The sequence below is a fragment of the Pezoporus occidentalis genome, unplaced genomic scaffold, assembly GCF_034315485.1.
Source record: "Pezoporus occidentalis ecotype Australia unplaced genomic scaffold, CSIRO_AGI_Poc_V1 ctg158, whole genome shotgun sequence".
Taxonomy (NCBI): domain Eukaryota; kingdom Metazoa; phylum Chordata; class Aves; order Psittaciformes; family Psittacidae; genus Pezoporus; species Pezoporus occidentalis.
In genome coordinates this window covers 3,042,984-3,113,041 of record NW_026913404.1, presented here as the reverse complement: position 1 = coordinate 3,113,041, position 70,058 = coordinate 3,042,984, and the positions used below count along the sequence as shown (strand labels likewise).

Here is a 70,058-nt window from a genome sequence, read left to right as displayed (position 1 = left end):
GGGACCTCCAGGACCCCCCAGGACTGCTCCAAAGCTGTCTGCAGCCAGGATGGGAGCTGTGTAGTATGGTTGGCAGGGTGACAGCTGCCCAACTACCCCTTAGGGATGGGACCTAAGATGAGCCTTGAGCATCCGCAGGCTGATCTGAGGGACTGTTGGGCATCTTGATGTTTTTGAGGCCAAGGCGATTCCTGTCTGCCTGCAAGATGAGTGCACCAACCGAGGCCCCCAACAGCAGCAACCCCAGCCCCACTCTCCCTCCATCCCACCTGCAGCAGCCGAACACAAGATTCAAGCACCCTGGAAACCCACCATCAACCACGCGAGCCCCAGCCGGTTTTGTTTTGATTAGACATTTGTTTCCTCCCTCCTGGGAGTGTCTGACACAGCTTTTACCTCTCAGCACGTCAGTGCTTGACTCCCCCCTGCCACCCCCTTCCCCTCCCATCAGCTCTGCCTGGGTTAGCCCTGACCCCTGCTGAACCTCACTGCCAGCAGAAGTGTTAACCTCTTTCACTTTCCAAGAGTTTACCAGCCCTAAATCCTGCACAGGGAAGGAGTGTCCTCCAATGGAAAACCTCACACGTCACTTTTTCCGACTCCCTGTTCTTGCTGGAGGGCAGGCGCTGGTCCTTATGTTTGGCCATGCCCCAGCTGGGGACCTGCAGCAGCTCATCTGTGCCTTTCCACAGGTGTAAACAGGCAAAAAGGGATTTTAAAGAGAATTTGCTTAGTGAAGGAAATGCAGTGAGGGAGAAGAGAGGAATGGGTTAGCTATGGGCACAACATAGCATGGCATGGCACGGTGTGTGGAGCAAAAGAGAGGTGCCTTTGTGCAAGTGCTTCGCTATGGGGAGACCTCCACTGCAGTTCTGCATCCTGCTCTAGGCAACACAAGAGGGACGTGGAGCTGTTGGAGTGAGTCCAGAGGAGGCCATGGAGACGCTGCGAGGGCTGGAGCAGCTCTGCTCTGGAGCCAGGCTGAGAGAGCTGGGCTGGTTCAGCCTGGTAAAGAGAAGGCTCCTTAAGGGGAGGCCTTAGAGAAGCTCCAGTGCCTAAAGGGGCTGCAAGAAACCTGGAGAGGGGCTTTGAACAAGGGCCTGTAGGGACAGGACAAGGGGGAATGGCTTTAACCTGACAGAGGGGAGACTGAGATGAGCTCTTAGGCAGAAGTTCTTCCCTGTGAGGGTGCTGAGGCGCTGGCACAGGGTGCCCAGAGAAGCTGTGGCTGCCCCATCCCTGGCAGTGTTCAAGGCCAGGTTGGATGGGGCTTGGAGCAACCTGGTCTGGTGGAAGGTGTCCGGGCCCATGGCAGTATGTTGGAACTGTATGAGCTTTAAGGTCCCTTTCAGCCCAAACCAGTCTGATTCTATGCTAAGTATGGCAGGGAGATGTCTAGCCTGTATGGGATGGGTGGAAGCAATCCTCCCAGAAAGATGGTTGGAAGCAATACTACCAGCAAGATGAGAGGAAGAATAGACTGCTGCAAGCAGAAGTACAGAAAACAGGCAGAAGGTCCTCTGACTGTTTCCACAAGGTTTTGACGGAAGTTTTGCTTCTCCATGCTGAGGAGCAGCAGCAGCTTAAGCATTCTGCAAGAGCTCCTATATCCATGGAAAACCAGCTCACCATACAAAAGTGACAGCACTGTGTGAGGAAAAGGCAGGCACAGACTCTGGTGTGGCTGCGGGTCCTCTAACGCCTGCAGAGCTGGAAGGCAACACATCCAGGCCAGATGATGGCTGGTGGATGCGAGGCTGCAGTGGGGGAGCAGGAAGGTTAACTCCAGCAGCACCAGGGGAATTAGGAAAGGGAATGCTGCTTGCTAAGGAGCTGCAGATGTTTGGACTTTGGCAGGGATCTGGATAGAGCTGCCGATACACAATGTGGTTTGCAAAAGGATGAAGGGTGGGGAAGTGCCAGGGAAAAACCTGCCCCTTCTCTAAAGCTCATGGGTGCTGTGCAGTGGAGGTGTCCTGGATGAGTGCATGACTGGGACTGTCTCTCCTTCTGAAGCTCAAAGGGATACAGGCTTGCATTAGTCTCCCTGGGTCAGCAGAAGACTTTGTGCTTTAGAGCTGTTGTCCTAGAGCTGAAGTAGTGGTGCACACTGTGCCAAAATGAGGAGTAGCATCTCCCCGGTAGTGTTGAAAGGCACCTTCAGAGGTATTTGTGTTTGGTCTTGGGTTCAGGCACTCTCTTCAGTCTTCTGCTTTCCTCCATTAACTGCAGAGATGTTGAGCAGGAGAACTCCAGCTGAAGCACACATTTAGGGCTGTGTTGACCTCAACCTTTAATGATTTTGCCGTATCCCTGGCACAGGGGTGGGCAGGGACCTGGTTGTGCTGCTGGAGCTTCCCTCTGCTGGCGGCAATAAGGAACAAGCCCTTTGCTGCCCAAGGGGGGTGTTGGGGTGATGAGGACATGGGACCTAAGTGGTCTTGGAGGCCATGAGCTTCAGCTCTGGTGTGTGAATATGGGCAAGTCCTCCTCCTTCCTGGGGTTCCAGCTCTTCAGGACAGGCTTGAGTCTCCTTGCTGCCTGGCAAAGAGCTCCTAGAGGATCTATTTGGGACGGGTTTTGTGCAGGTCTTGGTGAAAGTCTGAGATCCCAGAGCACTTTGCACCTGCAGCCCCAGCTGCTCTCAGGAACATCCCCTCCTCCTGAAGCCCTCCTGATGCCCTCTTCAGCCATGACGGCTCCCTCCAGTTCCCTAGGTCTTTGTCGATGGCACGTTTGATAGCTCTGCAGCCACCATGCTTTCTGACATGTTTTCTTTTCCCCTGTGATTTTGAGAAATTTGTTTCTTTGTTGAGGAGGGAGAGGGAAAGGTCATCCCTCCCTAGCAAATCATTAAAGTGAAACAAAGAACAGCAGACAGGCTCTGGGACCACCTTCTTCAGGCATGTGTGACGCTGCCTTTTGTCAGTGCAGGAGCTGTGTGGCCATTGAGGTAGTGGCATTGTGGGGAGGCCCTCCCACAAACCATTTGAAGGCATCGCTGGAGGACCTCAGTGTGTGTTAGGACCTCAGTGTGTTTGTTTGTTTTGGGGGGGGATGTGTGTGTGTGCAATGAGCATTTTAGCCCTGCTGACAGCAAAAACCTCTGTTTTATGAAATTTTTCTCCCCCCATCCCGAGCTTCCCACTCTGACCAGTTCTGCTTCCTTCATGTGGGAGGCAGCTTCATTTGTCCCAACAATTGTGTTTCCCTGTTGCTATGTACTGCTGAGGACTTGGTGACACAATGAAGATGTGAAGTGTTCCTCTTTTCCAGGCCTGGCTAGGAAGGTTTGATTTTGGGGATGCTTTAGCCTCCCTTGTCTCCGGGATGCCTGTATGGAGTATGCCAGAGTCCATCTGGCATCTGAAGGGAGACACATTACTTAGAGCTGATGGAGCATCGATGATTGATAGAACACTGCTCCACCATCGCTCAGAAGTGATGTGGAGAAGGAAGCACTGCTCCATGCCTGTGGTACATCTAAGAATTCCTTGCTCAAGTCCGTTGTCTGTCCCAACAGGAAAGTAGGGATAGTCACCCATGTCCAGGGGGGCCTGTCTTCATCCACGAGGATGCCCAGCACCCATGCTGGAATGTTCTGCTGGGCTTGTTGGCTTCCTTCCCCAAACAACCACTTAAGGGCCTGTCCTAAACTCTTTCCTACAGCTGCTGGCTGGGCTGCTTTCACACAGCCGTTGTGTGCCATGTGGAGCCTACTGCAAGAGCTGCACCGCAGGTGGAGGCTGCTGCTTGCAGCTGCATGCATGGGGACCTGCCACTCACTGCTGCACCCATCAGCCCTTGGAGGTGGGATATACAGCCAGTGCATCCTGCCCAAGGCAAGGGGCTGGGGTGGTGCAGAGGTTCTCCCAGTTTGAGGCTGGACACTTCATTACACTAGGAAGAAGGGCTGGGCATAGGGGTCTAGGGCATGTTGCCAGAGCAGGGCTGGAAGTGAGAGAAAGCAAGAGGGACACGTGAGGAACAGGGGCATGTTTCACAGGGAAACCTTGCTGGAGCCCATCAGGCAACGTCACTGATTCGGGGTGGTCTGGAAGTGAGGGGCAGGAGAGACCTTTGAAAGCAGGAGGGACCTTTGAAATCAGGAGGGTTTGGGGAGCATTTTAGCTACTGATGGGCAATTTGCCTCGCTGGCAGCAAGAGTGGGGTGGGAAAAGCCGAGAGCCCTGACCGCACTCCATCCTGGGCACCCCTTTGGGGACACTTTCAACCGAAACCATTCCGTGACTCTTTGAAACAACAAAGCAGAGTGTCGGGTATTTCTTGACCTTATGCGTTTAGAAAGAGCCTACAGCAAAGGCTGCACTCTCCGGGAGGCTGTACCTGCCCTGCAGCGCCCTTCCCGGCCCCGGGCACACCCTCGGAGCTGCGGGAGCGGGGCAGGGGCCGCGCTGTGCTTCACCGCCGCGCGGGGAGGTGGCAGCAGAGGCCTGGAAGCGACCGAGAAAGTCCCAGCGCGGTGCCACCAGCGGGACCTGCGGGGTGAAGCCAACTCCAACCCTGCATCACATCAGAGCATGGTCCACACACGTAGTCGATCTTCCCTAGTCATCTTTCGCTAGACGAGGTCGCTCAAAGCCCTGTCCAAGCTTTAGAATCACAGAAGTATGGAATGGTTTGGTTTGGAAGGGGCCTTAAAGCTCGTCCAGTTCCAGGTCCCTGCCATGGGCAGGCACACCTTCCACTAGACCAGGGTGCTCCAAATCCCATTCAACCTGGCCTGAAATACTGCCAGGGATGGGGCAGCCACAGCTTCTCTGGGCAACCTCTGCCAGTGCCTCAGCACCCTAACAGGGAAGAACTGCCTAAGAGCTCATCTCAGTCTCCCCTCTGCCAGGTTAAAGTCATTCCTTCTCCCTTGTCCTGTCTGACCCTGAGCACTTCCAATGGTGAGGCATCTGCAGGAGCAGCCACAACAGGTTCAGCAGATCCAAACCTGCTTTCAGTATCAGATGAGCCTTCGCATTTTTGACCCCTGTTTAGTCCAGGGCTGCTCCTCCATACCCACTGACAGTCCAGGGTGATGTGAATCCCATGAGAACAGCTTGTGAGACTTCAGGACTTGTCAGAGCTGAAGGTGAACCTGGATTCCAGCCTGGCTGAATGCCCACAGCCCAGCCAGACCTAATCTGGGGCTATGCAGTGCCCGTGTTTAATGAGGTATTGTGTACGGATATGTCTGGCTGTGTGTATGCACATGTCGTGGGCTCTGGGTGTCTCCTTCAATGTTTGCAGCTGCCTGTTAGTGAGTTTGAGCATCTGGGGCTGTTCCCCTACCCTTATTAAATATCCCCCTGGGAGCATGTTTGGGTATCCATGGATCTTGTCACATGTGTCTGTGTCTGCACAAAGAGGTGTTCACAGTGTTGCATGTGCACAATATTTGTTCCAGTGGGTCACACTGGGCTGTTGAAGGTGCTTCTTTCACTCTCAGGATGTGCTGAGTGATGTGGGTGGCCGGCCTGAATCCAAGGCTTGGATGGAACAGTGCAGATTGATGTGGGTTTCCTCATGGGTGGCAGGCACCAGTGCTGCTCTGGGGCCATTTCCTCTCTTCCCAAGGGCAGGTAGAGCCTGCAGGATAGTGTCCTGCACTCTGCAGACATGGAGCAGGGCACAAGGCATCCTGGAGGCTTGGATGCAGGGTCAGATATGATCCCCTGCTTGCAGTGAGGTGCCCCTGTGAGGGACTGCTGGCAGCTGCTGTGGCCCTGGGCACGACAGTGTCCTAAGCCCTATGGCTCCTTTATCCCAAGTGGCTCCAGGGTTCAAGATGTCCCTCCTTGCCCAATGGTTCATCATGACAGGTAAGGCTGTTTCTGTGTCTCTGTTCCCATCTTTCTTCCCTGCTGCCCTCCCTGCTCCTCTCAGCTCGTTTCCTATTCTGAGGAGCATCGCTCCTGCCGGGGCACTGCCCTTCCTCACCACAGCACCTCCCTGCAAGAGGCATAGTGCCGGCAGGAAGGGAGGGCTGGCAACCACGGGCTGCAGGAGTATCACAGCCTCCTGCAAATGTGCTGTCCACCCTGTCATCAGACCCGTGAAGCAAAGCTGATGCTGGCTGGGGATGTGTCCCCCGGCTCTCTCCCTTTGTCATGAAGAGCCAAGCGTCCGTGCCGGAAAAATCACCCCCCGGCAGAAACTATCCTGGCTGGAGTACGGCACTCCCTGCTCCTCTCTGTGGCCGCAGGGTCTTTGGCTGCAGACATTTACCAAGCAATTTGCATTCAATTACAGAAGCCGGAAGGACTGGGAGGATTTTCCTTCTGGTTTTCTCTCAACAGAAGCCAACTTGTCCAAATTACAACCTAGGAAGCATCTCATTAGTGGGAAGTGAGGTCTCCAAAACATTTGCCAGTGGTGTACGGATGCAGGCTGGTAGCATGCAAGTGGGTGAGGAGCTTATCTGGTCACCATCTTCTCTTGCCCACGGTAATCTTCCCCATGCACGCCCTCTGCTATGGCACCTGAGCAGAGAGGAGATAGGGTTTTGGAGGCTGCCAACTTGTCACATCACCTCCCTGTTACCACTTTGGCTCAGGAGGTATTTGATTTTGCAGGGCTGAGTTTTGCAGGGCTGTTTTTTCCATCAATTTATTTCCCACCACCTCCTCCTGCCTTTTTTTCCAGGGAATGTGGTGTCACCCAAACCAGGGGAAGGTGAAGCTCTAGTGGCAGAATTCTGGGGATGGTGGTTGCAAACGTTTAATTGCCTCACTGAAACCAAAATCCTCAGCAGCACCACTGGGCTAGTCCATCTCAACTGTTGTCCCAAGACGCTGGTGGCCAGGGGACATCCCTCACCTGGCCTTCTAGAGATCTGCTCCCCAACATGGCTTTCCTACAGGGACCTGTGTGCAGTCCCAGAACGTACTGCATACCCTGATTCAGGTGGAATACAAACTTGCCCAGGGGTCTGGGCTTCGGAAGGGGCAAGGCAGGAGCCATCCAGCAGAGAGGCAGAGGTGAGAAGGGACCTGGGCACTGCCGGCTGTGACTACAGAGAGGTTTCTACCAAGGTTTGGGAACAGAAGCAATCAGGGAAGTGCAGCTGGCAGCTGCTCTTGGGTTTATATGGCTATGAGGTGACGTTTATGCCAATAATCTAATGCCCTTCCAAATACACTTTCCTGGACAGCATTTGCAAGCAAACTGCTGAGCTGCTTCTGACAGTAACCAGTGTGCATGCATGGCTCCAACAGCTTCTAGTGACCCCTGCAAATGGGGTGCGCATGTGGCAATGTGATGCTCACTGCATCAGGAGTGAGGACACCCTTGTTTTGTGGGGGGAGCTGGGGCACAGGGACCGCGCTCACCCGGCTGTCCCCTGTCTCAGAAGAGCTGGTGGGTTTTGGTGGGGAGCTGCACCATTGCTCTGGCTCCTGGCCTGTGCGGGAGGTGCCAGTGCTCCCCTGCCCACGGCACCATCTGCTCCCTGAGCTGCCGGCCAGCATGGCTCTTCCTGGCTGCTCTCCCTGCCCAGTGCTTCCAACCCTCCTCAAGTGCACAGTGCCCAGGCAGGAGCATCCCAGCATCTGTCATGTAGGTGGTTGCCTGGCAGCCCTGGTCCCCTCCCTGCATCATGTCACCTCTGCCAGTATCTGGGTGACAGTGTGTGCCTGGAGAGGTGGCTCTTGTGGCTGCACCATCAAGAGTCACCTCTTTCCTTTGCTCCTCTTCTTGGCAGCTGCAAGGCTGTAGCTTCTATATCAAGGTTAAATTTGATGAGCTTCAGCTTCCAGCAGGGTGATCTTGTAATGACTTTGAATGCAAATGCACATCGCTCTTGCATCCAGCAGGTATTCCCTGGGTGAGGGTTGGCATGGACGCTGGCTCCCTTTGGCACAAGGTGAAGGAAAGGCTGGTATGGAGAGCCAAGCTGCCTGCATCAGCTCAACCACCCTGTTCACACACCTCTGCCAGCCCCACAGCCAGGAGAGCTGCTGGGTGTCTCTGCTGCTCACAGAGCCAGGGGGGCCCATGGGACACAGCAAGTTCTGTTTCCCATGGGTTCCCCTATTCCCAGGACACCGCAGCAGTTTGCTTCTGTGCCGTGAAGTGTCTGAGCCCCTTGTCATGACCAAGGTTGGTTTTGATGTGGAGCTCCTCCTGGCTCCCCATGAGGACTGTGTCCCACCAAGGGAGGATGAAGAAGAGTTTCTACCAGAGGAAGCTGCTCCTCTCCAGCAAGAGAGGCAGGAGAGCAATGGCCTGGCCCAGCTGACATGAGAAGCAGTTCTCCTGCTTCCCATGCAGGCTTCCACTGCAGACTGTCCACCCTGTCCCCAGTGAGACTCCTGCCCTTCTGTGTGGTTCAATCAGGTCCTCTTTTCCTGAAACAGCTCTTTCTGCCCTTCCTTGATGCCCATGGAGGGGCCAGTTGCTGCTCCCAGACCTCAGTGAGCCCTGTCCCGTGCTGCTGCTCCCAAACCTCAGTGAGCCCTGTCCCATGCTGCTGCTCCTGGTGGCATGCTATGTTCTGTGTCCTGTCCTGGCTTTGCTGCCACTGGCACCCCGGGGACACCCACTCTTTGCTTTCCTGGCAGCACCCAGTCCCCTCACCAGCCAGCTTTGCCCCTCCAGACCTGTCCCTGTTTCCCTCACCCTGCCAACTCTGGGCTGCCATAGGTCTTCGGGGACCCCTGCCTGCAGTCCCTTGTGGACAGCGTGGGGGGCAGAGACACCCCCCATGTGGCATGTGGCTGAGATGAGGAGCGGGAAGGGGGTCAGGAGACAGCACAGCCCACCGCCTGGCTTGGGTCACCCGCTCCCCTCCCCGGCCCCACCATCCCATTTATTACCCCTCCACCATTCATCGGGCCAGACAGATGCCCCCAAATAAATACCCCCAGACAATAGGGTGGGAGGGGCCAGCGAGGCACCTCATGAATAAACATAAGGGTCTTTGGACACAGCTTCCTCTCTTTGCAAAATGGGACCGATTGTGCAGCAGGCGTTTAAAATTCAGCCGTGGTAGGGCTGTCTTCCAGTGCCCCCCGAACCACCAAGGTGCTTCATTTATTTCATAATTTCCCCTCCTCCCCTCTCGGCAGAGAGCTGGCTCTTTTCACGCCTTGTCCTCCCTCTTTCTCCCCTTCTTGCTCCCTTCTTCTCCCTATTCTTTTTTTTTTTTTCTCATCTTCCTTCCTTTTCCTACTCCCTATTTCTTTCTCTCCCTGGCTTTTGTGCTGGGAGCCGTGACGAATGGCTCAGAAAAGAGGGTGCTGTGAGAAACTGGAGGTGCCACTGGCAGAGTGGGTGTTGAGGACTTGGCGCTCGGGGGTCTGGGAGGGTCCTGCCCACCAGCATCCAGCTGGGGGCTCCCTCATGGTGCGGGGCCTGGGGAGGTGGTGGGTGATCAGAGCTCCCCAACGGGCTGGGTGCTTGGAAAGCCAAGGGCTGGGTCCCCCTGCCTTTCTCCTGTTTGTCCCCCTGACTGTGGGGAGCCACACCCCAGTGCTCCCATCCTTTGGCTGTATTCGGCCATGAGGAAAGGTCTAACCTGTTGTTTCACCCATTGTGACAAGTGACTCTGGCAGGGGATGTCAGAACATCTAAAGACTGGGAGATGAACAAGGAATAACAAGATGCCTGGCTATGCTAGGCAGCCCCATTTTTGGGGGGGGTGGGGGGGTGGGGGGGGGTGGGGTGGTCCTTGTCTGGGGTTTAATCACACGCTGGAATGCACACCAGCAAAGCTGGTCTTTGGATCCTGTAGAAGTGGGATGTTGGACAGCAGCATCCCCAGAGGGCTCCCAAGGCTGCCAGGGCCACATGCGCCACATGCCCTGTGGGTGCCTGAGAACCTGGGGGATAGCTCCCTCAGCAGATGCAGGGATCTCCCCCAGGGCTTGGGATGATGCTGTGGGATATGGGCGCATGTAAGAAGGGCTGCTGAGCACTGCCTACTGCCACCTCGGCTCAGGGCCCGCTGGCCGGCTGTGCCACGGCCCACGAAAGGATGGAGCTGGCAGGCTTCAGCAGCAGGAGGGCTCCTGCATTACAATCCAGTACAATCTGTCCCCCTTCCCACCGCCCAGCAGTAGGGGAGATGGTTACTGTTTAATCCCATTTGACAGCTCTTTCATCATCTGCCTGATTCCCTCCAGCTTCCCCGTGGCTCCTCCAAGGTTCCTTTGTGGCCATAATCAAAGCCTGGTGAGTGATGGCTGTTCAGGGGGAGGGAGGGAAGGGACAGCCGAGCAAGGGTGGCTTGCCTGCTGGGGGTTCTAAGGGAGCCTTGCCACAGCCCGGGAGATCTGCTCAGATGGGGATGGTGAGATCACAGCCGTGGTGCAGCTCCTGCAGGTATGGCTGTGGGTGGTAGCACCACGAGCTGAAATGCAAGGGGCATCTCCAACACTGGAAGCCATCCTGGGCTAAGCATCCCCAGTGCTCAGACCTGCACTTGAGTGTGCTGAGAGGCTCCCTATGACCCAGCTTTAGTGAGCACTTGACCCCAGCCCCCCCCCCCGTTTTGGGCTGCATCCCCAGAGCATGAGCAGCAGGTCGAGGGAGGGGATTCTCCCCCTCTGCTGTTCTCTGGTGAGACTCCCCCTGCAGTCCTGATCCAGCTCTGGGGCAACAGCACAAGAGGGACGTGGAGCTGTTGGAGTGAGTCCAGAGGAGGCCATGGAGATGCTGCGAGGGCTGGAGCAGCTCTGCTCTGGAGTCAGGCTGAGAGAACTGGGCTGGTTCAGCCTGGAGAAGAGAAGGCTCCTTCCTTAAGGGGAGACCTTAGAGCAGCTCCCGTGCCTGAAGGGGTTGCAAGAAACCTGGAGAGGGGCTTTGGACAAGGGCCTGTAGGGACAGGATGAGGGGGAATGGCTTTAACCTGACAGAGGGGAGACTGAAATGAGATTAGGAAGAAGTTCTTCCCTCGGAAACCTGGCCACAGCCTTCGTCTGGAGGCTGTGCATGGCTGACAGGCCACCTGGAGATTTTTGGATGGAGGAGAAGAGCCCATCAGTGACCCATCTGCAGGGTCACCCATGGCTTTCCCCTGCTCAGGTCTGTCAAGACTGACCCTCAGCCCCTGGTGCCTTGGCTTCCCTAGTCACAGATCAGTTGCTCCACCATTGTCACACCGGTGATGGAGCCATATGGTTCTGTAGGGACTGGAGGGAAATACCCTCCTCCTCTGTTCATGCTCTGGGCAGGGATTCAGCACCCATTGGTGCTGCTGGGGAATCCTCATCACCACCAGCCTGGCCTTACATGTCCTAAACTCACTGCAAGTTTTTTGAGGTTTCAATAGGTGTTAATCTTTCTGCTTAATTTCAAAGCCTCCAAAGTGCTGGATCTCTCTCTGGGAGGAGCTGGTGGTGCTCTGCACTACAACATTTCCTTGCTCAGCAGCAAAGGAGCAGGGAAGCAGAGGAACATCCCCTCACCAAACACACCGCTGTGGTCCCAGGCAGCTGCCCCTGAGCCCCTGCTGCTGAGGGATGCCCCAGTTCTCCAGGGAGGGAGTGTGCATGTCCCAGGGTTATCACGCATACTGCGCTGGTTGACAGTGTTTCCCAAGTTTCCCAAGAACACATGTTCCCTCCTAAACCCAGGCTCTACTCATCTCAAAGGGCACATCCGACAATTAGCTTATCTGCTGTGAAAGTGAGGAACAGCTTTGGTTATCTGGCTGGCTTCAGCAGGCTTGGGAAAAATTAAAAAAAAAGGAAAGAGCCCCTGACAGACAGAGGCATATCCTATAAATAAAGTGGCTGCGCTCTGAGCTTGCCACAGACAGGCTCCACGTGCTTGGGTGGGGAGCTGGAGGTGCTCCCTACTTCTAAGGATGCTTGGGGCTTCCTTCTGTAAAATCCTGCCTGCAGCTGCTGCTGGCTTTGCCGAACCATCTCAGGCTGGATGGCAGTTCTTTTGTTTTTTGCGGGGTGGTTTGCAGCCTCCAGTTAAATTGGGGGGGGGGGGGGGGGGGGGGGGGGGAGGGTGAGGGGGTGGGAATTTCAGCTGAAGAGCTTCCCTCTTTCCAAGAAAGAGGATAAGGAAAATAAAGCATTTGTCCTTATTTTGTTTTAAAATTCTGCCTTTGAAGCAATTTGGCAAGTAGAGAGTGAAGAGAGGCTGGGATTTGTCTTGTATCCTTGGAATATACTCAAATTTGACCAAGCTGGAACACTTTATGTAGGAAAAACATGTGGTTAGCACAAATTTGGTGCAAAACGCTTCCATGGGAGCAGTTCCTGTCCCAGGGCACAGGTGTGCCACCTCCCAGTCCCTGGGCAAATGGCTGCCAAAGCGAAGGGCCACCCATGTCCCAGCACTGGTAACTGACAGCATTTTTCTGCTGTCCCATCGCAATCCTGCATGAAGCACATGTAGAGCAAAACGTGCACGTTTGGCCAGCACTGTGCAGCATGGTTAAGTTGTCCTCTGTGCACTGCCCTTTAACTCCAAGGTTGTCTCTCCTCCCTGCCTGGCCCAGGACATGGCATCCCTCACTTGGAGCAAAAGTGAAGAATTGGTTGATTTGCTGCAGATTGTTTTTTTAGGTGCAGATAACCAAAAAAAGCTGGTGGAGAGCCCAACTTCCTCTCTCCTGGAGACTCCTGGAGACTTACTGGAGAACTTTCTGGAGCTCCCTCCTCCTGGAGACTTTCTGGAGGGTGACTGTTGCCCCATATTGTACTTAAGGAAGGCACAGGGTGCCTTTGGAGGGAGCTTTATTTGGCTCCCCCTGTTTCCTCTCCTGCCTTCTGCTCTCCCCCAAATCCTTACAAAGAAACATGTATCTTGTTTGCAAGCTAAAAACTAGAAATGATTTATATGTTTATAAGCCCCGCTCTGGCTCCATTTATTTTGGCAAAGGAATTGTTTGCATCTTTGCAGAATTCCTTCACCCATACCACTCATTAGATATAAATTTCAAAACAGCCAGAGGGAGCAAGTAACTCAGGGGAATTAGCAAATGGCTTCCCAAAGCCTTTTACGTCAAGGCCAGCAGCTCAATTCCAGATCTTGATGCCAGTGGACCAGAAGATATTGTCATCTAATGTAGGGTCAGTGAACGTGAGGCAACGAGTGCATTTGAGGTCCTAGGTCTTTGACTTCTAACTGGCAGGTGTCTTTACCATGGAAACCTCAGACAAAGGAGAAGCCTTTGTGGAAGAGATTGGTTCAATCAATGAGCTTTCAATGGACATGACAACAGTGGGTATAGGAACTGACTGAGAAGTGGATACCCACCAAAGCCTTTTTACCCCAGCATGGAGTTCTGGGGACTTCTGTAAAAGACATTTGAGGAGAGTCAGACTTGAAGACTGGAGATGGGGAGAATCTGTGACAGCTGGTGCCTCTGCTCTGGGGTTAAAGATCACTTTGATTTTCACCTGGAAGCTATTAAGAAAATCGTGCATGGAGATACCAGCTTTTGCTTTTCTCTGGCAGAGAAGAGCCCACAAAGCAGTCAATGGCTCTGACCATGCTCTATCACCTTGTCCTGGCAGAAGGTCAAGACCTGGGCTGGCACGGAATGGGGGCAACCTCTAAGGCTGCTTTGGCTGAGGAGATTTGTGCGTGGAGGACATTGTTCTTCTGATGGAACAGTGTGGCCTCTGGACACTTTCTGTGCCCCCAGAATTGTATGTTTGTGGGGCAAGGGGACAGACATGCCTTTTGTAGGAGAAGGTCTGCGAGGAGTGGGATCAGCCAGGATCCCCCCAGTAGGAGGAAAGCCCTTCACCCTGGACCAGGCAGCCTGAACTGCCATCCTCTGAATCTCCATGGGTACTCAGCAACAGTGTTCCCAACTTCCACATCACCCATTTTCCCTGGAGGAACAGCCCAGGTCCATCAGGCAGCATGTCCTACAGCAGCAGCATTAGGAGCCTGCTGGTCTATACGCATGTGTGTCTGGAAGCTCATGGTGCCACCAAGCTCCTGGTCTCTATCCCCACTCTACCCCAACCTGCCCAGAGCCCCAGCTTCAGTGTTGAGGCTTGCTCCAATCCAGCCTTGGCTCCTTGTCTCACAAGTAGAGATGAAAATAAACTCCAGTGAAGGGTCCTTTAACTTTCTCTACTTGAGTGAAAATAAATGTGATTTCCCCACCACCCAGCCTTGTAAATTCCCTGCATGTGGAATATCTTCCAGATATAGTAAGGAGACGGCTTTCGGCGATTCTTTTTAAACAACTTTAACTGCTGTATATATTTCCAGGGAAACGTAATATGCGCTACAGCTAATTTATCTGCGTGTACTGTAAATATTTTCAGGAGATAGCAGAAAGGATTTCAAACACATGGCTGGAAGGATTGGCACGCATCGTATGCTGGGTGGGAAGAACACCTTTAACTCTTCGCGTGCTGTATCTCTTCCGCTTTCTTCCCTTCTGTGTGTCCTCTCCACAACATCTCCTTGCCAGCCCATGGCTGTCCTTCCAGTCTGATGTCCAGGCAGAAGATGCTTGGTTTGAATGGGGAAGTGGGGCTTGTTCTTCCACATGACCACAAGGTTCTTCTTAAGGGGGCACTGGGAGCGCAGTTCTGCTGTGACCCCTCATTCTGGCCTGCTGCATTCAGCTATGCCTGGACCCCTCCATCCCCTTGCACAACTACCAAGACAAACTTTGGGCATCTAAGCCCATCTTCCAGCCCCAACAGCCTCTGGGTTTCAGCAGAGGTTGGAGTCCCACTGGGAGAAACCAGTTTGCCCAGTTGCTGCTGAGCACTGGGTCTGGGCTAGGAGGTTAAGCAGGGCAGGGGCACAGCTGCTTGCCACAGGCTTTGGTCACCCTGTGTCCCTCGGGAATGGAAGTCCTGTAGAAGGAGCCTTGACCTCCGTACAGCCCATCCCCAGCTCTCTCAGCTGGTATAGGAGAGACCATGTGTGATGCAGAGCTGGGGGAGCAGAGGAGCAGAGGAGGGCAGCTACCTGCAGCTGCAGACGTGCCCATCCATCCTCCACCAAGCCTGGCTGCAGGGGATGTGGGAGCAGGGGGCTGCTGGGACACAGCCGACTGTGAGCCCACAGCCCCACTCCTTGCATGGTGACCCCCCCATCATAGTGCTGTGATCCTGTGGGGACCATGACTCCATTCTGGGGAGAACTCTTGCAGGGAGAGGTAAGATGGGGTCCAGAGGCCACCTTAGCCCTGTGCCTGATACCCCCCAGGAGCTACCATGGGGGGATGGGAGCCTTTCCAGCAGAAGGTCTGGGGAGGAAGCTGTGGGGTGCTGGCCTGAAGGGAGCAGAGGTCTTTCATCATGCAGGCGATGTCTGGTGTCAGCAGGGAACTGCACAAAAAGCACATCCAATTCAATGCCTGTTATTAACCAAATCCAGCTCTGTGGCACGAACAGCCTGTCCTGAAACTGTGGGTCACTGCAGCTGGGCCGGTCACCCTGCAGAGGGGTCTGCTCGCTGGAGTGGGGATGTCCTGCACCCCCATCACTGCCCTCACCACAGCAGCAAGCTCACCCTGAGCTCCCGCCTGCCTCCCAGGGCTGATTTGGCCAAGGCAGCTTTCCCCCTGGGATTCATCCAAAATAACCCTACTCTTCCACCCTGGAAGCATCCCCCATCCCGAATCCACCAGGGTTCAGGGTTCCTGGGGGTGACTACGCCATCATTGGGTGCTTCTGGCTTGCTGCACCTCAGAGGGAGCAGGTTTGGTGTCTGTTGGCATATGGGAATAGAGAGGATGCGCTAAGAGTCTGTTAGGAAGGAAGATGGGATTTCCCCAGCTGTTTGCACAGGCCCTTGACATTTCCAGACTCCTCTCCATCATCTGAGCACTGGGATCCAGGCTTTTAGAGTGGGCATGGCTGTGAGCCAGACCAAAACCCAGAGGGGTTGTGGTCCCTTTGACTTGTTGCAAAGCATCACCTAAGTCCTAGACAGGGCAGTTTCTCCCACCAGCTAAAGCTGGACAACAGGCTGAGGTGTTGAGGGCAGAAAAGCTCCCCCACAGGCGCAGTGAGGGCAACTCTGGCAGAGGTGAGTCCTCCCCACCAGCGGGTACAGATGCATTGGTTGCATTCTGCTCATGATCTGTTCCAGGCCTCTTTTCCTTGTGATGTAATGTAATGCAGAGTAAGGACAAGAGGTACCTATTGGCTTGGATCCCAACTGAAAAGCTGTGAAAAGAAGATAGAAGCCTTAAAATGCTAAGCCTGTCCAAAGAGACAATGAAAGGCAAATGTCTTCCCAGCTTTATGTCTATGCCTTTTTGCTTGATTTATGGGGTTTTTGCTATACTCCTTCATGGTTTGTGACTCTTCAAGATGTTCGGCTGCTGTAAAAGGACCACAGAAGAAAACTGCATCAGCTGGGTGCTCATCTGGTCTCCAAATCCATTCCTCAGCCCATGCTGGTCCTGCTGCAGGGTCTTGCATGTGGTCTGCAGTGGCCTTTGCCTGATGTCCTGCAGGGGAGAGTGGTCTGGGTCAGCCCGATGCCCCTAGGCAGCACCCATGCCACCACAGTGAAGGTTTCACAGCCATGGAGAGGAAGAGGCGAGCAAAGAGAAAGGGCCCAAATGTTTCCATTCAGCCTCTGCGTGAGCGGCAAAACGTTTGGGAGCTGGATCTGCAAAGAGGAACCAGATGGGAGGAATTGCAGCTGCTCCCTGCGAGTGGTGCTGGGATGTCTTTGGGGACATGGGGTGGAAGGTCGGCAGGGGGTGGCCCCAGGGCGAGGGGGCTGCAGGAGTGGGAGGAAGCCATCCCCACACAGCCAGCATGTGCAGATCTGGAGCTAATCAGACCCGAGACAGGATGCATGCGTGTCTACTGGTGCAGGGCTGTGAGAGCAATTGCTCTCAATAAAACAATGCTTCCCTCCTCCGTTTCTTTCGGAAGTGGAGCTGTGAGCCTGAACGTCCTCAGCTGACTGTCCTGGTCTTTCTGCCTCCTCCAAGAGGGAGGACTTGATGGAGACTTGGGGATCAGTGCAGCTGAGCAGGAGCCCATGTACTTTCACATCATCCAGTGCCAGATGTGGCTGTGGCACTGGGCAGCTGAGATTGGGAAGTGACATCCCTGTCTTCCTGCATCCCTTCAGTCTTCCCAGAACAGCTCTTGTTTGCAGGAGAAGCAGCAATAGGGCTTGCATTGCAACAAGGGGGAAGGGAATGCTCTGAGTTGGTGGGAATGCAGGGATGTGGGATGGGATGGTACCTGTGCTGGATGGGTAGTACCTCCAGACTGGAGCACGGCAGTGGTAGAGCACAGCAACCTGTGAGTGCCTGCTCCACTGCCAGAGGTGGGAATTGTCCTGGCTGGATTGGGAAGATCCTGGGTGTCCAGGAAGGAGGGAGCTGTCCTGCCTCCCTGCAGACTGGCCCTGCTGTCCTCTGCCCTCAGTGCTGATGGGCAGCATGTGACTCCTGTGTGGTGTCAGCCTGACCTTGCCCTGCAGCACCAGGGGAGGGCACATGTGACCCAACAGGTGCCCCTGCCCTGTAGCATCCAGCCACTCATTAAGTCGTCCATCACCTCTCACTCTTAGTGCCAGTTTGCAACAAACCCAGTGAAGGTGAAGGATATAGGGGTGCTGGGGCGGGGGGAGCTATATGGGGGAGCAGAATTTGGCCTGTCCTTAAAGGTCTCTAAAAAAATATATATTCTTGCCTGTAAAAAAATTAGTAATTTTAAACCTCAGGCAAATGCTTTGCATTCCTGAGCAATGCTGCCCTCTGTTTACTGCCCTTATTGTTCTCAATGAGCTGGAACTGTGGAAACGAATATTTGCTCCGACCCCATCCTTCACCCAGAGAAAGAAAGGAAGAAAGAAAGAAAAGAGGAAAAAGAACCAAAACTGCTGAAGGAAAACAGAGTCATTCTCTTCATGACTGAGTAAAAGAATAACATGGGACCGTGGAGAAAGAGCTGCCAGGGTGCAGCAGTTGATTTAAAGCAGGATATGAATGCTGTCAGTGCTGTGGTGTGCCGGGCTCACCCTGCCAGGGGTTGCTGCTGGGATTCCCGAGCCATCTCTCTGGTATGGAGAAGAGATGTTGGCCATGGGATGGGGGGTCACACATGGGGGGTGCTGGCAAAGGGCAGGAAGATGTAAAGCTCAGCCCGGGGCTTTCTCTGGTTGGGTTATGTCAGGCTGAGGCATTGCTGCAGACCACACAGGCACACGCCGAAGCAGGCTTTTAGTGTTTCCGCAGTGTAATGGGCAGCACGTGGGGCCGGGAGCCCTCGGTATGCCATGGTGTGGGATGTGCATGCAGCAGGGGAATGTGCACTGGCCTTCGCAGCCCTGTCCTTCTTCTGGGCAGCTGGAGGCCAGGCAGCAGAGACCCTGCCCCGAAGAGGACACCAGGCCCCACTGCTTGGTTTTCTCTCCCCAAGTCATGAGCACATTGCCTGTGGGCTGGGAGGAGCAGAGGAACCAGCCCAGCTTTGGGCTTCATAGCCCTATGCACAACAGCACATGGTTTCTGAGATGGGTATGGGGATGTCAGGAAGGGGACATCCATGCTGAGGCCCAGGTCCCCCCAGCACCCACCCACAGTCCTGGCTTTGGGGATGGGCTGCCCAAGGGTGAGGGAGCCCAGAGGCCCCTCTCTGGTAGTAAAATGGTGGCTCCTGTAAAAGCAAAGCACCCGTCCATCCTTGTGCTCCCCAGTTAATCATCACATTGGGTAATTGCACCAGTGGCCAAGCGGGCAGCCTGTGGGAATTTGCCTGCAGGTGTGGGGCAAGCCAGAGGCCCGGTGGGCCCTGGCTGGGTGCAGAAAGCTTTTAACTGGAATAGGGTTACAGCCAGGCAGCCCAGCAATGCCAGGGATGAGAGGAATCCCCTACCTACTTCAAAGGGTGCTTTCTTTATTGGCTAATTAAAAACAGGGCAGTGGTGATGGGGACCGGAGTGCACCTGCACCAGCAAACACCCGGCCAAGAAAGGGGGAAATGAGGAAGTGAGGAGGGGGTGAAGGCACTGCAATCTTGCTGGAAGAGCAAGGCTGGGACAGACCAGCATCTATGGGGCCTCGTGGCGTTGTTACTGCCAGCCAGTTGTGCCTGGCAGACGCTGACTGATGCAGGGTGGTACAGGGGAGAGGCTGGGGTCAGGTAGTCTTCACTGCCATGCAACAGCATCCCTCAGCCTGCTAGTTCCCAAGGGACAGATCCAGGCTAGGAAGCAACTCCACATTGATTTTCTGGCAGGGTTTAATATTAATCCATAGGGATGACTCCTAGCTGGCTGAGCTGTATGTACTGTCACAGCTCCCCAGCAGTGCCCCAGCCACATTTTGCACTGCTCAGCTCTTGCCCTTCCTTTGCTCTTCCTCAGTATTTTAAAATAGGAGGTTTGGTCGAAATGGCTCCTGCAGTGAATCAGCAGCCGGTCCAGGCAAGATTTCCAGTAGGAAAGAGCAAATTATTTTTGGGGGTGGTGTGTGTGAGCCCTGCCTTGGTCATTTGTGTCTCAAAGGTTTTTTCCAGTCTGGCTTCTCCAGTTTCCAGTGAAGGCAAGGCTGGGGACACAACATCTCCCATCCTTCCCACAGGACACATGGGGATCTCTGAACTCTCTCTCTCCATTGACGCTAGTTGAAATTGTCTGCTGGCTTGAAAGTTATAGAGATGGACAGAGAGACATACCCGCACATACCAGGACTGCAGAAACCTCTTTTGCTTTGGAAACCAAGCCAAAAAAAGAAGGAAACAAAAGAAAAGGATGAAACAGTGGAAGTGAGCCATTCATTAGCTGTAGGAGCAGTTTGGACAAAAAGCTCAGCACTGATTTAATGAGATCATTTCACACGTTTAATTAAATAGGTACAATTCTGCTCAGGGAGGAGGCGGGGACACCCCGGGGGTTTTGCAGGATGAAGGAGCCCAGGGATGAGGAGCAGGGCTGGTGACTGTCTCCAGATCTGGGGAAAAGGATGGAGCCATCACAGAGTGCACTGAAGAAAACCTGCAGAAGCTGTTCATGTCTAGAGAACTGTCACATCCCACCTCCATACTGATGTCAGACACAGATGGACACCCCACAGGGAGGACAGCCCCAGGGCCTGGATGAAGCCTGGCTGGGACATGATGAGCCTCAGTTTCCCCAGCTGTGAAATTCAGGCTAGCACCACGGAGGAGGGCTGTGAGGAGGCAGAAATCCAGCTGGACCAGGAGTCTGTCTCTTATAACCTGCTCACCAGTCCCAGTGGGCTTGGGTTTCCCAGGGGTCCCTACCGGTTTTTCTGCTCCCTACCCTGCAAGAACGTCAGCAGTGGGGATGGTGCTGCCCTGATGACATTCTTGTAGGGGTGATGGCCGATGCCCATGATAGGTATCCGGGGTAGACTCACCCCCATAGGTCACATCCTGCACTGTGGCTCAGTCCCAACCTGTGCCACCCCTTGCAGGGCCATGGCTGGATGGGGACACTGGGAGGATGCGGACACAACAGCACATGCTGGAGAATGGATGGGTCTGGGGAGGCTTCTGGAGTGGCCAGAGCCCCCTCTTTCTCCCTGGAGCAGAGGGGCTTTGATGCAGCCCCTGAGGCTGAGGCTGCTGCAGCCAGCGGCATCCGCTGCTTTGCTCAGGCCCTGCCCGTGGCCAGCCTGGCCCTGCAAGGAGCCAGCCTGGCCCTGCCAGCATATGGGAAAGGCACAGGGGACAGGGGGTGGGAGGAGAAGGACAGGGATGAGCACAGCTAAATCTTGAGTCTCACATGCCTTGCTCTATAGTTTTGGCTCAGCCTCACCTCTCCTCCCCACCTGGCAGCCGGGCTTCACATGGACCTGTGCCAGTGCAAAACAAATGCCCTTCCAGCCCCCGTGGGGGGCAGAGAGGTAGGAGGGTGAAGGAACAGAGGTTAAGGGATGTGGGGCTGAGTGGGAGAGGAGAACCCCTTAAAGCCTCCTCCACCCCTTTCGCAGCAGGTCCTCAGGCAGGGTGGAAGTGCAGCCTTGGCCTCAGGGAGTTAAAGACTCCTCCGCCCCCGAAGGATGTGCACACGGGGTCCCTTGTCCCTGCATCCCCCTTTTGCAAGAGCGGGAGTGGCGGGAAGCGATGCTCAGGCTTGGCAGCAGCACCGAGATGGCATCGCAGGGACATATGGTCCTGGCCAAGCTGCAGACCCACAGGGAGCTGCGGCACGGCCGGGGCTGGAGCCGCAGGGTGAGGGGGAACCAGCGCAGAGCTCATCCTCGGCAGGCACTCTGGCTGTGCTGAGCCGGCTGCGGCCAGCCCCGGTCCCCAGTGCCAGCCAGGGGTTGAGCAGTCTCATAACCCCCTTCCCTCCTGCGGGAGGGGCCTGCCCAGGCTGTGTCATGCAGCCTGGGCCGGTGCCATCTCCACACACGCTCCCCATGCTCCTTGGATGGTCAAGAAAGAGCTTGCAAGGACTGTCCCATGGAGCAATGGAGCAGTGCCAGTGGGAGCTGCAGGCAGCTGGGCATCTGCCCACAACGCCTCTCGCCGGACGAGAGCTGGGATATGTTTCCAACCTGGAAGATGGAAGTTATTTTAACACCCGAATTTCTTACTGAGGCAGAGCCCCTCTCAGTTTTCCAGCACCTCTCCCCTGGCCGGGGGTCTCCTGTCCCCTACCTTTCATCCCCACGGTGGAGGGAGAGCCAGGTCCTTGCCCCATGCCAGCTCTCCTTTGCGGCAATATACTGCTGCTCCCCTATGCCAGGAAGGACACTGTCCACCACCTCACATGGACAAATCTGTCCCCAGACCCGAGGTGCCATCTCCATCCTAAAAGCACCTGCAAGGAAGTTGCAAACACAGCACATGGTGGCCCCTGGGACCCACTGGCAGTAGGCAGAGCTCACGGCAGGGCTGGCGCTGTCCTTCCCAGGGCTGTCCCTTTCTGTTGCCCTGCCTCAGGTGGTAACTCTTACATGACAGTTCCAGAGAGATGGTGCAGAGCCTGGCAGCTGCTTGAGCAGTTTAAAGCTGGGTGCAGAACATGGCCAGATTTTCTAGCATGTGAGGTGCTTTGCTCAAGCACCTTGTGTCTCCCCCCTTTCTGCAGCAAGTGGGATGGAGCCTGGGCTGAAAACACTAGGTTTGGTTAAAACATCCCATCCTCTGAAATCTTGGCATTGAGCGCAGGTTGTCACAGCCAGCTTGTGATGCTGTGTGATGAGTTGTGCCTCTACTCAGCATGGTGGGACATCCTCCAGGGCATCTCCCTGGGGTGCTGCAGCCATCCCTGCTCCATCACTCTCTGTGCTGGCTACCACGGGCTCCTCACCCGCCATCCTGCTCCCTTTGCTGCCCACAACTTGGTTCAACGCAACTCAGATGCCTGCCTGTCACAGCACAGGGAGGAGCTCCCAAGCCTGAGATGCAGTTTCATGATGTCTTCAGCTTTTCCAGAAGAGCTGTGAGAAGCTGAGCTGCCCCAGAGGAGTATCCAGGGGTGAGGGGAGTGGCAGAAGAGGGGAGGAAGGGGGGGTTCCCTCCTAATTTCAATAAATTAAATGAAAGGGGTGGAAAACTGGTATTTCATGCAAAACTTGGCAAAAGTTAAACCACTTCCAGATGCTGTCTCAGAAGGCTTTGCTCCGACCTGATCTGTTGCAGATAAAGTCTTAGGCACCTCTGCCAGATATTGTATTACATGCCAGCAGAATTTCCAAATGGTGCCGTGATCCAGGTGGCATTTTTTGGCATGTTGTCACATAAAGGGAAGAGAAAGGACTGAGAAATGTCTCCACAGCTGTAAACCCATCTTGGGACTGCATCAAGCATCCCTTGGTGCAGACAAGTTGTGGTGGCCATGCAGTGGCAGCACCATGGGGGCCCAGGCTGCGGGCAGCTGCCAACAGCCTGCCCGGGGCCAACACTGTGGCCATACCACATTGCCCCTTTCCATCAGGACCTCCTCTGGCTCCTTCCCCTGCTTCTGGTCTGACCCACACGATCCCTGTGAGCTGTGCTTCTCACTCCATCACCCCTGTGGCACCCCGTGTGCAGGGTTATCAGTGGTAAAGCAGGGATTGTCTTCTCTATAACCATGGACATGAGAGATCAGAAGCTCCCATGGCCATGGCTCTGGGTGAAGTCTAGCAAGCCCTGCAGCCGTCAGCTTCACTGACAGCTTGTGCCTGCACCAGGATCACTGGGACGGGGCTTGTCACTGCATGTGGGATGCAAAGGGTGTGTTTAGGTTTGGGGAAACTGAGGCAGGGCCAGGCCAAGTCTAGCTGAGGAGGAAATGGGGCTCCTGCAACTGAGCTGCGGCTCTGGCACACCTGCCCGGAGTGGGAACGCAGCCTACATTCCTGCCCAGAGCCCTCTTCCTTCCCCCCCCGCTGGCCCTCACCCCTGCTGCCTCCCTGCCTCCGCTTGTTTTCTTAGCAGGCGGGTCCCATGCTCATGAGCCCAACAATTTCCTGCCTGGGCAAATACATTCCTCTCCCCCATTGCAGATCCCTCCTGCAGCCTCCCCGCCTTGGTGCTGGATGCTGCTGCTTTCTGCTGCCTGCACCAGGTCCCCCTGCTCCCCTCCTGTCCTCTCTGCCTCAGTTTCCCCAGCTGGGACCCCCCTACACTGCTTCTGGGAAGCAGGGATGTGGGATGCTGAGGTTTGCATGTTTTGGGTTTCAAAAGGAGGTGATGTCTTTCCCCATTTGCAGTGGTGGGGGCTGGCCTGTCATGGGGAGGTGGTGATCTGGAACAGAAGCTGGGGACACCCAGTCCAGCCCCAGCCTGGGCATCAGCTTGGAAACAAGGGAAGCACTGGGAATGCCCCCAGGTTCATCAATGAGAGGCAATCTTGGGGTCTTCCTGCCCCCTGGGCCAGTGAGCCTACCAACAGGATGGGCAGAGTGAGATGCTGCCGGCCTTACCACTGAAGCAGGTTTTGTACCTCTATAGGCCGGGAAAACCAGACGGGCAGAAGAGCAGTGGTGGAACAGTGAACTGGGATGGCCAGGGACAACAAGGGTGGCACTGGGTGGACAGCAGCATCACCTTGGGGTGCACTGCCAGAGCTGCTGTGGGGGCCAGGAAGGGAAGTGATGGACAGAGCCGGCCAGGTCCAACTGTGGAGACCACCTCATGGACAGCAGTGCTGGGACCAGCTGCAGAGGACCAGTGTGGCCAGTGTGGCGTGATGGGGCTTGGGCTCCAAGCCAGAGGGACCCCATCTGTGGGGCTGCTGCTGCTGGCAGAGTGGCCATGGGGCGGGTGGCCTTCCAGACATGCCTGTCTCTTGCTGCCAGCGCTCCTGCCCACCCGTGTTCCGAAGAAAGGGAAAAACCCCAACCCGCCTGTCAGGAAACCTCAAATCAGGGCCAATGTTTTTGAAAGGGTTTTTTCCCCTCCTCTCTCCTTTAACACATCTGCCAATATAATCTGACCTTTTCCAAATAAATAAAGCTCGTGCACTCCAGCTTTGATCCTGCACTCCAAATTTTCTATTTACCTAATTGGTCCATTCAAGGTCTGAGCTGTCACAGCCGCATTCCTGGGGCCTTATCACCACCCACTCTCCTGGTTGTCATTATCATGGCCCCTCCTCAGCCTTCCACATCCACTGGGTATCCTGCTCCACAGCCACGGGTGGGCATGTGGGAGTGGGGATGTCTCTGGTGTTTCATGACAGATCCTGCTTTTCGTGCCTGCTCTTGTCATCCCACTTCACCTGCTTCCATCTCTGAAGGGCAGCTTGGTCTGAGAGAGAGGGATCTCTATCCCATCCCTGTGGATGAGTAGAGGGTCACAGGCTTCTCTAGGCAGCATGGGGAGAGAGGGATGCTCCTGCAGAAAGAAGACCAGAGCTTGATTTGTTGTTCAGAGATGCTTTTGTCTCCATACAGATCTTATCCTAGTAACCCTCCCCTGGATTAAGGACCATAGATGTCCGTCCCCCCCATAGCAGGAGGGAGCACAGAGCTTTGATGCCACATGGGGATGAAGACTCTGGGTACCCAGAGATGGTCACCGTAGAGTGGTGACCCCCAGCCCTCCCCTGCCAATGTACCAGGTCATGGAAAGGACCAAGCCTTCCTACTGCAGACCTTCAGTGAGCAACTGGGACAGATGACACCCCCTCAGCAGGTCCCTCCTCTCCTGGCCATTGGGAGGCCAGTCTAGGACATGCAGGACTGAGACCAGCAGTGGTGGGAGGACAGTGTGCCCTTCTGCAGCACAGCCTGTGCTGGGGGAGAGGAGGCCATTGGGGCACAGGGAGACAGGAAGCCCCCGAGGATGTGTTGCTCCTGTGCTCTAGGCAGATGTCTTCCAGTTATTTTTTTCAGTCCAAGATAAGGAAAGAAGTGCAGGGCAGGCTGCAGGCAGACTCAGACATGCATCTTGGTCCTGTGTGTTTCTTTCACAAGCCAGCTAAGGTGGCCCTGTCTCTGCCCTGAAAAGGCAGAAGATACTTATTCTGACTGTGGCTCCTCAGCTTCTTCAGACAGTAACCAAAAGGTGTGAGTGGGCTTTGGGAGCTGCAGCTATTGGCAAGATGAGGGGAGCAGCACTCAAAGGGACGCCTCTCGAGCAGGAGGGTTCATCTGGGCATGGGCACCATTGGCATGATTCAGAGCCTCTTGTGGGCACGTCCTAACCATGGCAGCCGTGTGACATGGAGCAGTGCCTGCTGAGGTGACCATGTGCAGGCAGGGTCTGGTGATGGGAGGGGTGTCTCAGCTGTCCTTTACTTCTCTGCCCTTCATTTCCTACTTCCACTGGGAAGGGAGGGAAGTCTCTGCTTAACCTGGTCCAGCTCAGTGAGGAGGGAAGACATCGGTGGTTCTTTCTGCACTCAGAGTAACCTTTGATGCATGGGAGGTTCCAGAAGAGGCCTGGTACTTGGACATCACTGAGGCATGAGGATAGGTTCCAGCTCCCAAAAACGCTATATGGTTGGCCATAAACTCTGGGCTTCTGGCACCCATTATAATGGGATGTGGGAGCTCTGTACAAGGCCATAGACAGTGCTTGGGTTTGATTGGAAGCAGTACTGGTCCTTTTCCTTATTGATCCTCAGGACAGCATCAGTGAAGGGTGGTGGATGGTCCTGGCCATGGGTTTTCCTCTGGACCAGCCGAGCCTACACCCTGGGATGTAGGAAGCTGAAGAGATGCAGGTTAGAGGAGGCCATGGCTTGGAGTAACAGCACTGAGACCTGAGGGCAGAGGTGTAGAAGAGGTGGCCAGGCTGAAGTGAATAGATCTCAGCCTCTGCAGGGCATCCAGCAGGGGGGAAGGAGCTGGCCTGGCATGGTGGGTGCCACTCAACACTGCTCTTGTCCCAGGGTGCCAGTCCTCCACCTGAGCAGCCTATGGGGATTTTCCCCTGATTAACCCTCAGTTCTGCTTTTTCACGTCACAGCTCATCATTTATAAACCACCGGTGGGAAGAAGAAATATTCCATTCCTGAGCATCCTCGGGTGGCACTGCTGGACATGCTGGCTCAGTGACAGATGGGCACCATGATATAGGAGGTGATGGGTCATGACCAGGGCACTGCAGAGGGGTATGACTGGTCTGTCAAAGAGCCCCAGCCTGCCTGTGTCCTTCCTGCCTCACTGGCAGCTGCCTGCTCAGCTGTGCTCACCCTGGGATTGATTTGCCTTGCTGGGAAATCCTTGCTGCTAGAGATCTCAGATGGCTTCACCACCCAGACTGTCCTGCTGCAGCCCTGCTCTCAGCTCTTTGAAACCCCTTGTAGATGCCTTCTCAGCTGCCTGGCTCTGCCTCAACCAGACAGGCAGCACCACTGTGAGCTCACCCAGCAGCTCCATATCCCTCTGCTGGGTAAAGCAGTTGTTTCCAAATGACAAGCTATTGATGCCTCCCAGTGACACCCATCAAGATCCCAAATAAACCACCCCATCCTCTCGGTGCCATCCCAGGGGGATCATGTGGGCAGCACAACCAAAGCAGGACAAGAAGGAGATGAAGAGGGGAAGGAGGCAAGGGAAGATAGTGTCGGGTGGGATTTTGACATCTGCCATGTTGACTTTTCCCAAGTAGAAGCCAGTCTCTCAACATCTGGCCAAGAATATTGCATCTTGCTTAAGAGCAACTCCAGATGTTCCTGAGACCTTTTTCTCATTATTTTATTTCTTTCATTCATTCTTTTCTTCTCCCCCTTCCCTCCCAGCCACTCCTGACTCACTAAATCAAGGGAGACAGGCTTTTAACTCTCTGGAAGGAAATAAATGGCTCAATGGTGATATGAAACGAATTCTCTGGAACTGTGATAGCAGATGTGTGTTGGGGGAGGGAAAGGGGAGAGCAAGGTAAGGGAGCTCAAGAGAAAGAAAGGGGCACGTGTACATGTCCATCTTTTTAGCATGAAGTGCCCCAGCTGGATGCACAGCTTGATGGCCAGAGGGATGTGCAGTCTCCACTGAAAGCAGGACTTGTGACTGGACAGATAAAGGGGAATGGACCGGTTCCTGTTCCACTGGATCAGCTGGTGATCTCCTTCCTCTCCAGCATTACCAGGGTCCAGTCCTTACCTCCTGGAAGTGGCTCAGAGCCAAGGAGGTCAAAAGAAGGATGGGTCTGTTGTATTGATGATGCTCATCCAAAGAGGTGATTTATCACCCCTGACAGGAATGGAAGAACAAGCATCCAAACAGCAAGAAACTTGGGAAAAGGGAAAATTTGACAGGAGGAAGGGAGAGGTCAAAGGTGAGAGAGATGAATAAGAAGAAGATGGAGGAGGGTGGCGAGAAAATGAAAGGACCAAAGGTATAGACACATGTTTTCTATGTCATATTTCTTGACTCCTGTGAAAACTTGTTCTGTGGTGGTCAGTCCCACAGCATCAGTACCCACTGTGTGCCATACAGACAAAGGCCTCTCTGATGTCCTAGAGCTGCTCCATCTGCAACCTCTTCAGGCCTGTCTCCCATTATCTGCGCTATCCCCTCCTGAGCCATCACCTCCAGCTCCATCCATTTGTCAGAGCAGCTTTGCCTGCGTTAGAAGGCTCCCAGCCTTTGGCAATCTCACTTCTTCCCCAGGCGGGAGGGAGTGGGAGGGTAGTGGGGCAGGTTGTAGGCCCTTTAGTAAAGCCTTGGGGCTTAAACCATCTGCTTTCTTCTCTTCCTGCATCTGTAATGGTAGGCTGACAAACAGCACCATGGGGATAGCACAGGAAAAGCTCTATTTGTTTCCTTGTCCTTATAATTAATGCACCAAAATATTGGATGACCACTGTAGTCAGCCTAGAGAAGCAACCTGATGGCACATTGTGGATGGCTACCAACAAGCCTGGCAGAGTTTGTCTCGGAGAAACATGCCATTAAGAGGCAGTTAGGATGACAGAACGCAGCTCTATTTCATTTAACCCCCACCAGAACCCTGCCACTGGCCACAGAGCAACCGAGGAGCCAACCACTTCCACCAGGATTTCAAACTTGCCACATGGTGCCAATCTGCTCATGCCAACACCTCACAGGACACATCTCATGAGGGTTATCCAAACACCAAAACTTCAGCAGTAACAGGCTGATTCTTTGGCCTAGTGACGTCCAAACTCTCGAGCATAGGCAGATGATTCCCTGTTTAGCCTCCCTTGTGGTGATGACAGAGAGGCTTCTGGCTTTCAAAGAGCTGATGCTCAACATCCTCTGATAGCTGGGTATCCAAGAGGCCTGAGAGCTGGAAGTGCACACACACACAGCCTTGTTGAGGAGTTTTCACTGTGCTGTACAGACTTGAAGCTCATGAGAAGCCCTCAGAGACCTTCTGTCTGGCAGTAAAAGCCCTTCAGAAAATGATAGATGAGGTCTTGAGAAACAACAAGTACTGTCCAGCTAACAAATGCCTGCTAACAATTCTGCAGAGCAATTCTGCTCTGTCATGAGCAGAGATTAAGTCTGGCACTGTGAATCAGGAAAAGCTCTTGAGGGACAGCAACCTCAGGGTCTGCCCCATGTCTCATCCATGTCCAGCACCATGCTTGATGGTCAAGGGCTAGGGCTAGTCAGAAAATTCTCAATCAAACTGGTTTTACCCTCAGAAAAAGCCAGTTTGCTGAACTGAACCAGCTGACTGGCCTCTCCTCAGCATCCAGCCCAGCTTGACCCCCATGTCCAGACACCCTCTGGAAGGCTCCATTTCTCGTTCCAGGTGGAGCTGTGGGATCCTGGTCCTGGCTCAGCTGCAGGTGGCCTGAAGCTCCATTGGGCTCCAGCTCTAGCTGTGGCTATGGGAGTTTCTAGGCTTCCTCCTCTGGAGCCAGGGTCTTGGCTCTAGGTTTCTGGCTGTGGAGACTGAGGCTGAGAGGCCATCCTGGCTCTTGGGAGGACCTGGGCTTCAAGATTTTCCAAACAAATCACTTGGATTATTCCTAACTGACATTTTTTTGGAGGGTTTTCCTCCTTCTGCCAGAAGGGAGCAACTTGATCTATTGATCTTTCAAAAATTCCTAATCCCAAACCCCCTGGTCACTCGGAGGAGGGTAAAGAGAGGGCTAGTGAGTTTGGACAGACCAGGTCCACCAGCCCTGCCTGGAGCTGGCAGGCATGGGAGGCTCCACCTCCTGTCTCCTCCTCTCTGCCCCAGGCTTGCAGATGGGCTCCCCTGAGGGCCCAGATCCTGCCCAGACCCACCCCAGAGCCCTACAGTACCTTTCTGTGGACCTGTGAGCATCCCCAGCTCTCCCATCACCTGGCTGTGGAGTGATGCTCCCCGCTGCCCCTCATGCTGGCTTCAGGATGCCGCAAGGAGATGAGGTACACCCAACAGGTTTTATCAGAGCATCAGAGGGCCACAGAAATGCTGCGAGGGCTGGAGCAGCTCTGCTCTGGAGCCAGGCTGAGAGAGATGGGCTGGTTCAGCCTGGAGAAGAGAAGGCTCCTTAAGGGGAGGCCTTAGAGCAGCTCCAGTGCCTAAAGGGGCTACAAGAAACCTGGAGAGGGGCTTTGGACAAGGGCCTGTAGGGACAGGACAAGGTGGAATGGCTTTAACCTGACAGAGGGGAGACTGAGATGAGCTCTTAGGCAGAAGTTCTTCCCTGTGAGGGTGCTGAGGCGCTGGCACAGGTTGCCCAGAGAAGCTGTGGCTGCCCCATCCCTGGCAGTGTTCAAGGCCAGGTTGGATGGGGCTTGGAGCAACCTGGTCTAGTGGAAGGTGTCCCCGTCCATGGCACGGGGTTTGGGACTGAATGAGCTTTCCAACTGGATGGTCCTTTCCAACCCAAACTCTTCTATGATTCTATTAATCTATCTCTTCTGAGCACTTGATGGTGACACCTTTTCCAGGGGTTGCTCTCTCTGCCTGGAGCATCTCCTGTCTGCATCCCTGCCAGCAGCACCTGGAGCTTTCGCTACTCTTCCCAGCATCATGCAGTAGCACCTGGGCTCATCACCCTCTCCTGCCCCTGGGTGCAGTGATTGCAGGCAACAGGTCCTCACCCCCACTCCACAGCGCAGAGCATTGAGTGGCATAAGGCCATGCAGCGGTAGCACTGTGCTGTTCAGGGAGAGGAGCCGGCTGGGCAGGATGGTGAGGGAAGTGAAGCCCTGGGCCACCTGCATCCCCTGGAATACATGCTGTTTGTAGGGAAATCGGACAGATCTCTCTGGAGAGGCTGTGAAATTCAGATGGAAAATTATGCATATTTGCCAACCGTTATATTTCACAAATGGAGCTGTTCATCCACTTAAAATATAGGTGACAAGTACAAAAGGCATTTGGCATTATAAAGCAGGCCAAATCTTCAGGAGATCGAAGATATATGGTACGCAACCACATCCCAGCTTCAATCTGCTCCTATACTGTAAATTCCAATTACATCATGCTGCCTTGTTTAAATACCATGAAACCTGGCTCATGCCCTAAGTATGTTTTATATATTGCCACATCCATTTGAAATAGATGGGCAATGTGTTTTACGGCACATGTGCAAATACCTCCATATTTTTCCATCTGGGGGTTTATGGGATCTTTCAGAAAATTAATAATGAGGCTCGGAGGAAATGTTCAACTTGGAGGCAGTAGCAGAGATTTATGGTCATCCCACTGCATGCCAGGGAAAAGTCTGAAAGCGCCTGGGGCAGACGAAGGCCCCATGATTTCACCAGGCACTCCCTGGGAGATGATTTTGCATAATGGACGAGACTGGGAGTTTCCTCACAAGATCCAGCAGGTTGATGGGAAGGGATTGCTATTGAAGGTGAAGAGCTGAGCACTGGAGTGAGGGATGGAAATGAAGGCTGTGATCAGCACCTGAGGAACAGGGGAAGGAATGGCTGAGCATTGCTGGTGATGGGGACAGCGCTGCCTGGCCACCCCCCTGACCCCCTCCAGCTTCCCTGTCTCCCTCCCAGATCCAGTACTGTCTGGCTTTGCTGAAAAAGGGACAGTGTGAAGCTCTGTATGAGTGTGCTGGCCAAAGCCACCCCAGAGCTTGCCAGGCTTTGCTAGCCTTGCTGATGGATGAGCAAACCCTGTCTGCCATGATGCAGAGATCACTCTCCTGGGGCACTGACCTAATCAACACCAATCCCATCCCGATCAGACCTGAGGCTGCAGGGATCACGGTGTGGGTGGGCAGCAGCACTGGGAAGGGATGCTTAAGAGTCACCACATACCAAAATCCTCAAGTGGCCATGAGGTCATGTTACTGACCCATTGCACAGCCATGGAGCTGCAAGCATCAGGGAAGCTTTGCTCCTACTATCATCTGTATGGCAGGGCACAGGCAGGGGACAGGCAGGATACAGCACCTGACTCTGCACTGCTGCTTCAGAGGTCAGCTGGCGCTGGGAGAGATGTGACCCTCCGGATGCCTTGGGTGTGCGGAGCTGGGTCTGCTCTGCCCCATCTCCATCCCCTTTCTCCCCTCACCGTGAGCAGGACCATGGTCGTTGCAGTGACAAACCCAGTGATCATCCGATGGAGCTCCCCCAGCACCAGCCATCTTCTGAGAGTGACACCTCTCCCTGCTTCACCCAATGATTTCCCATCACGTGGGTGTGCTGAGGGGAACTGGTGGGACAACAGAGAGGCCCTTTCTCCAGGCTTTTTGGATAGTACATCTTGCCCAAGATGAAAACACCAGCTTGAGTGCCACAGTGGCTGTGTAAATAGAGGGGCTCGTTTTAATGGATGCTGGCTGGTGGCTTGGCAGTGGGGGTCTGATCCTGCCCCGTGAAGAGGCCCCCAACCTGTCATTGACTTATTGGAGACATGGCATCCCTCTGAAATAGCAGTCCTGCTGGGTCCTGTGCCTCTATGGGGACATGAATAGCAGAGGATGAAACAAGGGAGAATGAGGTTGCGGTAGCAGCTGAGCAGCAAAAACCTGGAAGGAGGCACAATACTGAGCCCGAGTCACAGGGGGACCAGCATGGATCTGCCAGGGCAGCAGGACCCCTGGGTAGGATGCTTTTAGTGCCATGGCCCATGTGCCTCTGGCAAACCTCCTGGCACATCACAGAGATACTTTAGGGCTGGTGAAGTGCAGGTGCAGGTTGTGGGGTGTGGAGGTTACAGGAGTTGCAGGAGGGTCATCCCATCCCCAGGGTGCTGGTGGGGACCACTCTTCTCCCTCATCCTCTCCGTCACCACTGAGGTGGGAAAAACTCAGCAGGAGGGAGACAACAGATTTCTCCAGATGGTGCCCCCTTGACCACAGCGGTTCCCCATCTTCGGCTCTTCCTTATGAAAACATGGCACAGGCCAGCCCATTGATTAATGGTTTCCTCATGTACCCCCTGCACAGCCGAACTGGAAAGTTGCCTCCCTGCTCCCCAGGATCCCCTGAACCTCCCCTTCCTCCTCATGCCCCCGCACCCTGCATGAGCCCAGGTACCCTGGGCACACAGGGAGAGTGTGTTAAACCAGTGAACTGTGCTCTCATAAAGATGAGGGATCATAGAATCATGGAATGGTTTGGGTTGGAAGGGAACTTAATGATTATCTAGTTCCAACCCCCCAAAATAGATAGATCAGGTGAAGGAATAAATGAAAAAATGAATGAATGATGTGGTGGTTAACTCTGATGTAATAAATGCCCCCAAGGCTTGTAAAAATACACTTGACATTTTGAAAAATGGCACATTTCTCACCGTTTTGCACGGACAAGAGTAGCTGGAGCAGCTCAACCCCCTGAACACTTGGCTGACAGGGTCATGGGTAGAAAAAGTGCATCCTGCCCTGGTCCTATAGCCCCTCCATCAGGAGCCTGGGTGGGTGGAAGGGTTGGAGTTGGGAGGGCAGGAGGGGAGCTGGGAAAAGGAGAGGCTGAGGTTTGCTTAGGAAGTAAAATTTGGGAGGTTAATGAGGCTTGTGAGGATTGTAAAGCACCAAGTAAAGCCCTGTGCTGGGGTAAGGGGTGGTGGGCAGAGTGCTGCTGTACCAAAAGCCCAGCAGGGCCAGAATGGAGGATGCGGCATTGACTGGGGCAGTTCGACAGGTCACCACAGCTGAGGGATGGCAGCAGGCCACTGATGCCTAGTGCACTATGTCCACAGGAGACAAAGTGCCATGCTGTTAACCATAAAAGCATGGAAAGGTCGGGCTGGTAGGGACACCATCACTGCTCTATGGCAGCTGGAGCCACTAAGATCCATGTTGATCTGCATTGCAGGATGGAGTTGCTCTGTATACCAGGGAGCATCAAGGGAGTAAGGAGACCACATCAGGCCATGACAAGGGGCCAAACAAGTAGGTCTTGCCTAAGTATATCTTGCTACTCACCAGGCAGCATGTCCCAGAGTCCAGCACTGAGCTGTGCTATACTGGCCAAGCAAAATGCTCTTTGCTTGACTGTGCTGGAGGTGTTTTCCTGTGGGATCTTTATGGACTTCAGTTACCAAGAGAAAAATGGTGGGAAATAATGTGTATGCATCCATGTGCCTACTCATCTACTCATCTCTCTGTCCACTAAGGTTGGGGTACAGCTGTCCAAGCTCCTGTGATATCTTGTGAGTGGAACTGGCTGGACTACATGAAAAAAGAGCATCGAGTTTCCTGTAGTATTCTCATGTTTTGCTTCTTTATTTGTCCAAATTCCATGTTTCCATGAAAAAAGTCCATTGGCCTTTTGAAATGAGAAAAATTTCAAACAGCTGCAAAATTCAGTCCCAAAGTGAGGGGGGAACTTGCAAATGTGACCTCTCCTTCAAAGTGATTGAATCTCAATCATTTTGCCCCAGCTGAATACTAGGAAAAGGCATTTGCAGGCTGGAGCAGAGGGTCCTTGCATGGCATTCCTCAGCACACATGAGCTCAGCCTGATGATCATGGGCCGGGGTCTGCACTCCAGGAATGAGAGTGCACCGGAGCATGCTGAATCTTTTCAGATCCTTCATTAAATTAACTTTTTTTTTTTGCATCAGAGAGCTGGTTTGGAAAGTGTTCACCTTCATTGTGGCAAGTTTGTTTATGCTGCAATGTCTCTTGGCCTTGCAAAGGCTACTGCTTTTGGCCTTGGCCACCAGGACTGCATGACTGTCACCCAAGTCATAGAGCCATAGAACCACAGACAGGTTTGGGTTGGAAGGGACCTTAAAGCTCATCCAGTTCCAGTCCACTGCCACAAGCAGGGACACCTTCCACTAGACCAGGTTGTTCCAAGCCCCGTCCAACCTGCCCTTGAACACTGCCAGGGATGGGGCAGCCACAGCTTTTCTGGGCACCTTGTGCCAGCACCTCAGCACCCTCACAGGGAGGAGCTTCTGCCTAGAGCTCATCTCAATCTCCCCTCTGTCAGGTTAAAGCCATTCCCCCTTGTCCTGTCCCTACAGGCCCTTGTCCAAAGCCCCTCTCCAGGTTTCTTGTTGGCAACTTCAGGTATTGGAAGACTGTTATAAAGTCTCTCCTTAAGGAGCCTTCTCTTCTCTAGGCTGATGAATGAAAAATGAATTCTTTCTTCAGTCTTTGGAGTGACACAAGCAGGGGAAGTCAGGACAACAGCAGCAGCTTCAGTGAAGGTGCGAAGTGGCCTATTCCAGTCCTTCAGCCAGGACTTTAGGATATACCCACGAAAGGGGGAGCTCCTCTCCTCAGCAGCAGCCAGTGGCACATGCGGTGGTCCTGCTCTAGTGTCTCCGATCTGCCCCAGCAGGACACACATATGTACTGGGACACCATCTGGGAGCCATCCCTGCTCATAAGCAGTCCCAAATGGCAGAGCTGAAACAAGAGGAATGAGCTGTATGGGAGGGTAAACCGAGAACTTCAACCACCAACACCAAAGTCCTCAAAGTTTTAGGTTCTCTGTTTCAAGGGAGGAGAAATCAGGTGCCAAAGGAAACCCTGGATCCTCCTGCCCCAGCAGGCTGTAAGAGTACTTTTTGGGTAGCACAGACACATTATACCTCTCCTGAAGGCTGTAGCTGCTTGGAGAAAACAGATGCCTTCTGTAGCCCTGCCCTGATGGGCATCCATGCAGTGGTGCTGCCCTGCTCTTTCGTGGGCTGAGCTGCTGAGAAGAGGGGCTCAAGAGCCCCCACATCCCATGGGGTGATGCCAAACAGCCTCTGGGGCTGTGGGGATAACCCCAATGGGATCATCGTCCTGGCTGTGTGCAACCAAAGGGTGTTCCACCTCTGACACTTGCATGAGGACTGTAGGGATCATGGGGTCAGAGTGAGCCTGGGGCAAGCTCTGCTTCTGCTTCTGCTTCTGCTCTGCTTCTGGAGTGCAAGCAGCCACAAGAGGAAGAGGAGGGGTAGGTGGGCTACATACTTCAAGGGCCATCTCATGGCAGAAACCAATAGCCTAGGAGAACCAGAGCAAGAGGAACCAGGGCTGGGAGGATGCCCTCAGCTCAACTGAGAGAAAGGGGATTCTATGTTAGGAGTGTGGTATAAGACCAGCTCATGCAAGGCCAAGTGATCGCACATACCCTTTGCCCTTCAGCTTCTGCCCTCCTCTCAGCTCTGTTGACGCCTTCTGTAGGCACACCAGCATCCACAGGACTTGAAAGGCTCTGCACATCTCTGAAAAGCCACTTCCAGCACCTCCAGCAGCTTCATCAATGGACTGAGCTCCCTGAGTTGGGCATCTGCACGTCCACACAGACATCCCCCAGTGCCTACACCCTCACTCCCAAACTCCCCTCTCCTGAACCTGTGCCTTCAGCTGCAGACTCCAGCACTATGATGGGATGATGGAGCCCAGAAGCACTGGACCAGCCATGGGATGGGGAGTCCACGTAAGCTGCCACGGGCTCCAAGGAGCAAAGCATCATCCTAAAGCACTGGAAAATTGTGATGTATGCTGCAATATCTCGCTGAGCCATTCAATAAGCAAGGCAACATTTGTAGGCAAAGGAATATCTACTGTCAGAGCACCTATTATTTCTACTCGTATTTATTATGCCAAGACTGCTACAATCTCAACATGGGATGATACTGATGTCTGCTTGAACTGGAGGCTAATACATGGTGAAGAAGATATAAAAGACTAGAGGTGGGTCAGTGAAAGCTCTTCTCTCTTCGTGCCACCCCTGCCTTGTGCATATCCTCAGACAACCTTGGTCACAGCAATACCTTCAGGGGACTATGCAGCCAAGCCAGCTCTGAAGGATACACACCAAGGCAGACGGCCACTTGGTGTCAGCTCTACAGAAATGGGTGGAATTATGTCAGTTGGTACCAGCCAAGAATACGGGGACATAGACCTGGGTGGATGGATGATGACACATGATGGCTGTGGTCATCCTGTTTGCCAGAGGTCCTGCTTGTGGGGCAGGCCACAGCCTTGGAGGACATGGGAGGGGAAAATGGGTGTCTCTAGGTCTTTCCCACTGGGTTGCTTGGACTATACACCAGCATAGGTAATGGCCAGTGGGGGTGTGAAGTCTGTCCTTTTCTCCCTGGCGGACACAGCTCTTCCTGGTATTGGCCACCAACCAGTGTCTGTCTTTTCCTTAAGGCACTGCATCATCACATGGGTCCTGCCGCAGGCGGCAGCACTGGTCCATGTAAACCCAACGTCACCAGACAACTAGGCCTGAATGACTCAAAGTTCATTTGTTTTTCCTGGTGGAGAGCCTGGGGCTGGTCCCTCTTCAGCATTAGGATGGTTTCCACTCATCCTGCCTATATACACATCAGTATGATGGAAGAAGACTCAGACCTGTCCCTACTGGGCAAGGAGAAGGGCCAGAGAGAGATCTAACTGCAGCACATTTTTAGAGAGCAAGGAAGAAGCAGGGCCTGGATGCTGGAGAAGGGAGAACTGTCAACTCAAAGGTCACCACCAGGCAGAAGAAGACTAAAGGGAAAAGAAAAGCCTAGAAAACAAGTGCTACCAACAGCATGCCCAGAGAAGCACATCAATCCCCTTCAAGCTCCTTCAGGCACCATGGAATCTCACTCTGCTTTGCTCCCTATTAAAGGTTTGTCATTACTGTGTTATTTTTAATACACACTTAGAGGAAAAGGCCCACATGCGCACCATACGTGCATACAAGGGGAAACCATTGCCAAAATATACACTATAGACAGAAGAGTCTGTTCACACTATATATATGTACAGAGTCTCTGGGTGCAGTTTGGCAGTGCACAGCCGGGCTGGGGCTGAGAATGGGGTGGGATGGAATGTGTGGAAACCCCTCAGGGCTTCACACACTTTCCCTTCTTCTCCCGCCGCTGCAGTTTCCGAAGGCGGCGTGTCCAGGCGTCCCGCCACTGGATGACAAGGCTGTTCTTGTCAGCCATCAGTCCCGGCCGGTCAGTGGAGTTTTCACTGATCCCCATGACCAGGTACTTTTTGCTGATCTGGATCTTGGGGCATTTGCAGGACAGGTCTTTCAAGTGGATCCACAAGACATTGTCACCACGCTTGACCCGCTCGTCACGGCACTTGTAGACAGAGAGGATGTTGATGGTGAACTTGGCCCAGTTGGCCACCATCTCCATTTCGAGGATGTTCACCTGGACCACTGAGGGAAAGGAGCAGGAGACACGGTGGTGCTTTGCCTTGCTTCTCAATGGAAGTTCTGGTGACAGGAACTGCCCATCACCAGCAGCCCCACCTATCTCATCTATTGTACCCTTTGGGGGACTGATATGGGGACCCCTCTCCATGCTGGGTGCTCCCCGTGCCCTGGAACATCTGCATCTTGCCCACCCACAGCCAGCCTGTGGCCAGCCCCCTATAGCAAAGCCCAGCATGGTCCAGTGAGGGAGGAGGTCCTTACCATAGTCCTTCTTGCAGTACTTCTTCATGTTAATCTTGTAGTTGCCCTTGGCTGGCTTGCAGTAGGAGTCACAGTCTGTGGAATAAGAACAGAGGGTTGAGCATGAAGATGCTTGAAGGACATGGGGTCCCATACCACCACAAGAGAAGAGGGTGGAGTGCATTGCAGCTCATAGGGGCTGGGAACTCAAACCCCAGCACAAACACCGACACCACATCAGCCAGGAAGAGAAATCAAGTGACTTTGGGCCTATCCAGCAGACTGTGTCACCTCCTGTGCTGATGGTGTCTTGCAAGATAAGTCAGCACAGGAGTAGTAGAGGGAGCCTGGGGACTCTCCTCTGAGATGCAAAAAGGGGATGGGTGGGAGAAATGTAGGTGAGCTAATGAAGGCCACCATGGAGAGCAGGTAGGGGCCATGACCAAGGAGAGTCAACCAGAATGGCTGTGGCCCTGCAAACCTGGGCAATGTGAGAAAGAGTGGACTCAAGCCCACCATCCACAGGGAGGAGGCCCAAAGGACAGTCTGACCCCAGACCAGTGGGGTTGCGATCCTCAGCCCTCAGGGGCCAGGGTGGTGGAAAGCATCCTCATGGGGCAGCCCCTCCAGAGACCTGCAACTTGCCAGTGGCCCAGAAGTGGGGAAGGGAACTTAGGCCATGGGAAGCTGGTGGGTGAGGGACATGGCTCTGCTCTGCCACTGCTCCTCCTGCCCAAGCATCCCCTGCTCAGATGGGCTGGGGAGGCCACCATGCTGTCCACACCACAGCATCCTTTCCCTGCAGTCCCAGCTTCAGGCAAGGCCCATGTCCTAAAGGAGGCTCTTTTCTGTGCATTTCTAAAGACCCCAGATTTGCATCTCAAGCAGAGGGAGGGCAGGGAATGCCTCTTTCCTTCTCCCCAAAGGCTTTGATCCCAACAATTGCCTGCAGCAGCCCTGTCCTCCTTTCTTTCTCCCTGCCATCTTCCTTTGAACATCTCGATTTGTCTCTTTCCAAATGGCATGGTTGTGTTGTGTTTTTTTTTTTTTTTCCTAAGGCCATCTTTCATCTTTTCTCTCCCTCTTGCAGGTTCTCTCTGGCTTGGCCCCACATCCCAGGACAGACCCAGCAGCCTCTGAAGTTGTCTTTGTTTGCAGGTTGCCACAGTGATTACTGGCGACAGAGACGAGGGGCTGGGGGAATAACAGTGCCCTGTGCCAAGGGGAGGAGGAGAAAAGAGGAAAGAAAACAGGAGCACAGACTCTGCTGCTCTCCTTTCTGCCCGGCTCTCCTTTATCTGGGACTTTGTGCCACCTGTCCCAAATTTGTCCTGGGGAAAAGCAGTGCAGCACGAAGCTAATTCTTGGAAGAGGGGGATGAGCCCCAGTTCCCAGCTCAGCCCCTCTGCTCCAGCTGGCAGAACTGCCCCAGCCCTGCTGCATCCCCCAGGACTGCAGTGGTGGCTGTGGAGCTGGTGTGGAGTCTCCCCATGCTGGGGGGGCTGCTGGGTGCACTGAAATGCTCAGCTGTGGCACTAAAGGTGCCCCCATCTGCTGCATCCCTGGGAGCTGCCTCAGCCTCATCCTGGATCCCACTGCATCCTCTGAGACATGCTACAAGCCTGTCCCTGACACCCTGCTCCACCCTTTTATGCTACAAGAAAGGGACTCTAAATGGGAGCTCCCACCTCATTCTGTGGCTTGCCCAGCAGGATGGACAACCTTTTCCTCTCCACGCAGAGTGATGGAAGCTGAGAGGGGCTTTGGACAAGGGCCTGTAGGGACAGGACAAAGGGGAATGGCTTTAACCTGACAGAGGGGAGACTGAGATGAGCTCTTAGGCAGAAGTTCTTCCCTGTGAGGGTGCTGAGGCGCTGGCACAGGGTGCCCAGAGAAGCTGTGGCTGCCCCATCCCTGGCAGTGTTCAAGGCCAGGTTGGATGGGGCTTGGAGCAACCTGGTCTAGTGGAAGGTGTCCCTGCCTGTGGCAGGGGGTTGGGACTCGATGAGCTTTAAGGTCCCTTCCAACCCAAACTGATCTGGGATTCTATGATGCCCTGCACACAGGCAACACCTCTGCTGCTGGTGGGGAGCCAGCACATGGGAAGGATGGATGGATGGGTGGATGGATGGATGGAAGGATGGATGGGTGGATGGGTGGATGGATGGATGGATGGATGGATGGATGGATGGATGGATGGATGGATGGATGGATAGATGGCTGGCTGCATGGACAGACAAAGCAGGTTGATGCTGCACACACATGGGAGGAGGTGGCCAGTGACCAGTGAGCCACCAGCTGATGCAGGCATCCCCAGTCTGTGGGGCAGCGTTTGCAAGAGGCAGTGAGTTTGCTTTGCACATCTGGTTTACTTCTCCTCACCTTGGAAAAAAAAAAAAAAGAAAGAGGAATATTTTGTTTTAAGAGAGATGTAACTTAATTAGGTGTTATGGCTGCAAATTTTTTACTGCTGACTTTGAATTCCTTTAAAGCCCTGTTTTGTGCGCCATGGTTTTTGTTAATTCTGCTAATGGGGAATGGGATTTTCTAGATTTTTTTTTTCCACTTAGTGGAAAATATTTTAAGATAATAATAATAAAAATTACAAGAGGTGGACCTAGGATGTTTCAGCTTTGAGACGGTCAGCAGCTTGGGCAGAGAGATCAAAGCCAGACCACAAAGGCTCAGGAGGGTGGGAAAGGCAGCAGAAAGCTGGGAAGAGCGATGCAGTGGATGGCAAAGTCAGCAAAAAGCCTGGACGCACCCGGGGACAGGACCCTGCAAGGAAGAGGATGGGGAGGGGGGGGAAGTCCAGCACCTGAGCACGATGGCCCCGAACAATGTCCCCCTGTTCCTGCAGCCCAGCACTTGCTGCCAGCGGCAGGGAGGGATGTGGGGAAATGGGGGGAGAAGGGGCTTGGAGGCTGCCTGGGTTGGGAGGACTGCAGGGATTGAGAGGCTAAGTGCTGAGTGTCCTCTTGGGGAGTGCCCTGCTCATGGGGGAGCTTGGAGCTCCTGCAGCACAGAGAAGCAGCCAGAGGGGCATCAGGGTGCAGGAGGGTGCAGGCAGGGAGCAGGGAGCAGGCAGGGTGCACCGCTGTGGCCAGCCCTGCCTGCAGCACCAGCACACTGGAGACAGAGAAACAGAGGCAGAGTTGGGCAAGGCAACATCACCCACCCCATCTCTGATCCCTGCCGGCCAAGGGGGCAGCAGGACTCCAAGAGGATCCCCTGCTCCCCCGGTGCAGGCTCTGGGCAGAGGTGAGCAACTTTGCATTAAAGATAATCAAGCTAGAAGCCAGAAATCTTGACACCACAAAGCCACAGATAAAACTAAAACAGTTTAAGGCAGACCTGCCCTGCTAAAACAAAGTAAACACCCGGTAAACACCACAATAGCCTGGGGAGGGGCTGTTAGCATTTTCCACTCCCAAGGCGAGGTGGCTGCAGGAAGGAGAGCTGGGGAGAAGGATGTTCACAGTGCACTGGCTCTCCAAGGAGGGATTAGGCTCCCCCTGGGATAGATGTACTCCAAACGTTGAGAAGAGAGGGCTCTGAGCAGACCTTAGAGCAGCTTCCAATGCCTGAAGGAGCTACAAAAAACTTGGAGGGGGTTTTGGACAGGAGCCTGTAGGGACAGGACAAGGGGGAATGGCTTTAACCTGACAGAGGGGAGATTGAGATGAGCTCTTAGGCAGAAGTTCTTCCCTGTGAGGGTGCTGAGGCGCTGGCACAGGGTGCCCAGAGAAGCTGTGGCTGCCCCATCCCTGGCAGTGTTCAAGGCCAGGTTGGATGGGGCTTGGAACAACCTGGTCTTGTGGAAGGTGTACCTGCCCATGGCAGGGGGTTGGAACTGGATGAGCTTTAAGGTGCCTTTCAACACAAACCAGTCTCAGATTTTGTGATTCTATGAAATGAGGCATGGGGAAGCTCCTCAGTACATATGGGTTTGGGGAGTTGGAGGTGCTTCTGCTCTCTTACCAGGACCATGTGCCATGGGATGGAGTGAAGGATGGTGCAGGATGTCTATTCCCCCACACTGGCATGTGAAAGAAGACCAAGGTCCTGGGGACAGCAGGGTGAAGGGTGACCTGAGGATGTAAGCGGCTGCTTCTTTCCCTAACTTCAACCTCTTGTAGTGGCTTGGGATCCCTACAGTGGTATGGCTAGGAACAGCCATGCTTCAGTGCCAACAGGACTGCAGAAGAAGAGGACGGAAGAAATGCAAAGTTTGCAGCCTGCTGCTGAAGCTGTCCCTCCTTCGGTGGGTGACAGCAGCAGTGACACTGATCCTTCCATGGTCCTGTCACCCTGCGCAGCCAGGATAAGCAGCTCATACCCAAACATTTCACTCCTCCAGACCTGTACCCACTCATCTCCCAGGGCAGACCTGGCAGCCAGTGCCTTGTCACAGGAGCTCCTGAGCCTGCTAGACCCCCCTGCTCTCCCCAGCACTGCTCAGAGAGCCAGAGCCCTCAGGGGCAGAGGGCACCGAGGAGAAACTTCTGGCACTGGCAATAACAAAAGGAGAGTAATAAAAAGCCACCTCAGAAGCACCCACACCACAACCCCAGCCACAATCTGCTGAGGGGTGGTGAGGCCCTGGGGGCTGCATACCTGCTTTCCTCCCTAGAGGGGATGGAGAAACTCTTTCCCCAAGGCCCTGTCAAGCTTTGTTGGTCCCTTTCCAGAAATACACAGGATTTCAAATCTCAGTCATCACTTTCACCAATTTTTTTTTTTTTTTTGCTATTAAGCTTTTTGCCCCCTGGTTTGGCAGGGCTCAGCCCTTCTCTCTTTGTGCTGGGTAGAGGGGAGATGGGATGGGATGTCTCTGGGCAGGGCTGGGGCCATGGGCTAATCCTGGGACGTGAAGCACTTACCCGCAGGCGCCTCCGTGCTGGTGACCAGGGAGGTGGGGTTGATGGCAGGGATCTCTGGAAGAGAAAAGATGTCTTAAGGAAAGGGATCCCCAGCTCTGGTGGTGACACTTGGGCAAAAGCCTCCTGCAAGCAGGGTGCAGAGGGAACTTTTTGGGTCTTCTCCAGCAGCTCTCTAAGAAAGGAAATGGAACGAGTCTGACCACAACAGCACAGGCCATTAAATAGGCCCAAAGATGCCCAAACTGAGCTCAGTGAACTGGGACAAGCTCAGATACTGCATGCCACATGAGCCGTAAGACACTGCTGCAAGGGACGTGCTCCAGGGAAGAATGCTCCTTGGATGCTCAGTTCATCTGAATTCAGTTTGGGCACTGGATGGACGCTTGGCTGATCTGAGCATACTCCATCCAGACTGCACAGCACAGGGGTAAGTTTGGGCAAAAAACTTTATCAGGACTTCCTGTGACGGAACCTCGGGGAAATTCTGTCCTAACCCTAAATCTGGGGAAGAAGAGGGGGAGAGGAGCCAGCCCCGCCAGCTCCAGCGGTGCTCAGGGCAGGAAGTTGTTCTTCTGCCACTTGTGAGAAAGTCACAGTCACTGCAACAGTAACATGGTTTTATGCTGATCACAGGATCTGGCCTTGCTCCAGCCCTGACCACACTGAGGGCTCAGCTGGGTGAGGGGTGCAGCTTGCTGCAGCTGAAGAGGTCACCCAGTACAGCTGTTTCAGCCATCTGGAAGCACTAACCCAAAGGGTCTTTTCAGAGCCTTCTGTGCTGGGGGATGTGATGCGTGGGTGCCACCAGAAGGTGACCCAACCATCCTAACTTGATCACCTCCTGGAGAACATCCATAAAGATGGACATGCTCTCATCTCAGCCTCCCATCCACCACAAACTGCATGCACATGGATTGGTGACAAAGAGGCAGCCAGTGAAGCCAGCTCAAGGACAGCAGCTGCGGGTGCTGGTGGGGGCACTCACTGATGCAGGGGGCCACTGGTGAGCGGCTCTGCTGGTAGCCCTTAGCACAGCGGTTGCAAGTGAGACCGGTCACGCCGTCTTTGCATGGGCACTGCCCTGTCGTCTGGTTGCAGGTCTTGCCGGCTGCGCCAACAGGGTGGCAGTCACAAGCTGGGTGAGAGGGAGAGAGAAGAGGTTTCATCAAAGGTGATGTACAACACAGACCTCAAACTGGACCCAGTGTGTCCCCCCTTGGAGAGGTGAGGAGGAGGTGGGCCAGTGCACTAGTGGAAAGGAGCTGCCAGGGCTGGCACAACCAAGACCTGTAGGTCCAGACTGTGGCCCCATGTATGCTGCAAGCAGCATGGGCAGGATGGCAAGCAGACAAAAGGCTTGGCCAGAGTACAGCTCCACTGACTGGGATGCTCAGGATGAGCCCCTGGAAACCCTGGAGGTCACACAGGCACCTGCAGACACCAGCTTGCATTTAAGGTCCAGACACCAGAACAGTTTCTTCCTGACCACTGCTCTGGGGACAGTCCATTGTGCACACAGGCAAGAGGAGGAATTTCCACAGGCAGCCCTTTCCTGTGTAACCTTTTCCTGTGCAACCAAAAGGCCCACATGGGGCTGTGCAAACCCTGGTTCATGGCCAGCATGGAACTGGGGCCACTGCAGGGACAGAAAGTAAACAGATACATGCCCAGGTCTGCCCTTCCCCCACCTCAACCCCAGGGCAATACTCCTGCTGCAGCAGTAAAAGGCATTTTCTCCACTCGCTCCCCCACCTGTGAGCTTTCCAGTCCATGGAGCTGAACCAACACTGAGATTTCACGTGAAGTCTGGCCTTGCCTTGATTTTAGAATAGTCTGAAGTGGGTCTTCTCAAAGCCTCCGAAGCCCACATGCCTCAATGTTCATCCTGGCTCTTAGAGACCATGACCGAAGGATGTCCCTATTGCCTTTCTAATGCAGCCTCCCCAGAGACAAGCCACACCTGAGGTGGGTGAAAGTTGGGTATTCACGCTCAGAACAGACCCAAAGTTATTCTCCATCAGTGGATGATAGACCTACTGAGGGCTGTCTACATGGAAGAATGCAGGAAGGAGATGCTCACTCGGGAGCATCTTCCTGCCTGGGGCTGGGCTGGCTATGAGCTGGAAGAGGTTATCTTGGCCCCCATCAGTGTAAGAAAGAGTTGAACATGATTCCAAAGCAAAAAAAAACCCAACACCCCTCACTTTCCCTCACAGCCCCCCGATGTTATCATTTCCCTAATTTTCACCAGATGGGGCTGGTGGGAGCACCAAGGCACTGCTCCTTCAGGCCCCCTCCTACACGGCTAAAAACCAGAGCAAGCAGCCTGTAATGGGGACCAGATGCTTCACCCTTATCAGATCTTGGCTGGGACTGGAAGCGGACGTCTTTCTGACAGAGATATTTTGAGGGCTCAGCTGTGATAACAAATGGCAGTGAGCAAGGGAGCCTTGGCATGATGCAGGGCCATTGGAAACAAGGGGGCTTTCTTGGGCACCACTGCTGGATCTTTGGTGTGAATTTTAAGAAGGGACATAAATCTCAACACAATCAGGATCCAACTCATCTAAGCAGATCTCTCTTCATGCAGTAGAATAAAGCTTTCAATGACTCTTGACTTTTTACCTGAATCAGCCATTAAGACAGCTTTTTTCATCTTAGGTCCACAGCAGATACGTGGTTTTGGGAGACGACCCTTGTCTCTGCCAGACCAACCTCCAGCCCCTTACCCTGCCATGGTGGGATTTCCCACAGGCTCACAGAAATCCTTTGCTCCTTCCCACTTGGATGGGAAAAGTATCCCAGGCAGCACCCAATGCTTCCCCTGACCAGTCCCACATCCCAGCATGGCCGCATCTCACCACTCTGCCTCAGCATCTCCATCCTTCCTCATCCTGAGGTGACCGACAATGGTGGCTGGCTCAGGGATGAAGGAACTGGGGGCATAGCTCCAGCTTCATCCCCAGCTCTACCACCACAGCTCCGTCCCCAGCTGCAGCTCCAGCTCCATTCCTATCCCCATCCTCATCTCCATTCCCATCCCCATCCTCATCTCCATTCCCAGATCCAGATCCATGTCCGCTGCGCACACATTGAGCCCTGCTGCTCACAGCCCTTCCGGGTGCCAGAATCTGGCCCACAGAGCTTGAATAGTGGATTAAGTCACTAGCTTGGAGCTTAACTCATTGAGCTGTCTTGCTCAATGCATGTCTTGCACCTAATATTGAGGGTATTTTTGCATCTTAGGGCTTAGCTGCTACTGCTTCCCCAGTTTTCACCGCAGAAAGCTCAGGGTTTACAGCTTTGTTTAAACTACAGGGATTAAGGCACACCCATTCTTCATTTGACTTTGCAATTACCATCACTGAATTAATCCTGCAGGTTGTTCTGCCTTTTCCATTCTCCCAGCTTTTCCATCTCGCAGTGCCCAGTGGTGACACCAGGACAGGGAGGCCCTTCTGGGAGGGAAGAGTTTGACTTAGAGGCTGAGGGCTACATTCCAGTTCCAGAAGGAGACATGGGCCTCTGCAATGTACAGTTGATATTTCTCTGCCTGTTTCAGAGATGTTGCATCCCAAGCAGAAATGAACCATGGATGGATAGTTCAGTAATGTGCATTGGGATCTGCTAAATAAAACGAAAGAGTTCCTGGCTTCTGGGCTGAATTTTCACCTCCTGAATATGACCTGAGCTTCATCCCTAGCACCTGCAGTATATCTCTTTGCTAGGATGCTCAGCTCCTGCCCTGGACCATCACCATGGCACATGCAAACGTCTTCATCCAAAGCCACACCCCTCAGTTCCCAGCAGCTTACTCCACAATTGCTTTTAACATCTGTTGTCATGAGCCATGCTTTTCCTTTTCTTTCTGTTTTCTTGAAGAAGTGTAGATACCTGAGCTGTACGTACAAGACACATCTTTGGAAAACACAAGCCCAAACTCTCTAGTCACAGAATCCCAGACTGGTTTGGGTTGGGAGCAATGTTAAAGCTCATCCAGTTCCAACCTCCTGCCATGGGCAGGGTCACCTTCCACTAGACCAGGTTAGCTGCTCTAAGGTCTTCCCAGAGCCTTCTCTTCTCCAGGCTGAACAAGCAGAGCTCTCCCACAGAGAGACCTGTCTCAGAGCAGAGGTGCTCCAGACCTCTGATCATATCTCTAGCAGCAACAAATCCCATTCATGGCACTGGGCAGGTAGGCTCTCAGGTGCTGGTCCTGCTCCAAAGAGCTCCCAATCCCAACAAGATCCACCACTCGGTAAGTACAAGGAACGGGTGGAAATGCACTTTGCCTTACTGAAGAAGGGACATCCAAAGGAGCAGAAGCATCAGGGGTTTTATTATTAGCTCAGTTCCCTGAGGCAGAGACAGGAACTGGCTCCCAAGACCCAAGAACCTCCTTTACTGACATTCTCCTCAACATACACACTGTGGTAGGGAACAGCCCTTGTGCACATGCTCATCTGGTGAGGCTCAACCTTTGGAGCACTTCCAAACCTGGGGTAAACCCTGCCAGCCCTCCAGAAATGGCACCTCCCATTCCTGGCTGGCAGAGATCTGCCCTGGCTTGGTACTCGGACGGGCAGGAGAGGGACCCTGCAGCACTCAGCTCCTCTGCAGCATGGACTGGTGTTTCTCCTGCACAGCAGCATCAGTCCTCGCCCTGTCCTACCAGCTCCTGAGCACCCCTGGGTGCTCTGCACACTCCATCCTCTCCAGCGCAGCCACCTTGAATCTCAGATGCTTTCCATCACCTCAATGCTCCACAATTACAGGCCTGGGAAGATGGTGGAGCAGGACCAGGCACAGGCAGAAGGAGGCAGCCATAGCCCCTCTGCTTCGTCCACCCTCAGCCCTGAAAATGGAGGGACCTGAGCCAGAGCCTGGGTAGGAAATGCTGCACCTGCAGTATATCCTCCTCCCTGCTTCCAGCACCCAGCCAAATCCTGCTTGCTTTATTTATCAGTTTTTGCTCTCTTCCCTGGATGGAGCAGAAACAGAAACCTCAGTGCCCAGCACAAAGGCAGCACTGGGGATGCTGGGTGCCACAGAGAAGGGAACACCTGCAAGGATTCCACTTTGCTTGGGATTTCATGGGATAATTTTGGTAACAAAGGTAGAAGGAGCTGGTGAACCAAAGGGAAGCAGAAACCACTCATCCAGGGCAGGGTGGGGAGGCTGGGTACTGACTGCAGAGGATGTGAGGGGAGGTGGAGGTGGCACAGCCACCCCAGTAGCCTCACAAGCCCTGGTGCCAGCTGGGGTGAGTGAGGACTGCCTGTGATCCCCCAGTGCTTGATGACAATCCTCACAGAAAAGGGAATTTTGCTGCAGCTGCCCAAGTCCAGCAGTGCTGGAGCAGGAGCTGGGGGCTGCTGCCATCCCTCCCTGGCCTCAGAATCAGGACCCCTCCGGGAATGGGACAGGGCCCAGGATGCTGGGCTATAGACCTTCAGGATGCATGGAATTACAGAATGGTTTAGGTTGGAAAGGAGATTAAGATCATCCAGTTCCAAACGTCCTCCTGCCATGGGCAGGGACACCTCCCACTAGACCATGTCACCAAAGCCTTGTCCAACCTGGTCTTGAACACTGCCAGGGATGGGGCAGCCACAGCTTCTCTGGGCAACCTGTGCAAACATCTCATCCCCCTCACTGTAAAGAACTTCTTCCTTAAATCTAACCTGAACTTCTCCTGTCTCAGTTTAAACCCATTCCCTCTTGTTCTATGGCTACAGTCCCTAGTGATGAGTCCCTCCCCAGCATCCCTATAGGCCCTCTTCAGATACTGGAAGGCTGCTATGAGGTCTCCATGCAGCTTCTGTTCTCCATGCCTTGTCCTCCCTCCTCCTCTTCCTCTCTCCTAGTGTCACCCCAAGGATGGTGGTACCTGGCATGGCTTTGGGACCTGGTTGCTGCCTGGCATGAAGCCCGGCAACAGGAAACCCTTGCTGCTGCTGGGGGGCTGCCATGACCAGAGCCATAGCACTGACATGGTTTGGCCATGCTGTTGGGCCTGGGAAGCCCATGGGAGCACGGGCTGCTGAGGAGGGATCTGTCGATCTGTGAGCTGCTTGGGTGATTACAGCTGATGAGCTAAGGAGGTGGCTGCAGGCAAGGCTGCCCTTGTCAGTGCTCAGCCATGCTCCTGCTGCTGTGCCAGTCAAACATGGAAAGTTTCTTCCTTTATCTCCTCAACTGCTCCCATGGAACACAGCATGGGAAAGGGACAAATGTCACCTCTTACATGAGCCAGAATGACCAACAAAACTAGGACACCCTAGAGGGGAACCCCAAAAGTCAAATCCTTCAATTCACGTCTGCGGCCACAACATTAACGGTCCAAAACCAAAACCACAGTTCCTGTGGACCCTACATAAACATGCTATGTTTATGTTCTCACAGCAGCAGGGGTGCCCAGTGCCCATGAAATACTGCACTCCCTTCTGGGGGGTACTTGCACTCTAAGCTGGAAAAAGAGGGATCAGGGATGAATTCAGAGCACATGATGTCTGGCACAGGCTGTGGACCTTTTAAGGTCAAGCTGTGGCTCAATGGCTTGGAGCAATTGCATCTCTTGGCCAGCTCAGGGACAAGCCACCCTACCTGCAAGCACTATGAGCCATGGTGCTCAGCATCCTCTCCAAAACAGCTCCCCAGAGCTACCCCATAGCTAAAACACACACCCGGATCCTGCTCCACAGCCCAGCAGGATGATGGACACCTCTGCCAGCATCCCCAGCCCTGTAAGGCAGGGAAGCCATCGTGGGTCATTTTGTGAAGCAGCTTGAACACTTCCAAGCACATCCATGGCCCAGACAGCAGGACCCTGCCAGGATGGATGGAGCTCAAGGAATATGCTCACTCCCTGCCCATTGTCCTCCCCATTGCTTGAGGAGATGTGTTTGAAATGATGTCCCTGCCTGGTACTCTTGGGGCGGCAGAGGTGACCTGCAGCCAGGCTCTGAGCAAAAGGATGTTGCAAAGATGGGAGGGAGATCAAGACAGATTGTACGACCCACACTGCCTGCATGGAGAATCCCCCAGCTTACCTTTACAGGCCTTGCGGTCCGTAATGGACTTGCTGAGGTCCCGGTAGAAGCCCTCCTTGCAGTAGTGGCAGTGCCGCCCCGCGGTGTTGTGCCGGCAGTTGAGGCACACGCCGCCACTCTTCCTGCCTGAGAGCTTGTACAGCTCCATGTTGAAGCGGCAGCGCCGGGCGTGCAGGTTGCAGTTACAGGCTGCAAGGGAAGGGGAGAGGATGAGGGCTGGGGGTGCAACCTGGGACCCACCGGGGTGAGCTGGAGCTGCCCCAGTGCCAATGAACAGGACAGGCAGGGCACAGCTGGCCCCCAATGTGCTATCCAGATGTGCAGCATCAGCCAGTGCAAGGGGGTCAGGGTAGAGGAGAAAGGGCACATGTAGGGCTGGGGCATGGCTCAGGTGGAGGCAAGTATGGGGTGGAAGGGTGTAGATACGGGGTCTGGCAGCACACCCAGGCACCTGCAGCCCCATTGTCCCCCATCCCCCTTCCCACCCTCATGGGTGGGTGCACTGGCCTTGCTCCTGCTGCCTCACAGGGCACCATCCTCACCACCAACAATGGAGCCCCCAAACCCCTTACATTTAAGGCTCTACCCTGTATGCACGTGTGCACACACATAGCAGCCCACACAGCAACCCATGTGTGCACAAACAAATGTGCACAGGGACACACACACAAAAAACGTGCCCCTAAATATCTACATACATGTGCACACACGTGTCCATGTGCATCTAAATGTCCCCATATCATTACATGTGCACACATGCACGCACACAGATGTGCACAGAAACAGCTACATGCCATTACACAGAATCACAGAACCACAGACTACTTAGGGTTGGAAAGGACCTTAAAGCTCATACAGTTCCAACCCCCTGCTATGGGCACATGTGCACAAATGCATGCTCACACACATGCATGAATATGCATGCACAGATGCTGGCACATGTGCACATGTGTGTGCTGCTGCAGACCCACACGAATGCTGTTCTTTCATCAGCTCCCCCTGCCTGGCTCCAAGTGTACAAGATAAAAAGCAAAGCAACACCCGCTCCTGCTTAACACTCGCAAAAGGATAATGGGAACAAGATTTCTTTTGGCGAAACACAGCGCCCTTCCCCTGGAGCTGGTAAATTGAGGTTGGGTGAGAGTTTTTCCAGGTGTCCTGTGAAATTCATTAATGTGTTAGACCAGATTTAACTGCTCAGGCCTGGCTTGGCGGGTGTGAGAAGTTGTCTCCCCCATGGCCAGCAGGAGCTTCAGTCCTGCAGAGCAAACACTCCCTCACCTGCCTGGTTGCAAGGATGCTGGTGGAAGGAAGAAAGAGCAAACCCTGGCCCTAAAAACAAAAAGAGCCTTTTGGAGGCCTGAGTGGGGTGAAAACTGGTGCTGGCACCACACGTTCAAACCCTCAGCTCCCCCCGGAGGTCCCTCATGCTGAGATTAGTGTAAAAATCACATGGCAGGCATCAAAATAACACTTGGTGTGTCAGTAGGTGCCTCGGGGGCTTGTGCCTTTTGAGCTCTTTTTCGTTTGTTTCCCTGGTGATGGTGAAAATAGGGACTTCTGAGGCAAATTCTGACTCTGGATGCTGGGATGCAGCTCCTGTAGGGAGAGCAGCAAATACTGCCCATGGTCCAAGTAGTCTGGGATGCTCTGTGCCAGGGATGCTGATGCTTGGCCAGGCTTTGCCAGGGCCAGGAGAGGTGGTAAAGTACCCCAGTATCCAGACTGTCCTTGCACATACCAGATAGCAGGACAGGGACAAGCCAGGTGGTTTGTGCCACTGAACTGAGGCAACTGCATGGAACCACAGCAAAGGAGCAATATCTGGGGGTAGAGGGGCCTCGTTATTCCCTTGCATTACTGAAAGGCCAGTTGGGTTACCCCAAAGGGCATCTCTCCTGTCCCATTGGGAATGCTTGGGGTCACCCCTGTTTGTCCCCTGCATCCTCTGGGGAAAGAGGGCAGATGGCAGCCCAGAGGGGAGTCTATGGGCAGCAGAGAAAGGTCAGGTAAATGATTCACTGCCCTTGGCATAGGTCCCTCCCTGTCTCCAGTTTAATTGGTGAGAGAGTAACTGGGACGTTTCACAGCATCACCAAACCTGCTGCAGGTCAGGGGCCCTCCTGGGTGGCACCTTTCCCTGGGAACATGCTGCAGGCCCTCCCAGGAGCCGGCTTTTGGGAAGAAACCTCCTCTTGCTGCCCAGCATCATCCCCTCTGGGATGCTGCTGCTGCCCACTCTGGGTTATTCCTCCCAGTCTAGGTTGGGGGTCAGGAAACTGCCTCCATCTGAGCTGGAGCCAAGCCAGGATTTTGGCATGGTCCTGGCCAGCCAAGGTGGGGATCTGGCCAGGCTGGGATGGGTGGCTGTCCCCTGCTCGGGGACAGGATCACACCAGCATGGGATCCACGGTTCAGCCATCTGGCACTAAGTGGGGCAGTCAGGTCCCTCTTACCCAGATAAATACTTCCCTGTTCCTCAGTGCCGGCTAGGTTTCAAGCTCTCTCTGTCTCCCGTTAATCACTAATTAAAGGCTTGAATGTTCCCTGCTGTTTGGGGTATTAATAAGAATTTAATCGCACAGTTTGGGGCTAATTATGTGGTAGCTTGCTTCCGCCCTCATACAGTATGCCCAATTAAACAATCATATGATCAATTAAACAATCACAACATCTAACAATTTGCAATAATAGACTAATTAAATGTTGACACCTTGCAAAGGAGCAACGTTCTGTCCCCCTTTTGATGGTGGTTGAACCCCGGCCCACGCTCTGGCCACCCCACAACCTCTCCTCCTCCAGGCTGCTGCGGGTGAAGAGTGGAGGGTGATAGCACAAGGCGGTTTGGGGCAGGAAGCCCCTCACAGGACAAGCAGCGCTGCGCACCAGGGCACACGTGTGGCAGGCGATGGATGGAGCCCGCAGGGCAGGAGCATGGCTGCTGCCCCTGGAATTTTCCTGGGAATAATTAGGGAAGGCAGCCGGCTCAGTGAAACCCTAGACCTGCCGCTGCTGCCAACCCGCAGTGGATTCAAGCTACGCCCCTGCTTTGGCTGGAGGAGAGCCCGGGGCAGGATGAGGCTGCACCTCCACCCTGGGATGGGAACCGAGACCCTTCCCTCCCATCCACACTGCCCCTCCTCATGCGGAACGTGCTTGGGAAAAGAGGGGCCAGGGCTCATGCTGCCAAGAAGCAGGAGGGGAAGCAGAAGTGGTGGAGAGCCCTCCCTGAGGGCTGCGAGGGGCAAGGCTGAGCCACTCCAGCCCCAGCCGGGGAGGAGCAGGACTTAAGATGCTCAGACAAGTATGAATACCCTCCATCGTGGTGTCTGCCTACTCCCAGCACTCCTGCCTTGGCACCCGCTGTCCATGCGGTGCAGCATCCCAGCAGACTGGGGGTTCAGGGGGATGCTGCTCGCTTGCCACCTCCCAAAGCCACTACCAACCCCGAATTACTGCCCACTATGCTCCCAGGGAAGGACCGTGCATGGTGCTGCTATTTTCCAGCACATATGATAGGGAGAAGGCAAGGAGCATCCTGCCAGGGTAGGGGCTGCCAACAGCACATATCCTGCTCTAGAAGTAAAACTGGCCAGGGCAACTCAAGGGGGTGTTTCTGAGATTTTTGCATGGGAAGTACTGAGATAGAAGAAGAAAGCAAAGATGTACAAGGAGCGACAGAGGACATAAGGGAAGCACTTGGTATCCTCTAAGTCCCATCACCACTCCAAGGATCAGTGTTTTCAGGCTCTGGCATCCCAGATCAATCTCCACAGCCCTCCAGCCCAGAGCAGAGGGAGCAGCAGCCAGCAAGGTCCTCCCAGGGGGGCGCAGCCCATCCTTCCTCACCGAACCCCCGCATCAGAGCCAGCCCCGTGCATTATCCCAGTGCTCTGGGAGCGCTCCCACAGCGGCGGCCACAAAGGGAACAAGAGCTCCTGCATCCCCAGTGACTGCATCAATTACTTCCAGTGGCTGCTCTGTGCTAATCCGCTTCCCCTTCTTCTCCAGGACAGGAGTTAGGGGGTTGCCTGCCGGGGGGCGGTGATAGGCTGCATGTGCAAGCAGTGGTGGGGAGGAGGAGGAGGCACAAGAATAAAGCTGATGCATCTCATGGGGGGAGCTCAGGACTTCGGTGATCCTGCTCGCACAGGCGACTCTGCTGGGATTATCCTTCACTGAAGGGCTAAAAGCTGGAGGGACACATGGATGAGGACACATGTCTGTCCTTCCTGCCTTTCTCTATCCTGTTTTGGGCAGGGCACAGCAAAGCATCCTAATATTGGCAGGGCAAACACCTAGTGGGACATTCAGCCCTTTGAGGGTATCAGAGAGTCCCCTGTGCCCATGGACCGATGGCACCACTCTCTAACCACCAGGCACAGGGCCATGCACCCTGCAGCATGGAGCAGGCACTGGGCCCTCTTGCCAAGCCAGCAGTGTGATAAATCCACTGTCACCACCCTGGCTGGTGACATCCCCAAACCTGCCTACTTGCCAAAGCCACGCTGCCCCCCCCCAGTGCCACAGCACAGCAATGTCCCTGTGAACCTCATGGCCACCACATGGCAGCCGTAGTGGGGTCATGCCCATTGCCCATGCTCAGACCTCAGCCATCACCCGCCTGTTTCACTTCTGCATTTCCCACCCCAGCCAGAGGCAGAAATTCTTGTGCAGTTAAAAGTTTGTCCTCAGCTGTGTGGATAGATGTCCCAGCACCATGACATGGTGCAGAACATAAATTTGCCCCCATGCCAGAGCAAGTAGAAACTCCTGGAGTGGGACAAACCCTCATACAGGATGCTGGGGAGCACAGAGCCAAGAGGTGACACTCCAGCACGACCTGAAGCTGTACCAGACCCATGGTTCCATCCAAATCCACTTTTGGGATGTTTTAGCCCCCCAGGCCTGCCCCTTGGCTGGCACTGAGCTGCCAAGCTCCTGCATCCATCCACCCTCCTCCTTCTAACCCCCCCATAGCCACACGGGATCACCAACCATCACACACCAGCATCACCGGTGCCCGCTGAAGGATGGAGTCTGAAAGCCTGCAGCCCTAGGCTGAGCAAAGGGAACTTCCCCAGCAGCCTCTCCTTTTAATAGGTACTAATTGCTGCATCTGTTCATGCTGGCTGGGGAGATGTCATTGTTGAAAGGCACAGAGGGGAAGGCTTGGGGAGCTAATCCAGCTCTCAGCCGCTAAGCCCTTTGGAGTGGGTGACAGAGAAGCTCTTTTCAGGTCCCTTCAGAGAGGGCACAAAGCCTGAGAGGGGAAAGGGAGAAAGAAGGGAGCGAATCAACAGGAAAAAACTACTTTCACACGCAGCTCGGGGAAGGGTCTTTGTGCAGGGGGCTTGTTGGGGTGGAATTTGAAGGGACTGCGCTGTGCCCTCGTCTCCTCTTTTCTCTCTCATTTATCTTTTCAGCCTCATCTGCCGAAAGGGTGACGCAGCTGAGGGCAGTATGCTCAGCAGCACAGCCCTGGGGTGCAGGACCTTCACCCTGTGATGGCCAAGATGGACAGGGAGATCTGCAGATGCTCCCCTCAGTTTAACTTCTTCTGTGCCAGCAGAGCCATCGCTGCTGCCATCACCCTGCTATACCAGAGGACTCAATGGTGAGGCAGATGTACTGTGGGGTGCCCCAAGGGTCCTCAGGTTGGGGTCTTGCTTTTTATCCCAGGGGGTTTCCATGGGTTCACTTCCATCCAGAGCCCTTCCCCTGGAGGCAGCAGCCATGGGCAGGGTGCAGAGTTGATGGCTTTTTTTCTGAGATTTGCTCCAAAACTCATCTTTCTGAGAAAAGTGGGAGAATGCAAGGGCTGACACATTCCCACAGGAAGTGAGGTGGTTTAAAGCATTGACCCCAGCACTTGCTTGGAGCCTGCTGCCTTTTTAGCCTTTCTTAGAAGAAATCCACTGTAACATATATATATATATATATATAAAAATAAGACGACAGCTGGGATCTCAACAAGACATCGATCACAAATACTAACAAGTCCCCCTGACCTCTGGCACATCCACTGAGCCTTTCAGAGGCTGATTAATGGTATGGCTTTCCCTCGTCTCCATCCTCCCGCCACTCCCTGGGACCCAGGCTCCAGTCCAGGAAGAGTGAGGGGCTGTTCCTCCCTCTCCCAGACTTTTGCAGGGCTGTGGCATTCCCCAACCCCATCCCAAATCAGGACAAAAGAAAAAAATCTCCATCAAAATCTCACAAAGAGTCAGGAGTGGGAGAGCTGAGCAAAGCCAGTATGGTATTTTGGAACCATTTCATTTCAATGACAATATTTTTAACCTCTGTGAGGACAGACAAGGTAAAATCACCACGCAAAGCGCCATGCCAAACCCCCCATGAATGGTAAAATGTTGACTCAGGTATTTCCTCAATCTCTGCCAGGTTTTGCTGCCTGCTCCCTACCCCACAGCACATCTCATGGGGGACCACTGTGATTCCCCTTCGTGGCTCAGGGACAGCTTGTTTGATGCCCACGGGAAAACCCCTAGATGGGCATTGTGCATCCCACACCCAGGTTTGCTGACCTGCTGGAAGACACCGCTGATTTTTTGGAGTGTTTCAGGGCCTTTGCCCATGGCAACTTGCTGGAGGGCTGGGAAAGCCTCAGCTCAGCAGAGACAGGGCAGATGCTTGAGCCTTTCCAAGCTCTCCAGGGATGGGGGATGCTCCCCAGTACCTCTGGACAAGTACGCTCTATCACTTTGACTCAGCACCCATCCCATCCTCCCCCAACAACCCATTTAAGAGTTTCAACCCTGTAAAAAATGAAAGTGAAAAATGAAATCTCACTCACCCAGACACTCGTTGGCCTCACGAGCCGTGGCTCGCTGCCAGGGTCGATCATAGTGGAAGGGCTTGCAGCGGTCGCACTCGGGCCCCTCAGTGTTGTGCTTGCAGTCACACACCAGCTTCTGCTCCTTGTCCTTCACACAGCGCGCCGCATGCCCATTGCACTTGCAGCGCCCGCCAACCTGCAGCTCCCCTACCGCGTAATAATATGGGGTGGAGCTGGTGCCTCCTTCGTCCTCCCCAGCATCCCGGCTGCCCAGGTCGCGGAAGAGGTGCGGGCGGCTGAAGACCACACGGATGTCGGTGGCCGTCACCCAGTCCTGGAGCACGGGGCTACTGTCGAAGTCCTGGGCAGAGGGTCGCCCATCAAGGGTGCTGAAGGCAATGAGCCCGCCGGTGAGCGGGTAGAGGTCGGTGAGGCCATCGGTGCAGAGGGCCTCCTGCTCGTTCTGCTTGGTGACGGTGGCTTTGCTGGGCTTGCCGTAGATCTTACGGCACTGGGAGGAATAGTACTGGTACGGCACCCAGGTCTTGCCGTAGTCCATGGACTTGAGGATGGCGGTGGATTCTGGCCGGGGAGAGCAGAACTGGAGGCTGACATAGACCACCTCAAACTTCTTGCTGAGGGAGAGGGTGAGAGTGACATTCTGGGGTGAGTGGTGGAGGGTCTCAGAGCGCCAGCATGTCATATTGGATGCTGTGTTGAGGTCGGTCAGGTAGGCAGGCGGGTGGGCTCGGCGCGGATCCGAGGCGTTGCAATACCGCGTTGGGGGCTTCCCACATGTGCTGGAGGCTTGCACCTCCTTCCCAAAGGCGGCATTGACGAATTCAGGGATGCAGCGGCGAGGAGCACCGCTCTCATCGTAGCAAGGGTCCAGGAGGGTCTGCTGGGCCACAAAGGGGTTCACGGTCTGAGAGAAGCCCAGCATGGCGGTGGTGAGGAGCAGGCGCAGGAGCTGCAGGACTTCCATCCTCCCGGGCGAGGGAAATGGCTCCTCCCTGGGTGGACAGCAAAGAGAGAGAATGGCTCCTGCAGCTCTGCCATGAGCAGCACAACCGCAGCACTGCTCATGCAGGAGGCTGGTAAGGGATGGGGAACAGCCCCATGTCTGCCTCTCGACCTGTGCTCACCTTCCCACCCCACACTTACTGATGTAGCCTTCTGGGAGCACAGCAGGGAGATGATTACTTATCCACACTTATCCCTTGCTGCTCATCAGCAGGAGCGAAATACCAAGGATGGGAGGTAGGTAAGAGCTGGAGAGACCTTTCGGCTGTGACAGGAGCTGCAAACCCAAGTTACCCAACCACAGCCCGAAACAGCTGCTGCCAGTGCAAGAGAAAAGAGCACCAGTGAAAACACCTTATGGGGGCTTTTTACAACAGGCAGGAGCTCACCAGGATGAAGGCTTTGGGTCCAGCACCACTTTCCCTGCTGTGCCACAGCCCAAGCAACATCCCAGTAACCTTGGGCATGGTAGCTTTCCTGAACCAGATGCTAGATCCCTTCCAAATCCCACCACTACACTGCCTGAGTATTCCCACTGGCAAAAGAAGGTTATTCTGGCCTCACCCCCAGAAACCCAGGTCCGAGTCTGGCCTGTCTGTTAATGGAGGGAAAGGTAAAGACCATCACTGTCCACATTCAAGTGTCTTCTCCAAAAGTTTTGCAATGACTGATAGAATCTAGAGGAAAGTCATAAATACTTGAATGTTCAGATGGCGGTAGCTGATAAACTTGGACAATGCTCACCAGCAACATTTGACGTAATTTTGGATTAAAATCAGCTTGAAGGTGCTTGCGAACACCTGACAGAATATCTTGAGGTGCACTGGTGTAGCGCACCCGTGACTCCACTCGTCAGGTGAGATTCAGGGTCCTCTGCACTTTCACTGTAACCTTTCGCAATCACTGGATTGCTGCTATGAAAATACATTTCAGACCCAAACAACAGTGCAGATCAGATGGGGATTTTTAATCAACAGGGAAATAGTGTAATAGGTTTTAAACAGTATAACCTACACTTGCTTCATTAGTTACTATTATCAAGGGCCTGTAGGGACAGGACAAGGGGGAATGGCTTTAACCTGACAGAGGGGAGACTGAGATGAGCTCTTAGGCAGAAGTTCTTCCCTGTGAGGGTGCTGAGGCGCTGGCACAGGGTGCCCAGAGAAGCTGTGGCTGCCCCATCCCTGGCAGTGTTCAAGGCCAGGTTGGACACAGGGGCTTGGAGGAAGCTGCTCTAGTGGAAGGTGTCCCTGCCCGTGGAAGTGGGTTGGAACTGGATGAGCTTAAACACTGCTCCCAACCCAAACCAGCCTGGGATTCTGCGTGACTTGGATTTTGTGCTTCACTCAAAGAATAAAGCTCTGCTCCAACAGCATGACCCAAGCACAGTGACGCTCTGCTCCCGTCTACAGCCCCCAACACCACCCTGGCCTGTCCGGCTGCCCACTTGGCCTAAGGAGCCTGGCAGGGGACAGCCCATTCCAAATGATACAGGGGTTTGGGGTTTTCTGCTTTATTCCCTTTCGCAAAAAAACACCAAGGAGCATGGCTTTGGAAGGAAGCTGCCTCTGTCCGGCTGCCAAACAACTATTGGGGGAAGCTCCTTTGTTCCCAGCCATGCTCAGATAGGCAGCCAGTGCCAGAGCCTATGCATCTCCAGTGAGAAGGGAGCAGGGACAGGGGTCTCAGCCCATCCCTAGACATCTCCCCCAGGACAAATCCTGGCCCTGCCACCTCCACGCTGTTTCCTCACCGCTTTATCTGCCAATGGAAAAGGAGATGCTGCCTGCTGAAAAGCCAGTGGCTCCCTTGGTGGTCTCTGTATCACCCAGGCAGCATGTCCCTCACTGTGTGGCAGCACTACAGACCCCTTTGGGGACACAGCAGCCCAACATGAGGGATGCTGTCTCTAGGGTGCCCAGAGCACTGACAACCCCCTATTCCACAGGAGCAGAGGGGGTATCAGGGATGTGGCTATCACCACAGTGGAGGAAGCACCGTGTCCCAAAGCACAAGGCAGTGAACAGCATCCCCATTGCAGGCAGCTGCCTCGTGGGCAGGAGGTGAAGCCCTAGTTGCTCCAAGCTTCCCTGCATCTGCCTGTCTGGGAACTGCTGAGTGAAGACAGCCTCTGGTTAACCCCTCAATACAATCCTGATGGAACCATCCCCAGGACCAGCCTAGTGCAGAGCAGCAGGCAGTGAACCAGAGCCCCTGCCAGCCCACAGGGCTCCTGCACTCAACCCAGCACCGAACCCCCCTGCAATGCCAGTACTACCTGACCATGCAAATGCTTGTAGAGACCAGCATGGCCCTTCAGTCTTCTGATGCTGCAGCTCACCCATCATGCCATCCAATGCACACCCCACAGAGGGGACCTGGCTGGGTGCAGCCACCACCACCTCCCATCCCACCAGTGTCAGGGCAGCAGATGGGACCGGCACAACCCTATCAGAACAGAGGAGAAACCCCCTGGGATGCCATAGAATCTGCATGAATCCACCCCAGGGGAACTTGGGTGTATCAAATGAGGCACACACCCTCTCCTCTATGCTACACGGTAGCAAGATGACAGGAGTAGGGCCGTGCTCAGTGTGCCACCTGCAAAGGCCTTTTAATTCCTGGTAAGACACAAAGGTAGAAAGAAACCCCTGCCCAGAGGGCAGAGATAGCACCCACACCCAGTGGTGGCAAGGGAAGAGCCCAGAGGTGAAGGTGTAACAAGCAGGGCTGGGGCAGCAGGTCTAGGGCTCGGACCAGGGTTACCACTGGGACACTTAGGAAAACAAGCATCTCCCACCCACCCTCTGCATCCAATGGGAAGCTCAGTTTCTCCTGCCTACTGCAGCGTGGTGCAAGCCCCAGAGGTTCCGTGGGCAACCTTTGGGGGCTCTGCTCCTGGGGGGGAGCCAGTGCTGGCTCGTTGGTGCTGTGGAGGCAGGGCAGGAATGGAAATCATTATCATTCGTGAGACCACACACAGGCACGCACGCCCCGTGCCCGACTCACCCCATTATCCTGCCGAAGGCCACTGGTCTCTGCGGGCCTCACCTTGTATCAGAGAAGCCTCAGCATGCTCCTTTTACGCATATTCAGCATGACCCCGCACTTCTGGCAAGCTGCTGGGGAGGCCTTGCAGTGGGGATTTCTCTCCCCGGCCCCTATCTTTCCCTGATTTCCACTTCCCATCTTCACTGCCCCTGGGTGCAGTGCAAACAGAGGGTGCTGACTGAGGAAGAAGAAATGTCCCATCCCTGGCAGTGCTCAAGGCCAGGTTGGATGGGGCTTGGAGCAACCTGGTCTAGTGGAAGGTGTCCCTGCCCACGGCAGAGGGATGGAACTGGATGAGCTTAATGTCCTTTCCAACCCAAACCAGTCTGGGATTCTGGGATTCTATGAAACGGGACAAGTCTGTTGGCACAAATCCAGCACAAGGAGGGGGTGCAGCTCCCAGTGACAGCACGCTAGCGGTGTCCCCAGCAATGCTCTCTGGTGGCCACCAGCAGCACCATAGGGCTCACCCTTCCTGAGGAATCGACTCTGCTCCCAGCTCCTCCCCAGAAGCAGCTGCATTTCTGAGGTGGGCAATTTCCTCTCTCCTCCGCTCGGGAATGCTAACAGCCATGCGGCTTGGAAGGAAGTCATGCTGTTGCAGTGCTTCACACGTGCTTTTGAAAGGAAAGAATCAGCTACTGCATCCAGTGCCTCCACACCCCTGTTCCCTACAGCAACATGCTTCCCAAGTGTTCTCAGCATTTTCCTGCCTTGTGGGAGGTTTGTCAGGGTGCTGCTCCAGCCTGCCTTGGGTTCCCCTTCCCATCATCTTCTCCGGAAGCAGTGCTGCCAAAAGCAACGCCAGGCTCCAGGGCTCTGGATGCTGACCTATCAAGTGGGAGCTTGGTCCCAAAATGGAATGCATGAGACAAATACAGGTGACACAGGGCAAAAAGAACAGAAGTCCCCAAATACAGATGCTGGTGCCTACAGCGGGCCTAGGGTCACCACCCAACAGACTAGGGGCCATGACAGCTTTGCAGAGGTAGTTACAGGATTAAGTGGAATGACTTTGGGTGGGGAGGGAAGGGGGTTATTAGGCAGATCTGATCCCAGGACCTTTGCGGCATGAGAGCAGCCTTCTCCAGTTAAAGCTGAGTGGGAAGGTGTGAGCAGCCTGAGCCATCTGCTGAGCCCTGCTGCCCAAAAGCCTAGGCTTATAGGGCAGGGATGGCTAAAGCTGAGCAACCAGCATGGATTGGGAAGGGGAAAGCCCTGAGAAAGGGCAGGAAATGGTGCTTCCTTCCTGCCAGGGTCCTGCATGGTTCCCCCAGGTCCTTCCCAACACCACTGGCATGGAACAGTGGGCTGGGTTTCTCCTCTCGTGCATGGGGTGTCGACAGCACCTGAGGAAAGCATGTGGTCTTACACGGTCAAGATGGGGGTACCTGGAATCCACAAGGTGCCACACCACAGGGACAAGGTCCCTAGTGCTAGCACAGGGTAGGGACAGAGCCACCCATCCATCCAGGGCACCAAAAAACTCCTCATGGCATGTCACAGAAAGGGAGTAGCAGGCAGAGGAACCCCCAGGCAAGGGGCAGAGCACCTGCGTACTTGAGGGGATCTGGCAACTAGATCCAAAGTACCTGAACAGGGCTGATGAGGACTGCTCATCCCTGCAGGGTGCCATCCCCAGTAAAGCCCACCAGCAGCTCTGAGCAGAAGGGCAATGAGGGGACAGGAGGGGACCGAAAGCAGAAGAAGAATGATGTGCTCAGAGAAACTGTAGCCAAGCCCAAACCACCAGAGCATGTGCCTTAACCAGGATGTACCTGCTACCAGACCTTGCACATTCTCACCTTGTCATGAGCCCTTTCTAATGAGGGCATCCCTGCTACCTGTGCTGTTGGAGGGACTCACTGCAGATCTGCTCCAGCTCCATGAACAGGGCCCACCTTGGGAAGCTGCCAGATCCCCAGGTCCCCACCCCTTCCATCCCATCCACAGGCACCAGTTCCCCACCACACCACACTGATGTTAGCTGGGGGATGCTCCATCCCATCACCCAACCAGCAGAGCTCATCAGGACCAAGCTGTGCTCTGGCCATGGATAAATCATTCCATGTGTTGCTGGGACAAAAAAACACAACTGAAAAATATTTAAAACGAAAGGAAAAATCCCACGCAGCCAAGACGCTGAGACTGGGCTTGGCTTTCCAGCAGGAGGGAGCACACACGGTTAGGAGAGGCCGGAGGGATGCGGCACGGAATGCTGATTGCCTTCCCAGCTGCTAATGGAGCAACCAATGCCCACTTGGGATGCAGCTAATGGCACTGAGAAGATGCCTTGCTTTGCTCTACAGGCTCCTCCTCTCTTCTGATATTTAAACATCAGAAGCTTCCAGCAGCATATGGATCCGCATCCATGGAGCCGATCACTCTGCACAGCCCCTCGGGCTTTCAGCCCCTCCTCCCCAGGGTCCGTGCATCTCACATGGGCAATTACACAGCAGCGTCCTCCTGCAGCAGGCACCCCCGGCACTAGGTATCACGATGCTCTCTGGCAGGCTGGAGCCAGCATTACACAAGCCATATGATACCTCAGCAGTGCCAGAAGACACACACAAATTACACTGCACACAGAAAAGGATGGGCCAGATTCTGACCTCAGCCCTTTGGCATCATCCAGCAGTAACTCCATTCACATCACGCCAAACCAAGACGTAAGCGACTCCATTCAAATTTACACTGGCATACCTGTGGTCAGAATCTGGCCTGGCTTGAATTAGCTGCAGCCTGACATTACAAAAGGCAGAAACAGAGCCCAGATTTCCTGGGTTATCGAAAACAACCAAAAAGAATAAAAAAAAAAAAAAAAAAACAAAAAGAAATCCACCACAAAGCAAACAGTCCCTAGGCTACTCCACCATGTGCAGAGCTGTCAAAGGCTGGATGTTTACACCCATCCCTGCTCACCCATTTTGGTAGCTCATAAGTCACACTGGCCACGGGAAGGAGAGTCCCCTGTGGGTACCCTGCTCCTGCTCTGCTCGCCAGCAGCCCTGGGGACAGATGTTCCTGCTCCTGGGAGCAGAGATTTCAGCATGGAATCATCTACATGCTGTGGAGCTGAATCCCTTTTGCTGAAACAGTCTTGCATCCTTCAGCCAGCACAGGCTGGGGATCTCCTCCTTGTGCTCCCAACACAACATTGGCTCAAGGAGGCATCTGGAGCCTTGCAGGAACAGAAAACACAGCTGCCTTGTTGCTACTGTTTACCTCCATTACTGCTTGACTTGTAGCTTCATCCAACTCTAATCGCACCCCAGCTCCCTGAACCCATTGTACAATCCTGCCACGCCATGTGCTCCCCAGGAGCACCCCTGGAGGTGCAGAGGGTTTTCCTCCTCCTGCGTCCAGCCAGTGCATGGGACTTGCATGGTCCCAGCCTAGAAGTCCTCATTGCTTCAACCCCTTTCCACTCTTCCATACAGGAATACAGTGATCTGGTTTCCATAACGTCCCTTGTTGCCTTTTCACAACATGCCAGGCACAGATGTTGAAAATAGTCTGGATGAATATTTAAAATGGCATTCAGAGATGACAGCATTTGGCTGGCTTTGAAAGATCTCTTACATTGGGTCGAATATGGCTCACGACAATGGGGCCGGAAACACGCTGCACTTTGACATCTCAGCTTTAGCTTTTTTGTTTTACCCCCTCTCTGGCTGTTGGTAGGATATTTCATGCTCCTGGTGTCCCACAGCCTGTTGTTGCTTGAGTGCCAGCCAAGTCTGCAGCCTTTGGAGGAGGCTGTCACGTATATTTTTCAACATCACAGGGCAAAGCAGAATATGGAAAATCTGTCGCGTTTCCATACAGACTGCAAGTGTCCTGCGCAGGCTCAGGGAGGGGCTCATGGGGGCACAAAATAATTGCTTCCTTATGGAGCAGGGCCTGACTAACAGGGTGGGGTAACAGAAGGCAGAGGTGCAATGGACATCCTTAGCATGGTGGCCTCTTCTCTGCCGATGGAAGTCAAAGCCATCTCAGTGTGTGCTCCAAGGTCTGTGCTGATGCTCACCTCCTTCCAGGCTGGGAAACCCTGCTCAGACCCACACCACCAGCTGCCACCCAAGGTGGGGCCCCTGTTCCAGCCAGCTCAGGCTGAAGACACCATGTTCTGGTGGTAAGGAGCAGCAGAAACGTTCCTCAGCCCACACTCCTACCAGCTTGCAGTTTTGGTGGGCTCCTCACTTCAGGCCACAGCGTGCTCAGCTGCATCACTGGGCTCAGCTTCTTCCTTCTCTAGGCTGCAGACTCACCTTGGCTCCTTCCCATCCCAGGATTACACCTGCCCTCTGCTCTGCAGGGACCAACTCACCCTTGTTCCATGTACCGGCAGAGGAGGAAGGGATGTTGGGACCCCCACAGCCCACCCTGAGCTGGTGGGCCGCAGGACCTCCTGTCCCCTCACCAGCTTGCTCCAGCCAGGTGGTCAGAGCAGCACACCAGCTCCCTCTGTTTTATAAATGGGATATTGCTAGGGGGAAAAAAAAAAACAACAACAACAAAAAAAACACAACAACAAAAAAAAAAAAAAAATCAAACAAAAAGAGTTGCCAGCCATCCATCCAAATGCCTTGGAGGGTGGTTTTGGAGCACAGCTTAAGCCACATTCCTGCTGCACTGGTTGCAGGGAGCTCCAGACTCTCATGGCTTTGAGAGTGGGTAACAGCGAACTCGGCCAGGGAAGAAGGATCTGTGTCGCTTCCATGACCAGGGTTGGCAAATCAGGTTTATGCTCAGTATCATCTCAGGTCCGAAACAAATGGTATGGTCAGAGGTGGGAATGCTCAGCCCCTCATTAGGTCAAGGAGAGCCCATGCACAAACACTGCGTAGATGAGCATCCAGCCAGCAGGAGCCACAAGCACTGGCTTCTCCCCACGGGGCCTTCCTCACTTACCTGCTCAGCGAGAGCCAAGTGAGGCAGCAGACTGCTGAGCACCACGTTCCCCATCACACCAGTTATTCCTTATCCCAGGAAAGTTATTTCCACCCACCCACTCCCTGGTGGGCCAGGAAGCTGCGGGAGGGACAGCGCTTTGAAGGAATGAGGGTTCAGCAGCTCCAAGACAGAAAAGCAGAAACCCCAGCTTCCCTTCTCCCTGTGCCAACACCCCCTCCACGTGCTCTGGCTGGAGCTGCGTGCTCTCACGTGGGGCAGGGTGCTGGGAGTGCTAAAGGGGTCTCAGCCTGGCCCCAGGACTGCAGCACAGCAGGAGCTGCTTCCACAGGGAAGCCCAGCTCTGAGCTGCCACGCAGAGAGGTCTCCCCGGGGCAGCAGTGTCGGGAAGGGACCGGCGATAACCCCAAGCCTGAGCTGGTGGCAAGGGCGAGGACACACTACCAAGGTGCCCAGTGGCTTTGTGCTGGTGGGGACCTTTGGAGTGGGTGAAGGCCTCGCGCAGGCGCTGCGGGCAGCACGTGCGTGCCCCGTGCCCGGGCACTGCAGGCAGCGCATGGCAGCGCTCCCGCACCGGGTCCCCCCGGCAGCCTCGCAGCAGCGGGAAGGGGATCAGACAACGCGGGCCTCCGTGCAGCGCCGGGTGCCCCGCGTACCCCGACCGGCGCTGCGGCTGTGAACCGAGTGGAGCCGGGTCAACGCGCAGAGCGGCGGCGGCCGGAGATTCCGGAGTCGTGCCCGGCTGCTGGCGGGCGGGCGGCAACCCCAGCCCCACCGCGGGGAGGTCCCGTTAGCAGCGGTGAAAGCATGGAAAGGGAAATAAAGGGCTGGGGGGGGGGGGGAATAAAAGGCAGCGAGGGAGGGGAGCGGTGGGGAGCCGAGTAGGCGCCGCCTGGCCGGGAAGTTGGAAGAGCAGCTTACCCCGGGCGGGCAGGTAGCAGGGTCAGTCCGGGCAGCAGGTCCAGGAGCGAGAGGAGCCGGGGCAGCAGCAGCAGCGCGGCGGGAGACGTGGGACAGCTCCCCCTTCCCTTGGCTGATCGCAGCACAGGAAAAAAAGGGGGGGGAACCACCCAAAAAGCACCCCCACCCCCCCAAAAAAAAAAGCCCACCCACCCCCCCCAAAAAAAAAACACCACCCCCCCCCAAAACCCCCAACCCAGCAATAATAACAAGTTGCCAAGGAAGGTGGGGGAAAGAGAAAGCAAAATAAAGCGAAATAGTGCGAAGAGGGAGGGCTGCTCCCGGCAGTGCGGGCGGGTCCCCAGCGCCGTGCCCGCAGCCGACCGCGCTCCTGCCCTCTCCACCGCACCGCCCGCGGCTGCTCCGGCTGCGAGAGAGGAGAAAGAGAGAAGAAAGGGAAAAACACCCAATAAAATGAATATATATATATGAATATATATATAGAGAGAGAGAGAGAGAGAAAAAGAAAAGCAAGAAATGGAGGAACTGAGCCGCGACCGCTGCCTGGGAGAGGAGTAAAAAGGCTCTAATAAATCCCGGGTTGAAAAGAAGGGAAAAGTCACCTCCCCGAGGAAATCAGAAGCAGATTTTGAGCCATTTAATCACATGCAGGGAGGTGTGTGTGTGTGTGCGCACCGCCCGCCGCCGCGCTGCCCGCCCTGCCTCCGCCCTCCGCCGCCGCCCCGCCGGGACCGGAGCGGGAAGGGGCCGGCATCGAAGCTGGCCAGGCCGGGAGGAAGGGGCCTCCCCGCCGGCGGACAACCCTCCCCGTCGGGGCACCGTGCGGGGCGGGCTCCCACCTGCCGCCCGCTCCAGCCCCGCGGCCACCCGGGAGTTCTGTCCGGAGCGGACCCATCGCCGCTGTGGCCCTGGACGCCAAGGGCTCAGCCGGTGCCGCGTATAATCCTCCCCGTGCTTCCCAAAGCAGAAGAAATGAGGGATTTACGAGGCCGGAACAGCCTCCTCTTACGAAGGAGTAGGAGAATGGAGCTTTTGCTCCAGTTCGCGATGCCGAAGCTGCTATGCCAGCACCAATCTCAACCTCTGGTTTTCGCTCGTAAGGAAGAGAAATAGGGAGCCCACTGCGAGAGACTACTCATCCCTACTGCCTCCGGGCTTCCCCAGGGAAAAAGTCTGACCACCCTATTCATCCCAGGCCACCTGTGAGTGGGGGAAGAAAAAGGTGAAACTAATCTAATCAGCGTTTGTGTGAGGCGGCAGAGGAGAGCAGAAAACCTGGACCTGGATCCCCTCTTTCACTAGGTTCGTGTTCACAGCACTGCACCCCCCACATCTTCTAGCTTGGCCTGGAGAACATCCTTCATATGGATGCCCTTGTGAGGACAGAGGAGGGTACCAGAGGTGGTGAGAAGAGCAAGGTGCCCATACGGTGCTCACCCATTATGTTCAAGGCATCACCAGCATCACCCCAAACCCGAGGACCCCTAGTTATGGAGAAGACCCCTGGCCCCCACATCCTGTTGCTCCAGCGCAGCAGGTTGCAGAAGAAGCCTCTCTCCATCCGTCTGGCAGATGCTTGCTGAAGGATGAGACCCCAGCTGGCCTCGAGTCCCAGGGAAAATGCTGTTTGCTGCTGTCAGCCGTGTTGCACAAAACACATTTTCCCACTACTCTAGCAGCAGCAGTATGGATAAATAAGCGCAAAGCCACCAGGTGACAGGGCAGAGGAGACCCGAACTGTGGGCAGGGGAACTGTAGGGGTCTGTAAGTCTGATGCCACAAACATTCTTGTGCATTTGGAGAGTCAGAAGGCCAAGGCATAAGCCGCAAAGCCCCAGCAGCCCAGATGCAGATACCAGTGGAAAAGCAAGTGCAGGGCCAGTGTGTGTTTGTGAAGGGCCACAGTGAGGGCAGTGATTACCAGGAAAGTGTGAGACTTTGTGCATGGGGCTGGGAACAGCTGGGATGACCAAGGCAATGGGGCAAAAGCCCCATTGTACTCAGCTCCAAGATCCTGAAGTGGCACAAAGAAGGAATTGTCCCACGGATGGTCCTGAAGGTGTTTTCCTCACCAGAAAGCACAAGGACTACCATAAATATGAGCTGTGATGCTGAGCTGGCCTGGCCTGGCTGCTCCACAGTGGTGCTGTGTCACCACAGCCCCATAGCTGCTCTTTTCACACTCATCTACCTACATCCTGAGTCCCAAACATGTGCTGGCTACCATACAGGGAAGTCCTGGAACTGATGTCTACAGGCCTCACATCAGTTAAACCCCACCTGAGAAGGGCAGAAGCTGTTTCCTGATTCCTCATTTCCACTGTTTGCTGCATATCCCCTTTGTAGGGTGGAGAGCCCAAGAGAAAAATGTGAATCTGGGTTTGGCAAATAGGGGGCTGCTGAGGACATCAGCAGGGATGGAACACTCACTATGGTAGGAATCAGACTGCTGAGACTGCTGGGTGTCTCTTGGTTTGCCAACATTACCAGGAACCATGTTCCCAATGCTCACTGCATTCCTGGACTGAATTGTTAGGACTGCGAGGAGGAGAGGGCAAATGCATTGTGTGGTTTCTGTCATCCCGGTGTCTGCAGGCAGCTCTGCAAGCTCCCTCTACATGTGCTCCTGCTTCTCATGCCACATGAAAGCCCAACATCTGGTGCCAGCCAGGATGCTCATTTAATGGGGGATTGCTGGAAGGACACAAGAGATGCACAAGCTGTCAGAGCAAAAGCTGTGTCTCTGGCACTGAGTCAGCAGTGGCAGATACAGAGACAGACTGATTTGGGTTGAAAGGGACCTTAAAGCTCATCCAGTTCCAACCCCCTTCCATGGGCAGGGACACCTTCTGCTAGCCCACGTTGCTCCAAGCCCCATCCAACCTGGCCTTGAACACTGCCAGGGATGGGGCAGCCACAGCTTCTCTGGGCACCCTGTGCCAGCGCCTCAGCACCCTCACAGGGAAGAGCTTCTGCCTAAGAGCTCATCTCAGTCTCCCCTCTGTCAGGTTAAAGCCATTCCCCCTTGTGCTGTCCCTACAGGCCTTTGTCAAAAGCCCCTCTCCATCCTTCTTGTAAGTCCTCTTTCCATACCGAAATGTCGTGGGCAGGTCTCCCCACACTCCCTCTCCTTCGGGCCGCACCGCCACAGCGGTTGCCCGCCACCGCACGGCCGGCCTCTCACAACCAGTTCCGCTGCCGGTGCTGGTCCCGGTGCCGCCGCTGCGCGGTTCGCGGCCCTCGCTCTCCCCCTGCCGGGCTTCCCGGCCCCGTCGGAGGGAGGAGAAGGTCCCGTACAGGCAGCACCAGCCCCTCGCATCCTCCGTGTTCCTGTATGAAAGGCTCCAAGAGGCAGAA

General features: G+C 54.5%; 1 protein-coding gene across 3 annotated transcripts; it reads right to left on the bottom strand.

Moving 5' to 3' along the window:
* Nucleotides 1-37,272: 37,272 nt before the first annotated feature.
* Nucleotides 37,273-67,652, bottom strand: NTN3 (netrin 3). Of its 3 annotated transcripts, none has more exons than XM_062612023.1 (7): nt 67,541-67,652; nt 56,811-57,798; nt 49,997-50,185; nt 43,930-44,079; nt 42,945-42,998; nt 38,083-38,157; nt 37,273-37,824 (listed from the first exon to the last, which is right to left on the bottom strand). In XM_062612023.1, the coding sequence occupies exons 2-7, from the start codon at nt 57,775-57,777 to the stop codon at nt 37,496-37,498; spliced, it is 1,764 nt and encodes a 587-aa protein (XP_062468007.1). In that variant the 5' UTR covers nt 57,778-57,798; nt 67,541-67,652; the 3' UTR covers nt 37,273-37,495. The 3 variants fall into 3 exon arrangements, with proteins under 3 accessions (XP_062468007.1, XP_062468008.1, XP_062468006.1); XM_062612024.1 differs by lacking the exon at nt 67,541-67,652 and adding an exon at nt 66,702-66,838 and having other exon boundaries at nt 56,811-57,805; XM_062612022.1 differs by lacking the exon at nt 67,541-67,652 and adding an exon at nt 57,938-58,025 and having other exon boundaries at nt 56,811-57,805.
* Nucleotides 67,653-70,058: the final 2,406 nt, after the last annotated feature.

Excerpts from the sequence above, each read along its gene's own strand:
- NTN3 (XM_062612023.1), bottom strand. The coding sequence starts at position 57,777 with ATGGAAGTCCTGCAGCTCCTGCGCCTGCTCCTCACCACCGCCATGCTG. Across the intron at positions 50,186-56,810 it reads TGAGGCCAACGAGTGTCTGG|CCTGTAACTGCAACCTGCAC; the intron begins GTGAGTGAGATT and ends CTTCCCTTGCAG. Across the intron at positions 38,158-42,944 it reads CAGCACGGAGGCGCCTGCGG|ACTGTGACTCCTACTGCAAG; the intron begins GTAAGTGCTTCA and ends CTTATTCCACAG.